Here is a 72,089-nt window from a genome sequence, read left to right as displayed (position 1 = left end):
TAGCAAGAACAGGGTAACCGGGTCTGCTTTCAATATTTTCATTTCAATTCTTCATATAAAACAGCAATTAATAATTGTAATTGATAATGCTAATGAAGAATCAAAGATTTTTATTACCAATATGAATTGGACGATTGTTTTATAGCGGGTAAAAATTCGACAGAGTGTCAATCAGAGACACAAAATAAAAAATAAAAAAATAAAAAGGAGACAACGATTATTAACAGAATTTAACCGTATTTTAGACTGAATTCGTTTTGGTAATAAGATTAAAGACAAGAAAACTAAAATCAATACAGTGTAATCGTGATATGAATCTGACTCCTTTATAAAATTCGCTTGTTATATTTATTTGTAATAAATAAATGTAATTTTTTTTAACAATAAATCTATTATCTATTAATATTAATTATAATAATTGATAATAATACTGATAATAATATTTAATAATAATGTTAATAATGATATTAAATATAAATATAATGATAATATGATAATAACAATAAGAATAATGATAAAAGTAATAAAATTAATGATAATAATAATATTAAATGAAAATGATAATTTTTAGTAATAATAATGATAAATAGACATAATACTAATTAGAATTATAGTTTTAATCATTATTATAATAAAATTTATTTAACATCTTTATTTTGATAATCATAACCTTTTAATTATAAATATAACAATAATACTAATAATATTATTAATAATACTAAAATTGATATATTATTATTATTAGTAGTAATATTGAAAGTAATGATAATATTACTAATACATTTATACTTTCAACTTGTAAATATATTATTACTTCTATTTATTAATTATATCATATTATATAATATCTATTATATAATAATATATCTTGAATATTTAATTCATTATAACATACATACAACCAATAAATATGTATATCCATCATATATATATATATATATATATATATATATATATATATATATATATATATATATATATATATATATATATATATATATATATATATATATATATATATATATATATATATATTTCAACTACTACATAATTAATTATATTTTAACTACCAAGTAAATAAATATATTAATTACAATTAATCTCAGAGTACATTATAACAAGTTTTAGTTATTTTAAGTTATTTTTCATACCAACTAATTCTCATAATAGTTCATGAATATATTTAATTTATCATATATAATTTTTTACATATATAATTATTTATATTTCTGTTTACAATTAAAGGTTCGTGAATCGTACGGAATAGTCAAAAGGTATTTGAATATATGAACAGCGTTTTCAAAATTTTCGAGACTCAACATTACATACTTTGCTTATATTTGTTGGGATAATATAAAGATTAAGTTTAAATTTGGTCGGAAATTTCTGAGTCGTCACAGTACCTACCCGTTAAAGAAATTTCATCCCGAAATTTGATTGGGATGGTCATGGCTGACAATAAGTATGTTTTCATGACTCATATAAGTTGATAAGTAGAGTTTTATCATTATTGATTAATAATGATAAAATAATCCGATTATTTGAAGAGTACGAGTGAAGTTATCACAAAAGAGTGAAATGAAGAAATAGAGATTTAACTTTTGACGTAGTCACGGTGGGTTTTTCGGAATTCAAGGGATTTAAAGAAAATCTTCGAAATCTGAATAAGATCTGAATCTTCGGGATTTAAGGGGATTAAAATCTCTTTAAATAAATACGATTATCTGCCTCGATTGCTCTGTTGGATACTTCCATTATAAATTTACTTCTACCCTTCCATTATCTTCATCACTTCCATATTTTTCTTTCCTTGATTTTAAGTACAATAAGTAATGGTCCAGAATTTGTAGGTATGGTATTTCGAATGAACATGACTATTGTTCTAAGAGAGAGATTGTAATAGCACGATCTTGATTAGTTAGGTTACCAGAATTCAAGAGAAAAGATGAACTATCAAGAAATATGTTCTTGATATGTTTATAGATTAGATAGAATGTAAGAGTCGTGTAATATGACACATGATGACGTTATGGTATGTGAATCATCACGTTCCATTAGAAACTCAGCATGACTTACTGTAATATAATCACGTTGATTAAGTGTCATTATATTATACTAACTCATGTTTTAGTTCCCAACACTACTTCAAAAACATTCATATTTTAAATTCGAATTTTTCAGATTTTTAGAAACTAAAACAGTTTTCTTTTATGATATAACACAGATAAAGCGGAGAGATAAATGATTTTAGATATGAATAGTTATGAAAATATCTTCATAAATATTGAGGATATTTATAATGAAAGATATGATGATATCTTAGAATTTCTAATATCGAAGGATGATGATGAAGATTTGTCCGTAAAAGAGTAAAGTCAAGAGCAAGGTATTTATTAATGACTTCAGCAGATTCTGAATCATTTGGATTCTTTGAAGGTAGATTTAGTCTTTGTGATTTGTCTACAGCCTCTTTCATGGTTTGCTCAATCCGTTTTTCAGTATAATTTTTCCATTGAGTGTTTCCAACACTCCATTCTTTATCATCAAACTTTGGACTGTTAAGGCAGTCTTCAGTTTTCACTACTTTATCAGCTTTCTCAAAATTCAAAGAACTGATTCGTAGACTCGAGTGTTGTTCAGAGTTTCAGAATGAGAGATCATAATTCTAAGAGATAAATGTTATATGTATACATATAACTGTTGATGTAGTAACGCTGCGAGATTTCAAAATACTGATCACTGATTTCCCGGTACTTGGTATGGAAATTCTCGTTACAAGATGCGGATGAATATATGATAGGGTTTTAATGAATATAATGATTTTTCGGAAAGTCAAAGATCAATGAAGTTGCTGGTAAGTTTACTGCTAATGTGGTGGGATATAAACTGTTCCCCGGTAATGAAGGAGAAAAGACAACGTATATATCAAGGTTATAATAAGGCTATTTCGAACGAAAAGTTGAAGTTGATCTGCTGGAGCTGTGACAAAATTGGCTAATTTGATAAAGAATTACAATGTTATTTTTGGTAATAACAATGCCAAAGGAACTAGCACATATACGTGTTAAACGTTTACTCAGGTTCCGAGTGTTTTCAGGTGCATAACTATATGCATAAATCTTTTTATCCGTAGATGAAGTGTGGTTGGTTCATCCTCTCAATTGAGGGGTTTTCAAAAAATCGTGAAAGGTTTAAACGCAGATTGTAATCGTCAAGATACAAATGAGGTTTAAGATGAAATCAAGTGGCAAACTTGAAGAATTGTTTAGTTTCATATGTTATAATCAATATTTTAATCCATTTTAATTGTTCAATATTATTAGTCCACAGTTAGTAGTCCATAATTAGTAGTTCAACAATTCATATACAGTTTCTTATATAATATTCGAGTTAATTAATACATGTCATGACCCATTATATACATGTCTCAGACTCGATCACAACTCAAAGTATATATATTATTATAGAATCAACCTCAACCCTGTATAGCTAACTTGAACATTACCGCATATAGAGTGTCTATGGTTATTCCAAATAATATATATAGATGCGTCGATATGATATGTCAAAACCTTGTATACGTGTCCTGATATTTAAAGTGCATAAAATAAATAACAGAAATTAAATGACGATAAATAAAATTGCGAGAATATAAATTGCGATAAATAAATTGCGATAAATAAAATGTAACAGGAAATTAGGAATAGTTAGCTGGGAATAGTTAGCGTAGTTTCTTAACAAAATTTCTCATAGTTAATTTGTTTCTAACAAATTTTATTTTTGTCCAATGTTTTCTTCATTATGCCACTTGTTGAATTATGATGAATCAAAATTTAAATATGAAATTGAATGAAAATGGTTATTCTGTGGTGAACGGATTCGTATATCTGTGGATGTAAGTAGGATAGTAAATGACTGTTGAATCAGATTCGAAGAATGTACAGTGTAACTTATTAATGTGAAATCTAAATATTCCTCGGGTATTACCTATCCGTTAAAATATTTTCATCATTAATAGTTTGTACGAAATAATTTTTAGTCACAATCTTTATGAAAATATATATACATATATATTTTCTTCAGATGTAATCATGGATTTAATGAGTTAATATGATATTAAACTCATTTGGTTTTCGGTTTGAGCTAGAATAAGTAATCCCTAAAACTTTTAGAAACCACATATTCTTCGCAGAATACTTCTTCAATGAAGTTATGGATCAATACTTCATCGTTCATTGTTGTTGGTACTCCTTGGTATCTATGGTGCGTATGATATTGATGTTCGAGGTAAAGATGGTGATGTTGAGGTGTGGGATGCGGATGTTGATGTTGGTGGTGGTTCTGCTGATGTCGGTGATGTTGCTGAAGCTGGTAAGTTTTGCACCATATTCTCTAAATTGATTACTCGAGCGCGAAGTTCGTTGACTTCTTCTATTATTTCGGGATGATTGGCGGTTGGAACAAGTGGATGAATAAGGTTCAGAATTTGGGATATCATATAATCGTTGTGAGATATCCTGGCAATGAGGGTGAATATGGTGTTTTGGACAGGTTCGTCGGTAAGTGCATCGGTTCTTCACCAAGAGATGAATTCGGTTGGTGGAAGGGATCGTCTTCTTCGCGTCTCCATTGATTAAGTCGACTACGAACCCATCAGATGAATTGGGGATGGCTGATTGGTTGATTCATTCTGGTCACACTGCTTTCGGAGCTCAAGTAAAACTCTATATCGGAATCCGAGGGACTTGAACTGGTGGCGAGTTCCATTTCGTACGATTGAATAAAGGGTTTTTTTCAATATGAAATGATTTTCGGATATCGGATGATATTCTAATTACATAGAATACCTATATAAATAGTACTAAAGATTTCGTAGACTACAGAGGAATTTACGGCATATGTCAAGCAGTTTACAGTAACAGATACGCTAAGATATGGATTAGCAGATAAGCTAAGATATGAATCTTGTCTATACACTATTTATGCAATCAATGCAGTAAGATGTGTCTAGACTAAGAATGATATGCAGGTAATTTTCTAAGGATGATAAGCAGATGATTTTCGACTAGAAATGATAAGCAAAACTTTTGACATGCAGACCAGGTTCAAGTCCAGACTTATTAATGTTTCCTAACAACTACTAGGTCGAAGTCCAGACTCACTAATGCATCCTAACAACTACTGTTAGACACACTAATGCAAGACCTGATTCGCTAAGACCACCACTCTGATACCAACTCTAATGACCCGTCCTAATCCATCTAGACGAATACATTACATTTGGTTACATCGCGAGGTACTTGACCTCTATATGATACATTTTACAAATATTGCATTCGTTTTTAAAAGAAAAACTTTCATTACATCGACAGTTGACGGCATGCATACCATTTCATAATATATCCAACTATAATTGGCTTAGTAATAATCTTGATGAACTCGACGACTCGAATGCAACGTCTTTTGAAATATGTCATGAATGACTCCAAGTAATATCTCTAATATGAACAAATGCACAGCGGAAGATTTTTTTCATACCTAAGAATAAACATGCTTTCAAGTGTCAACCAAAAGGTTGGTGAGTTCATTAGTGCAAGACTCACTAATGCATCCTAACAACTACCTGTTAGACACACTAATGCAAGACATGGTTCGCTAAGACCACCGCTCTGATACCACATGAAGAGACCTGTCCTAATCTATAAGACAACCATTGCATTCGTCTTTAAAGACAAACTTTCATTTCATTGAAAGTTGACAGGCATGCATACCATTTCATAATATCCAACTTATAAATTACCTAATCTGGCATTTGTTAATAATAATCTCTATTGAACTCAACGACTTGAATGCAACGTCTTTTGAAATATGCCATGAATGACTCCAAGTAACATCTTTAAAATGAGCAATTGCACAGCAAAAGATTTCTTTCAATCCTGAGAATAAACATGCTTAAAAGTGTCAACCAAAAGGTTGGTGAGTTCATTAGTTTATCATAAACAATCATTTCCATTATTTTAATAGACCACAAGATTTTTCATTTCCATTTTTCATAAACATCAACTCATATCAGGCATTTCGCACTGCATAGAGATAAAAATCATTCATATGGATTGAACACCTGATAATCTACATTAACAAGATGCATATAGAATATCCCCATCATTCCGGGACACCCATCGTACATGATAAACTCGAAGTACTAAAGCATTCCAAATTCTAGAATGGAGGTTGTTAGTTTCCGTAGATCTACCTTTAGGATTCACGTCAATTAGGGGGCTCGGTTCCCTAATTCTTAGATTACCAGGCTAAAAGGGGAATATTCGGCTTCGATCCATTCAACCATATAATGTAGTTTCGATTACTTGTGTCTATTTCGTCAAATATTTATAAAAGTGCATGTATTCTCAGTCCCAAAAATATATATTGCAAAAGCATGTAAAAAGGGAGTAATGAAACTCACAATATTTTATCTTGTAGTAAAAATACATATGACGACAATGAACAAGTATAGGGTTGGCCTTGAATTCACGAACCTATAACATTTGTATATTTATTAATATACAAAGTTGTAATCGAACAAATATATATATATATATATATATATATATATATATATATATATATATATATATATATATATATATATATATATATATAATACTAAAAATTATAAATATACATTTGTATAACATTTGTATATTCATTTGTATATTAATATTAATAGCGGTAAAAATGATAATAATTATAATACTTAATATTACTAATAAGATAATAATGTTATTAATTCTATTAATGATAATAATAATAAAAATGATATTAATAATTATAATTGTAAAAATATTAATTTTTCTGTTAATAATAGTTATGATACTGATCTTAGTAATTTACATAATAATAATACTCGTGATAATACAAATAATAATACTTATGTTAATATTAATAATACTAAAAATTATAAAATTATACGAGTACTAATAATACTTTTTATCGTTTCCATAATAATAATAATTATAATTATAATCATATTGATAATACCTATATTGATAGTACTAATAATTGTAGAATTTTTAAATAGAACTACATTTATTGATTTTGATATAGATAATAATAATAATAATAATAATAATAATAATAATAATAATATTAATGAATATATAATAACAATAATCTTAATCGTAATCTTAATAACAATAATAATACTTATAATAACTAAATAAATGATAATATTTAGGATAATGATAATAATAATTAATTTTAATAATAATACTAATTATTAATAATACTAAATATTAATAATAATAATTCTAATACTTCATGATAATAATAGTAATAACAATAATGATATGTGTAATAATAACAATAATAATCATAATAACAATACTAGTAGTAGAAATAATAATAATATTAATAATAATAATAATAATAATAATAATAATAATAATAATAATAATAATAATAATAATAATAATAATAATAATAATAATAATAATAATAATAATAATGATAAAAGAAAGACTACCTCATATAAGTAGGCTTTAAAAAGAAAAAATGCCACCAGCAGGAATCGAACTTAAGACCTCTTGATCACACTCAAACACACTAAACCATTTCGCCATTTTAGTTTATCTGATTAAAGCTCAAACCAATTTATTATAATCCGTATTTATTTTCTGTTATCTTTATTCTCTTCTAATTCAAATCAACCAGAACAATTTACAAAATCAGAACAACAATTTAAGCTTGATATACGTGTTGAGATTGAACATAAACAACTTCCTTTGATGTCTTGATTAACAAAAACAGATCAAATAAAAAAAAATAAGCTGTAACAGACTGAAAAAGCTCGATGAACAACCCAATATCAAATTTTGAATTTAAGACGGTTTTAGACCACATTTTCTTCATGAAAATAGTTTTAAATCACCCCTAGAAACTTTCTATACCATCAATTGAATTTGAATCAACAACCAAAAGTCGAATTTCATGAAGAACGGACGGTTTGACTTTTTGAGTTTAATGTTTGACTTCAAAATTGGAATTCGATAGAATGAATTAGAAGAAGGGATTTTACAGGAAGTTCGTTTGATGGATTGCTAACAAGACTGCATCAACATATTTTGAAATTTGATTCTCATTTGAGCTATTGATTAGAACCTGGCAAGAACAGGGTAACCAGGTCTGTTTTCAATATTTTCGTTTCAATTCTTCATATAAAACAGCAATTAATAATTGTAATTGATAATGCTAATGAAGAATCAAAGATTTTTATTACCAATATGAATTGGACGATTGTTTTATAGCGGGTAAAAAATCGACAGAGTGTTAATCAGAGACACAAAATAAATAATAATAAAAAAGGAGACAACGATTGTTAACAGAATTTAATCGTATTTGAGACTGAATTCGTTTTGGTAATAAGATTAAAGATAAGAAAACAAAAATCAATACAGTGTAATCGTGATATGAATCTGACTCCTTTATAAAATTTGTTTGTTATATTTATTTGTAATAAATAAATGTAATTTTTTTAATAATAAATCTATTATCTATTAATATTAATTATAATAATTGATAATAATACTGATAATAATATTTAATAATAATGTTAATAATGATATTAAATATAAAGATAATGATAATATGATAATAATAATAAAAATAATGATAAAATAATAAAATTAATGATAATAATAATATTAAATGAAAATGATAATTTTTAGTAATAATAATGATAAATAGTCATAATACTAATTAGAATTATAGTTTTAATCGTTATTATAATAAAATTTATTTAACATCTTTATTTTGATAATCATAACCTTTTAATTATAAATATAACAATAATACTAATAATATTATTAATAATACTAATATTGATATATTATTAGTATTAGTAGTAATATTGAAAGTAATGATAATATTACTAATACATTTATACTTTCAACTTGTAAATATATTATTACTTCTATTTATTAATTATATCATATTATATAATATCTATTATATAATAATATATCTTGAATATTTAATTCATTATAACATACATACTACCAATATATATATATATATATATATATATATATATATATATATATATATATATATATATATATATATATATATATATATATATATATATATATATATATATATATTTCAACTACGACATAATTAATTATATTTTAACTACCAAGTAAATAAATATATTAATTACAATTAATCTCAGAGTACATTATAATAAGTTTTAGTTATTTTAAGTTATTTTTCATACCAACTAATTCTCATAATAGTTCATGAATATATTTAATTTATCATATATAATTATTTACATATATAATTATTTATATTTCTGTTTACAATTAAAGGTTCGTGAATCGTAGGGAATAGTCAAAAGGTAATTGAATATATGAACATCGTTTTTAAAATTTTTGAGACTCAACATTACATATTTTGCTTACATTTGTTGGGATAATACAAAGATTAAGTTTAAATTTGGTCGGAAATTTCAAGGTCGTCACATAAACGAGTTCTTAATACAAAAGTGACAACTTCAAACTCCAGACCGCTCATAATACAATCTTCTGCATTCTTCTCCGGGTACTAGATTTCCTGTATGGAGTCGAAGACCTTGAAAGTATGACTAATATTGTACAAGAGAGAGAAAGAAGTAAATTTAATTGTGTGTTGGAGTGAATGACAAAGACCCTTTAAATAAGCTTAAAATTTGCCTGCAAATGGCTGGCAAGCCGTTTGGCAAGCCGTTTGCAGGGGTCATTTGCCAGGCCAGCCCGTTTAATGTTCTCATTTGATCTGGGCATGTGGCAGGCCGTTTACCATACTGACAGGCCGTTTGGAAGCCCGTTTGGCAATCCGTTTGGCTTGCTGATTCGCTAGATCGTAACTTGATTTCTTGTCTTTCACCGTTTTCGCTCTAGAATCTTTGTTTTAGCTCCGATTCTCTTGATTCTTTTTGCACCATCTTCATAATTATTTGATCTACAATTCTAACCAACGAAGCGTGTATTTTTCTGATAAAGTTCGAATTTTTCTTGTTTTTGGGCCTTAATACCGGGGTGAAAACGTGACTTTTTAGCCGATATCAAATATCCCACACTTAGACTTAGCTTGTCCTCAAGCAAACTCTCATTTTTACCTTAAGAAATCTTTTTGGAGTTTCTTTTCTAATAGCCTAAGCGGTTTGCTTTTTATTTATAAGAGCGAAAATTAAGATGAGTTATATATGTTAGGATTGAAACTATCTCTGCAAGTATGCGAGGAGGTTACATGACTTAGGCTAACTTTCACGGGTCACTCAAATCACACAAGCATTTTAGGTTTCCTAAGAAATGAATTCACTCATAGCCATTCATGCTGCACCCATCGTCATAGGCTTGATAATGACTCAAATCCTTGCTACTAATGTGAGAACGGTAGTAACAATACCTTCAAGATCATTTGTCAATGATTGGAAAGGAATTTTGGAGTGGTGGTTAAGTTGTTTTTGAGGGGTAAGAAAAAGGGTAATACAGTCTTTTTGTAGACTTTTATTCGGAATTTAAGATAGATAGGAGTTGATAATGCTAAAAACGAACATATATTTCATAGCATTATCCCTCAAGAAAGACAAGCTTTTAGTTGCAATTGTTCTATTTACAAGTGATATTCGTTTAAATAATAAAAGGTGAAGACAAAAGACAGATTCGACGAATTGAAGACGCAAACGACCAAAAAGCTCAAAAGTACAAAAGACAATCAAAAAGGTTCCAATTATTGATAAGAAACGTCTCGAAATTACAAGAGTACAAGATTCAAAACGCAAAGTACAAGATATTAAATTGTACGCAAGGACGTTCGAAAATCCGGAACCGGGACCAGAGTCAACTCTTAACGCTCGACGCAACGGACTAAAAATTACAAGTTAACTATGTATATAAATATAATATAATATATAATTAATTATATTAATTATATATATATTATATTTATAAATAAAAACCGTCGGCAGAGAAAGACTCCAAGGGACTGAGCTGTAATTTCATTCTCCGTGACTCGCGGAGTTTGAAGGCCAAAATGGCCGCGAGTCGCGGAGCCCCCAGTTTTGAAACTCCCTATAAAGCAAACCGAATTCTGATCATTTTCATCCATCTTTTTCTTCTTCTTCTCATACGTAAAATATATATATATATATATATTTATAATTTATATTTTAATTTTAATTATAATTCTAATAATAAGGGTATGTTAGCGAATATTGTAAGGGTGTAAGTCGAAACTCTGTCCGTGTAACGCTACGCTATTTTTAATCATTGTAAGTTATGTTCAACCTTTTTACATTAATGTCTCGTAGCTAAGTTATTATTATGCTTATTTAAAACGAAGTAATCATGATGTTGGGCTAATTACTAAAATTGGGTAATTGGACTTTGTACCATAATTGGGGTTTGGACAAAAGAACGACACTTGTGGAAATTAGACTATGGGCTATTAATAGGCTTTATATTTGTTTAACTAAATGATAGTTTGTTAATGTTAATATAAAGATTTACAATTGGGCGTCCTTATAAATTACCATATACACTCGATCGGACACGATGGGCGGGGTATTTATATGTACGAATAATCGTTCATTTAACTGGACACGGGAATGGATTAATAGCCACTAGAATAATTAAAACAGGGGTGAAATTATGTACAAAGGACACTTGGTATAATTGATAACAAAATATTAAAACCTTGGGTTACACTCAGTCAACATCCTGGTGTAATTATTAAACAAAGTATTAAAATCTTGTTACAGTTTAAATCCCCAATTAGTTGGAATATTTAACTTCGGGTATAAGGATAATTTGACGAGGGCACTCGCATTTTATATTTATGACTGATGGACTGTTATGGACAAAAACCAGACGGACATATTAAATAATCCAGGACAAAGGACAATTAACCTATGGGCATAAAACTAAAATCAACACGTCAAACATCATGATTACGGAAGTTTAAATAAGCATAATTCTTTTATTTCATATTTAATTTCCTTTATTTTATATTTAATTGCACTTCTAAATATCGCATTTTTATTATTATTGTATTTAATTGCACTTTTAATTATCGTACTTTTTATCGCAAGTTTATTTTATCGCACTTTTATTATTTGCAATTTCATTATCGTTATTTACTTTATGCTTAATTTAAGTCTTGTATTTATTTTTAATATTTTACATTTGGTTTTAACTGCGACTAAAGTTTTAAAATCGACAAACCGGTCATTAAACGGTAAAAACCCCCCTTTATAATAATAATATTACTTATATATATATATTTGTATTTCTATAAAAGTAAACTAATATAGCGTTAAGCTTTGTTTAAAAAGATTCCCTGTGAAACGAACCGGACTTACTAAAAACTACACTACTGTACGATTAGGTACACTGCCTCTAAGTGTTGTAGCAAGGTTTAAGTATATCCATTCTCTAAATAAATAAATATCCTGTGTAAAATTGTATCGTATTTAATAGTGTTTCGTTGTAAACTTCAATAGTATTTTATACCCCTTAGCTTTGACAACAAGTATTTTTGGCGCCGCTGCCGGGGACTATCTTAAACGCCGGAAGCGCAACGCTAATAAAAAAAAAAGATTTTTAGTTTACTTCTATTAAAAGTCGCTTTTGTAAAAATACTTTTTAAATATTCGAAAATATAAAAAGAAAAACAAAAATATAAGTATTTTTAAGATTTTGTTAAATATTTAAGTTTTATAAGTTTCTTTATTTTTATTTTAGTTTATAAAAATATAAGTTTTATTTAAATATCTTTTATTTATATTAAAACAGAAAATTAAAAAAAAAAAACGCGTAAATTAAAACTGCTCCAGAGTTGAATTTCTGAACCCCGCGACTCGCGGGGTTTGAAGCATTAAATACCGCGACTCGCGGAGATTTTCTGACAGGCGACAAAACCCTAATTCAGCATTAATTACGGGGTATTTAATAATTATTATTATTATTAACCCTAATTATTATTATTATTATAATTAATTTTATTTTAACTTTTACTTTTTATTTAATTTATGTATTTAGTATTAATTAGTTTTATTAAATTGTAAAATTAATAGTTTTAATAAATAAATAATATAAAAATAATATTTGTATAAAAATTGTAATTTTTACAACTTTTTGTATATTTTTATATTTTGTCCCTTTTTAATCGTTGTAGCGTAATATTTGTATTTTTCGCTCATATTTAATTTTAAACTTAGTTTTTGCCATAGTTATTTTTACTTCTAGATTTTTAGGCTTTGCCGTAGAATTACTTAAGTGCTTTTTCTTTAGACTAAGATTTAGGTGCTTTAGAATTTTGCGACGCCTTTTTAAGTTTTAGTTTCTTTTTAAGTTATTTCCATTTGGGATTTAGTTTTTCCTATAAGCTTTAATATTTTTAGACACCTTTTACTATGTACCAATTATCATTCCAATTAGTAATTTCAATTTGCGATTATAATTTTAAGTTAGTTGTAGTAATAAGGTTAGGTTAGTCAAGTATTTTTAAGTTTTATAAGTTTCTTTTATTTTTTTTTCTTCGTCACCTTTTATTTTTCAACCATTTTTCTTTTTCGACCTTTTTCGACGAACTCTTTTTCTTTCTTATTTCTCGCTATTCTAGTTTTAGGACATAGATTTTTATTCTACTTCTTATCTAAATTTCTTAAAATTACGAAAATTTATTTTAAGTGGTTAAATTAATAGACATCAAAATTTTCTGGTTCGTAGTAATAGTTGGATTTGTACGTGGACCGGGTTATTGGAGCCAAACAGTCCTCAATTATATTGAGACCAAACGAATCCTGCCCCTCTGCTGCATCTTTTGGCTATTCAAAACGTGGGCAAAATCAGAAAAGTCTATTGGTTGGATAACTTATTATAATTTTTCTTTCCTTTTTAAAACTAATAGGATATTCAGTGAATGCACCGAGCAAGACGTTCACCACCTTTTGTACGTTCACCACCTGTAACTAGATCAAGACATTTAGCAAATATTACCGTCGTTGATTTTTCTTTAGAATCGTCATCCAGTCGACCAAGTACTTCAGTTCAAATTTCCGATAATCCATTTTTTGAACCCGACCTCACAATTGAGAATCCGGAGAATATTCAGGAACGGTTCGTAGATCCTGAACCACTAAACTTTCCTCCGGAACCACCAATCATTCAAACAGAGATTGTTGAGGAACGAACCATTAAATCAGAATCATCTAGTGATACCGATTCAACAAATTCAATTATGGAGAATCTGGAACCTTTAAGCATGGAAGACCGAATGAGAGCTAAACGCACTGGCCAAGGTCACGCAATTACTCATCCAGACATTAATGCGCCAGATTATGAAATCAAAGAACAAATTCTACACATGGTGACTAATCAATGCCAATTTAGTGGTGCACTGAAGGAAGATCCAAATGAACATCTACGTACCTTTAATAGGATCTGCACACTATTTAAAATCCGAGAAGTGGAGGATGAACAGATATATCTCATGTTATTTCCCTGGAGTTTAAAGGGAGAAGCCAAAGATTGGTTGGAATCGTTACCTGAAGGGGCGATCGATACATGGGACGTTTTAGTTGACAAATTTCTTAAACAATTCTTTCCTGCATCTAAAGTCGTAAGACTTCAAGCAGAAATTGTTACGTTCACACAGAAGCCAAATGAAACTCTATATGAGGCGTGGACTAGATATGTAAAGTTGTTAAGAGGATGTCCGCAACATGGTTTAGACACCTGTCAAATAGTACAAATATTCTACCAAGGATGCGACATCACTACAAGGAAAGACATAGATATAGCAGCTGGTGGTTCTATTATGAAGAAAACCGAAACTGATGCTTACAAAATTATTGATAACACTGCTTCCCACTCACATGAGTGGCACCAAGAAAAAGACATCGTTAGATCATCTAAAGAAGCTAGAGCCGATTCTAGCCATGACTTAGATTCCATTTCCGCAAAGATAGATGCTGTGGAGAGACGAATGGAAAAATGACTAAAGATATTCACTCAATACGAATTAGTTGTGAGCAGTGTGGAGGACCACATTTGACAAAAGATTGTCTCAGTATTGAATTAACAATGGAACAAAGAGAGAATATTTCATACATAAACCAAAGGCCTGGAAATAATTATCAGAATAATTATCAACCGCCAAGACCGATTTACAATCAAAACCAGAATTATAACAGAAATATTCCATACAACAACCAACAAGGTCCTAGCAATCAACAAGTATCCAATAATACTTATAATCAGCAAAGACCTAATTTTCAAAACAAACCACCACAACAAACCGATGATAAAAAGCCAAATTTAGAAGATATGATGACGAAGCTAGTTGAAACTCAAACGCAGTTTTTCACATCTCAGAAACAAACCAATGAACAAAATGCTCAAGCATTTAGAAATCAACAAGCTTCTATTCAAAATCTGGAACAAGAAGTGAGTAACCTAGCAAGGTTAATAGGTGAAAGAAAACCGGGAAGTATACCTAGTGATACAAATGCTAACCCCCGGAGTGAAACAGCTAAAGCCATTACCACAAGAAGTGGCACAACACTTAAACCACCTGAAATACCTGTAACTTCTGATGAAACCATTCCTACTCCACAAGAACCACAACCTGATCAAGATAAGGAAAAAGAACCGGTAGTTGAAAAGGTTAATGAAGATAACACAGTTAAGGATAAACCTTATGTTAAACCATACCAAACACCACTTCCTTACCCAAGTAAAATGAAGAAAGAGAAACTTGAAGCCGAGCAATCCAAATTCTTGGATATGTTTAAACAGATAAATGTAAATCTTCCTTTCATTGATGTGATTTCAGGAATGCCTAGATATGCTAAATTCTTGAAAGATCTAATCTCAAATAGAAAGAAAATGGAAGAACTCTCGGCTGTTACTATGAATGCTAATTGTTTAGCAGTGCTGTTGAATAAGATACCAGAAAAACTATCTGATCCAGGAAGTTTCACAATTCCATGTTTTCTGGGTAGTCTTAGTTCAATAGAAGCATTGGCAGACTTAGGTGCTAGTATAAATCTAATGCCGTATTCACTATACACTAAACTAGACCTTGGAGAATTGAAACCAACCAGAATAAGCATACAACTAGCCGATAGATCAATAAAATATCCTAGAGGGATAATGGAGAACATGCTAGTTAAAGTTGGTACTTTAGTATTTCCAGTAGATTTTGTTGTTTTGGACATGGAAGAAGATTCTCAAGTTCCTCTCATATTAGGAAGACCATTCTTAAACACGGCTAAAGCAATGATAGACGTGTTCGGTAAAAAACTGACCCTAAGTATAGAGGATGAGAGTGTTACCTTTTCAGTTGATAGAGCAATGCAACAACCACAATCTGCAGATGATACATGTTATTATATTCAAACTATAGATGCACATGCGGAATTATTAGAAGAATTTCCAGAATTACAAGGAACAGGAGAATGTTCTTTAGGAGAAGGTAATGAACCAATTGATGAAGCTGAAATGTTAGCTACATTTATAGCTAATGGATATGAACCAACAACAGAAGAAATTCAAATGCTAAAAGAAGAAGACAGATATCGATACAAATCATCGATAGAAGAACCTCCGAAATTAGAGTTAAAGCCACTTCCAAACCATTTGGAATACGCTTATTTACATGGTGAATCTGAATTACCTGTAATAATATCGTCTTCTCTTACTGAAAATGAGAAATCACAACTCATTTCTGTGTTGAAAGCTCATAAACCAGCCATTTCATGGAAGATTCATGATATTAAAGGAATAAGTCCTTCGTATTGCACACATAAAATCTTTATGGAAGAAGGTCATAAAACGTATGTGCAACGCCAACGAAGACTAAATTCTAATATGCAAGATGTAGTTAAGAAAGAGATTATTAAACTGCTAGATGCAGGTTTAATTTATCCAATTTCCGATAGTCCATGGGTAAGCCCAGTTCAATGTGTACCTAAGAAGGGTGGCATGACTGTCATTACAAATGAGAAAAATGAGCTTATTCCTACTAGGACTGTAACAGGATGGCGTGTATGTATTGATTATAGAAAATTAAATGACGCCACCAGAAAAGATCACTTTCCCTTACCTTTCATAGATCAAATGTTGGAAAGATTAGCCGGAAATAGTTACTATTGTTTTCTAGATGGATTTTCCGGATATTTTCAAATTCCAATAGCACCCGAGGATCAAGAGAAAACCACATTCACGTGCCCTTATGGTACTTTTGCTTACAAACGCATGCCATTTGGACTTTGCAACGCCCCTGCAACCTTTCAAAGGTGTATGATGGCGATTTTTCACGACATGATAGAAGAATGCATGGAAGTATTCATGGATGACTTTTCAGTCTTCGGTGATACATTTAAATCATGTCTAGTTAATCTGGAACGAATGCTAATTAGATGCGAAAAATCAAATCTAGTACTTAATTGGGAGAAATGCCATTTCATGGTTAAAGAAGGCATCGTTCTTGGACATAAAATTTCAAAAGAAGGAATTGAAGTGGATAGAGCTAAAGTAGATGTAATTGCTAAACTTCCACATCCCACCAATGTTAGAGGAGTTAGGAGTTTTCTAGGGCATGCCGGTTTTTACCGACGTTTCATAAAAGATTTTTCTAAAATTGCCACTCCTATGAATAAACTCCTAGAAAAGGATGCGCCATTCATTTTTTCAGATGAGTGTATCAAATCTTTTAATATTCTTAAAGAGAAACTCACTAATGCGCCGATCATGATAACACCAAATTGGAATCTACCATTTGAACTAATGTGCGATGCAAGTGATTTTGCAATGGGAGCCGTTTTAGGACAAAGGATTGAAAAACGATTTCAACCTATATATTATGCTAGTAAGACGTTACAAGGAGCACAAACGAACTATACAACTACTGAAAAAGAACTCCTTGCTATTGTCTTTGCTTTTGACAAATTTCGATCATATCTCGTTCTAGCAAAAACGGTGGTCTATACCGACCATTCTGCTCTTAGATACCTATTTTCAAAACAAGATGCTAAACCAAGATTAATCCGTTGGATCTTACTCTTACAAGAGTTTGATATTGAAATCCGAGATAAAAGAGGAGCAGAAAATCTCGCCGCTGATCATCTTTCTCGTCTTGAAAATATTGAGTTAGAAGTTCTAAATGAATCGGCCATACAAGACAACTTTCCTGATGAATATCTATTGAAGATAGATTATAAAGAAATCCCATGGTTTGCAGACTATGCAAACTACTTAGTTTGTGGATTCCTTGAAAAAGGATTATCGTACCAAAGACGAAAGAAATTCTTCAGTGATATAAAACACTATTTCTGGGAAGATCCACATCTGTTTAAAAGTTGTCCCGATGGAATAATACGCCGATGTGTATTTGGAGATGAAGCTAGTAAAATTTTAAACCATTGTCACACAGGACCAACAGGAGGGCATTATGGGCCTCAACTAACAGCAAGAAAAGTTTAGGAAGCTGGATTCTATTGGCCTACAATTTACAAAGACGCACACCTTCTTTGCAAATCCTGTGATGCATGTCAAAGGGCCGGAAAAATAAGTCAACGTGATGAAATGCCACAAAATGTCATCCAAGTATGTGAAGTATTTGACATTTGGGGTATTGACTTTATGGGTCCATTTCCAAAATCTCATAATAATCTATATATACTCGTAGCCATTGATTATGTATCTAAATGGGCGGAAGCACAAGCTCTCCCAACTAACGATGCACGAGTTGTAGTCAACTTTTTAAAACGTCTTTTTGCAAGGTTTGGAACACCGAAAGCTTTAATAAGTGATCGGGGTACTCATTTCTGTAATAATCAACTTGAGAAAGTTCTTAAAAGATATGGAGTAACTCATAAAATCTCCACCACATATCATCCACAAACAAGTGGACAAGTTGAAAATACCAACCGAGCTTTAAAACGTATTTTAGAGAAAACCGTAGGATCAAATCCGAAGGAATGGTCCATTAAATTGGAGGATGCACTCTGGGCTTTTAGAACAGCCTACAAAACTCCAATTGGAACCACACCTTTTAGACTTGTTTATGGAAAAGCATGTCATCTTCCAGTAGAAATTGAACACAAAGCATTTTGGGCTTTGAAGACATGTAATCTTGATTTACATGAAGCTGGACGTCTACGATTAAGTCAACTAAACGAATTAGAAGAATTATGACATGAAGCATACGAAAATTCGTTAATCTATAAAGAAAGAACGAAGAAATGGCATGATAAAAGAATCAGAAGTTCAAAAGAATTTAAAGAAGGAGACAGAGTTCTTCTTTTCAATTCACGATTCAAGCTATTTCCTGGAAAATTGAAATCAAGATGGTCTGGACCATTCATAGTCAAAAGAGTTTTCCCATACGGAACAATAGAATTAATAAATTCAAATGGGATTGAATTTAAAGTTAATGGTCACAGAGTTAAACATTACATACATGGTCCGATGGAAGTCAACAACGAAGTTAATCACAATTTCGACACCACAGCTAACTAAGTGTGGGGAGAATCAAGTCTTTAAAGGATAATATGTATTTCTGTTAGAGTTAGATTGTCTGTTTTCGTGTAGTTCTCGAAAATGGAACCCGAATGGTCTTTCCCTAGCAGACCCTAAAGAACTAGTCTTCTCCCCCCATTCTGAATTTTTATTTTTTTTAGGTTTTTACAAAATGAAGACTGCCTGTGAGCTAAACCATGGTCTAATGCTACACGCTTTGATCACTAAACGTAATAATGACATACTACCGAGTGAAATAGTATCAGTAATCAGAGAAAGAATGGACGGAGTTAGAAAAGAATCCAGATGCGAAGATAATAAGTTACAATTTGGTAAAGGAAAATCAAAATCCGCAGCGAAAAGAAGAGCACGACACCTAGAAAGATGTCACAAATGCGGAAAATGGTCACATGGAGGTAAATGTTCAAATAATCAAACCTATTCAAATACCGAATTTGTTACTTTATGCAGAGATGGACCGTTCATATGTTTAGAAGACACTGAATGCGCGAGGTTACGCCTATGTAGCCATGGAAAACCAATTAAACCGACTATCTTATGAATGGGATAGATCATATAACTAAGAAATCTATTTCACAGGTATGTCTGTACAGTTTTTATTTTTATTTTTAACCTTTTGATAATAAACGCTAATTTGTTCGCTAAAAAGTATTAAATTGGTATTGAATAAAATTAGGTTTGGCGACCGAAATTATTGATATCATTCAAAAATTTATTACATCACTGTGAAATTTAACGTTTATTCTTAAGGTATAAATATCTTTAATCAATCAACACAAAATATTTCAAAAATTCGTCATGAGTTAAATTAGGTCTTGGAACCGAAATTACTTTACCGAAAAGAGGGGCGCATATTTTTGATAATATTTGATTGATTAAAGTGGGATAAAAAGACAAAAAGATTTTTAATTTTATTCTTACCATGTTTTTAATATTAATATTTAAATCTTAAATTAATATTGTAAACTTTGTAAAAACAATATATTTAAAATTGTAAATATTTGAAAAATTAATATAAGTTTGGTATGAATTTATAAATTTTTAAATTAAGTTTGGTGTGAATTTTTAATTTTTAAAATATAAATTTTTAATTTTATGCATTTCAATTTTAAGTTTGGTGTGAATTTTTTTTATATTTAAGTTGTGTGAATTTAAAAAACAAAAATTTACTTTATCTCATTAAGTTAAAAATATGATTTTTAAAATTCGTCGTAAGTTGAAGACTAGGTCTTTAAACCGAAATTGCTTTACCCGAGGGAGGGACGAGAACTTTTATTATCATTATTTTTAATCTTATTGAATTAAAGTATGCCAAAAACATTGAAAAAACCCAAAAATCTTAGCTTTTAAAACAATCGCTACAAAAAGATAAATTTTAAAATTTTGTCGAGGGACGGACTAGGACATCGATCCGAAACGACCTCGTCCTAAATAACAAAGGAAACAAAATTTTAAAATTAAGTACTTAATAGTTTCATAAGTTAATGATTATATAAAAAAAAAATAATAATAATAGCAAACTCCGCGACTCGCGGAGTTTGAAGTGCAATTCGCCGCGACTCGCGGAGGAGTCGGATTACAGAAAAAAAATAAAGAGCTGCAACAGCTCAGTTTCACTCCCCACAACAGAAAATAAACTGCGAAAACCCACGAAAATACCCGAGAAAAAACCCCCAAAATCACAATTTTTAACCGTTAATCACCAAATCTTTTGCTAAAATCATGTTGAGAAGGATGCTATCTAAGAATTACTCAAGAAAAACGGTAAATTTCTACACCTAAACACCATTTAATCCGAAATTTAGTGTTCTTGAGTCATTTTTTTCCAATTTGATTTTGATGCTTTTTAGTGTAATTAGGCTTAAATTGTTTATGTATTATGCTTGTATAACCTAGATTGATGCTGTTTAACATGATTAGAAGCCTTAAACTTCAAATTTTGAATAATCTAGGGTTTGTGTTCTTGAGCAAATTTGGGGCTTTTTGATATAAACAGGTTATGGCCGATTTTGGTCATGAATTGTTGCTAAATTAAGTAGTGTAACATGTTTAGGTAGTTAAATGATCCAAACTTTGAGCCTAAACATGATTTTGAGAATTAAAGTGGACTTTTTCAAGTCTAAAATTCATGAACTTGATTTTTGAAAGATAATGCCATTTGAGACTTGTTTAATTGCTAGTAATGATTATTTTGACATGTTATTTGAGTTGAATGCTTATGAACTTGGCGAACATTTTCGTATATGCTTATTTGAAAAAGTGTAGATTTGATAAAAATGTGAAAATGAGCTTAAGTTTGATATAAATTGATAATGTCATTGTAATTATTTTGATTGATGATTTTGCTGACACTAATGCATATTTGGATGCACAAAAATTGTGTTTGATGCGTTTTGCAGAATGAAAGGGGTGAATCTTCATCCCAAGCCCGCAATGCTCCTGCTGAGAATATGGAACAACAGGAGGTGGATAACTACTACAAGCAGGATATACCTCATCCAGTCATGACCTTTTCCGATATGCACTTGGAAGAGTTGCACCCGAACCTGAGATTTGACAGACTTTGGATAGATTATCCAAAATACCAAAGGGGTTTGCATACTCTTCATTCTAAGGTTGTTGAGGTACCGAGGGTCATAGAATGGGGACCCTTAGAAGCTGTAGAATTGGCCGGGCCAATTAGGGAATTACTTGTACAGAGGTATGGTAATTCTTCTTTTAATGACTGGATACATTTATTCACCATGCGTAGACCTGTATATAAAGTATGGTGTGAAGAATTGTTATGTAGTATAGAGTTGAATGATCGGGTAGCTAGTTTAACCGATCGTTCTTTTATTAGATTTTTGTTAGGCGGTTCGATGCGCCACATGTCTTTAATGGACATGGCTTAGGCTTTACGTATATATACGCCTGAGGAGTTAGCGTCTACCGGTTGTAGAGGATTGATACTAAACGGTAGAAAGATAGATGAAAATTTTGATACACACGGTGTGTGGAGTCAAATGACAAGCCATCACCGTTTCAAAGGGGGAAATTACTCTTATTTGGATATAGATAGAGCAGAATTAAGAGTGATACATAGGTTTTTAGCTAATTCGATTACACAAAGGGGTAAGAACAAGGAAAAAGTAAATGAACAGGATTTGTTTTACCATATGTGTATTCGAGACCCACAAAGCGCTGTAAGTATACCATATTGTGTGGGTTATTATTTATCAGCTATGGTTCGGGGGATGCGACCGCATAGCATAATAGGAGGTGGTATTTTTATTACTTTGATTGGTGAATATCTCGGTGTGGATATAAGTCGGGGGGATTATTAGTAGAAGAACCAGAACCCCGCGATACTATAGGTTTAAATGTATACCATGGTGCGAAAGTTTTGAAGAGGCGAAATAACGCCGCATTACGATACCATGGTAGACATCCACAGGTGGAGAGAAACCAACAGCAAGGTAATGTAGGAGGGGGGAATGAGATGCAAGAAATGCAAAGGTTTATAGCTTCTCAGGAATACGAAAATGCTAGACAGAGAGCATTTGAAGATTGGCAAGTTCATCAGAACCAAATCATAGCTCATTGCCAACATATAGGTAGAAACTATATTCCTACACCGAAACCCATCTTCCCTCCCTGGTCTATAGAGATGCAGCCACCGTATCCTACGTATGACCCTGCCGAAGCATTCTATAGCACCTATGGTTATGCCTGGAACCCCTATTGGTACCAGTACCATCCCTAGTATACTTATTATTTTTTTTTTATTTTGTAATTTGTAATTATAGATACGTTTAATGCTTTTGTTAATATTGTAATCATTTTTATAATTATCTAACTTTTATTCTTAGATTTTAATAATTTTTGAATGTGGGGTAATATACCAAACTTCAAAAATATGTATATATGTTTGCAGTTTATCTTATGTACACAACAGGGTAAAACAACGCATTTTCAAAGACTGGCATTAAGTTCAGCAAAAGCAACTAATTTTGATGACAAGATGCAAAATATATGTGAAATAACAACAAGACGGAATGAACAAATGATGTGCACCATTTATCATTCAGCAAACAAACGCCAATATATTTGGAAACTTTGGTAAAAATTTAATCATTTTCACACTAATCACCCTCAATAATTTAAATTGTTACTGATTTCTTGCAAATGAGGGCATTGCAAGATCTTAAGTGTGGGGAGGGGTTAAATTCTTTCGGATTTTAAAAATTTTTACTTTATACACTTTGTTACCATTAAAAATACTAGTAAAGCAGTAGTTGTATTAGAATCTAGTGCTCTCTGATAATAAAGAACAGCCCTAGTCTTATATACTGACTACCCAATTCTAGTAAAATTTTTCAAAATTTTCAATTAAATGAACTAAAACTCATGTTTATACATATTTATGAACGATAAAACTAGGTTTTAACACCGAAATTATTGTTACCTCAAAAAGGACATAAATTGAGAAACAAACCAAAATGTTAAAATTCATTTAAAATGGAATAGAGGACGATAAAAAGGAAAATAAAAGCCAAGTGTGGGAAAATTTACCAAGTTATCTTAAACATATGTCACATATATCTGTAACAAATAACTGAAAATACTTTTGCTTTGGACTAAACTAAACTGTTTTACCCGATGAAAGAAAAGAAGAGATGGATCTACACGATGAATCAATTCCATCATTAAAAGGAAGTAAAGTCTTCCGAAAAAGACACGCGCTTCTTGATTTAGGTCATGAAGTTGTCGTCCAGACCAGCTGTAGGTTGACGAAAAATCTAGAAAAGTCATCACTAAAATCAGCAGGAAATCCACGGACCTCAGCATTAAACAGGGTCGCCAAGTGGTCAGATTTATCCTAACCATGAGAAGGATTTATCTCGTACAATGGGGGGGGCACCATGCAAATTAGCTGGATAAGACTAATGAATCAGATCCCCAGAAAGGATAATCTTCTTAAAGATTAAAAATCAGCTTTTAAGACTGATATTACTCAATCCTAGAGATTGACCTTAAAGATTGAGAATTCAAACTCATGGAATTCAATGATATCTAAACTCGAGCTTGAACGAGAAAATATTTTGATCAAAATTATAAACCGATTTGTTTTCTGAAAACCCATTTTCAATGCGTTCATTACCATTGAACGTAAAATCCTAGGAATTCACCTGGAATTCATTAGGTCACCTGAACTAAATCGGGTGTCAACCGTAAGAACGGTGGTTGCATAGCATGGTCAAAGACAGGACCTTGTGCCATACCGAAAAATTATAAGGGTGAGCTTTACTATTGCTCCTACCAAGGATAGTAATTGCATTCGACACGTTACAGACCATAATTAAAAGTATGTCAGGGGACATTGCCTTAACAGTTGCTTGTTCAACGCTTTCCTTTACAACCGGACGGTAGTTTACCGAAAGGTAATATACGGAACAAGTAAACTGGACGTGTTGCTTTCCAAATACAAGGTTAGCAAGTGGGTGACACAAAACCGCAAGTTTTGAGCTAAAATTTTCAAATCTAAAACCCACCAAACCCACAAAAATATTTTGCAAACACCGGTAAAGGGTTATTCCGGAAACCTTATCTAGGGTAAAAACTAGATTTAATTTTCAAAAGATCAAATGTTTTCATAAAGATCCAATTTCCTTAATGGATCTAAATTTTTATAGTCATGTGGGACTGTAAACCATATCGTTACTACCATTGTTTATACCGCCGTATAGAAATCACTGATATACAAAGTGTGAAGAATAAAGAAGTGATTCTAGTATTTCAAGACGATATTGCTTGAGGACAAGCAACGCTCAAGTGTGGGAATATTTGATAATGCTAAAAACGAACATATATTTCATAGCATTATCCCTCAAGAAAGACAAGCTTTTAGTTGCAATTGTTCTATTTACAAGTGATATTCGTTTAAATAATAAAAGGTGAAGACAAAAGACAGATTCGACGAATTGAAGACGCAAACGACCAAAAAGCTCAAAAGTACAAAAGACAATCAAAAAGGTTCCAATTATTGATAAGAAACGTCTCGAAATTACAAGAGTACAAGATTCAAAACGCAAAGTACAAGATATTAAATTGTACGCAAGGACGTTCGAAAATCCGGAACCGGGACCAGAGTCAACTCTTAACGCTCGACACAACGGACTAAAAATTACAAGTTAACTATGTATATAAATATAATATAATATATAATTAATTATATTAATTATATATATATTATATTTATAAATAAAAACCGTCGGCAGAGAAAGACTCCAAGGGACTGAGCTGTAATTTCATTCTCCGCGACTCGCGGAGTTTGAAGGCCAAAATGGCCGCGAGTCGCGGAGCCCCCAGTTTTGAAACTCCCTATAAAGCAAACCGAATTCTGATCATTTTCATCCATCTTTTTCTTCTTCTTCTCATACGTAAAATATATATATATATTTATAATTTATATTTTAATTTTAATTATAATTCTAATAATAAGGGTATGTTAGCGAATATTGTAAGGGTGTAAGTCGAAACTCTGTCCGTGTAACGCTACGCTATTTTTAATCATTGTAAGTTATGTTCAACCTTTTTACATTAATGTCTCGTAGCTAAGTTATTATTATGCTTATTTAAAACGAAGTAATCATGATGTTGGGCTAATTACTAAAATTGGGTAATTGGACTTTGTACCATAATTGGGGTTTGGACAAAAGAACGACACTTGTGGAAATTAGACTATGGGCTATTAATAGGCTTTATATTTGTTTAACTAAATGATAGTTTGTTAATGTTAATATAAAGATTTACAATTGGGCGTCCTTATAAATTACCATATACACTCGATCGGACACGATGGGCGGGGTATTTATATGTACGAATAATTGTTCATTTAACCGGACACGGGAATGGATTAATAGCCACTAGAATAATTAAAACAGGGGTGAAATTATGTACAAAGGACACTTGGTATAATTGATAACAAAATATTAAAACCTTGGGTTACACTCAGTCGACATCCTGGTGTAATTATTAAACAAAGTATTAAAATCTTGTTACAGTTTAAATCCCCAATTAGTTGGAATATTTAACTTCGGGTATAAGGATAATTTGACGAGGGCACTCGCATTTTATATTTATGACTGATGGACTGTTATGGACAAAAACCAGACGGACATATTAAATAATCCAGGACAAAGGACAATTAACCCATGGGCATAAAACTAAAATCAACACGTCAAACATCATGATTACGGAAGTTTAAATAAGCATAATTCTTTTATTTCATATTTAATTTCCTTTATTTTATATTTAATTGCACTTCTAAATATCGCATTTTTATTATTATTGTATTTAATTGCACTTTTAATTATCGTACTTTTTATCGCAAGTTTATTTTATCGCACTTTTATTATTTGCAATTTCATTATCGTTATTTACTTTATGCTTAATTTAAGTCTTGTATTTATTTTTAATATTTTACATTTGGTTTTAACTGCGACTAAAGTTTTAAAATCGACAAACCGGTCATTAAACGGTAAAAACCCCCCCTTTATAATAATAATATTACTTATATATATATATTTGTATTTTTATAAAAGTAAACTAATATAGCGTTAAGCTTTGTTTAAAAAGATTCCCTGTGGAACGAACCGGACTTACTAAAAACTACACTACTGTACGATTAGGTACACTGCCTATAAGTGTTGTAGCAAGGTTTAAGTATATCCATTCTCTAAATAAATAAATATCTTGTGTAAAATTGTATCGTATTTAATAGTGTTTCGTTGTAAACTTCAATAGTATTTTATACCCCTTAGCTTTGACAACAGGAGTGCTTATATTTTTTAGAAGCACTTTTGAGCTTTTCGGATTTATAGGCATTCTGTGGTCAAGCTTTTCTTCGTCGGCTTTTCTCTTTATAAGTTCTGCTACTTTTTTCTATTTTTTTTTGTTGAGATTTTATCTCGAGAAACTTTTTGCCGGTAAACTTTTTCAAGAACTCTGCCATGATACTTGAGAGGTTTATAACATCGGGTTTTCAGAAGGAATCTCATTTTCTGGATATTTCGAGTGAAAGTAAAGATGATGAGCTGGTGAAGTAGAAGTAGTAGATGTGCGAAAGGTTTATTTTTGACAAATGGCTAGCTCTTCTGATTATAACTGAATCACGTTTCGGTGCTTTAGAAACGTAGATCTAAAGCAAGTTCTGATTCTGAGCACAGACATCGGCACTCTCAACGGAAAATAGTGAAGCATTAAAGATGAGTGCTGGTCTTATTTGGGTGCCTTACTATAATCAATTTAGGTCGATAATGCCTAGTCATGCAATGCTCTATTAGAGATTTGGGTCAACCTAACAAGATTTCCACCCCAATTAGGCCTTACTTTTGTTTACAAGCATTTTAGGTTTTCAAAAATACTTTTTCGGAAAGGCTTTCTCTTGTTAAAAGTTTTTGAAATTTGGCTTAAGAACTTGAAATTTTCATAATAGGTTTTTTAAATACAACATGAAAAGATTATACCAACATCCCACACTTAGATGAGCAATGTCCTCAATGTTCCTAGTGTATCCCACACTTAGGAGTTTTAGTTAAAGATTTGAGAGTATTTGTCTAGTGTTTATTTGGGTTGGGATCCCACACTTAGTGATAAGCTAGGATGTGGCATAATTTAGAGTTTGAGCTAGAAAGGAGTACCCCTAGTAGATGTTGCTTGTGAAGATACTAGCTGGCTTGCAATCTTTGAAGTCATGTCCTTTATTGATCGGCTCATTTATCATCCTTTATTCTTCTACTCTACTTTATTGCAAGGGTTGCCTCCCGATAAGCGCTTTTGTTTAAGGTCATTGGCTCGACCGTAGTGATGCTTAGAAAGCAAACATTCCTCGATGGTAGTTGTAATCTTGGTCTTCTCGAGGGAATGTGAGTCTTGGTGGGTAAATTCTGAGAAAGTGCCGGACCAAAAGTGATAGAATATCTGGTACTTCTTGAAGATCTTCTGAAAGATAGGTAGGATGCAATTTCGGCCCGTAATAAATCTTAAAGTCCGATAAGAATATGATTCACAGCTCTGCTGGTTAATCCTTGAATGTTAATCATAGAGGCAGTGCAGGTGGTGATTATCTCTCTGATAGGATGCTCATTTCGAAGGTCTTCAAATAGTGTTAGAAAGTGCATCTTTAGTATCTCGAAATCTTCAGAATGGTGATCTCCATAGTAAGAGTCTGTAGCTTTGAACAGATTGGTCAGAAGGCGAAGCTGAAAAGAAGTGAAAAGCAATCCTGACCCGAGCATCAACGTCACCGTATTTGAGTATATCTCCCGACATCCGGCTTTAAATGTGAAACTTGGAACCGTGGATTCGTGGAAGATACGTGCTATTGATTTCGTAATGTAGGTGGCAATGTTGACTCGGTCTGGTTCAAGATGAGAGCACGGATTGTTGCGTCTTACTTCTTCTATAACTGCATCTCGTAAGTCTTTAAAAATCAGATCAGCGTGGTGATCGACTGTTACATAAATCACTAGCCTGTCTGGTGTGCTTTCGAAATTATCTCTTTCCAAGAGAGCGAAAAAGCTGTGAATGTCCTCGATCATTTACAAATCACAGTGATAAGTCGGGCGTCCGGTGAAAAGATCCATATGCTTCTGGATGAGAGTTAGTAGTGCTCGTTGGTTTACTGAGAAAGAAAGTGCAGATCCGGCTAAGGCGTTGTAAACCTTAGAGTAAATGATCTTCTGATCTCGACAGAATCTTGTCTCAAGAATAGTTCGAAACACTAAATTGTGCTCTCGTTGCCTTTCTTCGCGGTAGATATGATCGTGAAGGGTATTGATAAAGTCTTGAATGCGTTCTTTTAGGATTTCAACATCATTGTCTTTTATCTATAGATAGTGGTTGTATTCTTCCTGGATAGCCATGATTCGTTCCGTTAAGCGTAGCATGAAATCAATTGTTGATTTACAGATGGCTTCGAGAATATCTTCAAATTCATCGGTGCCATTGATGAAAGTTATCATGTCGGCGTGTGTAGATATGGTCGGAATCCGATCTGAAGAACAGTCCAGTTGGGGAGTACAAGTTATCCAGAATGTCTTCATGTTGCTCTTCCTTGTCATCATCGATATAATGTTCTTCTGAGGATTCGTCTGATGAACGAGCTTCTTCAGTACTCTGGCTCTCTACGTTGATGCTTGCAGGGTCAATTCCTATATCTTTAACCTCAACCTTATCAGTCTACTTCTTGAAATGAATGATTAAACCGTGATCTTCCGTCTCAAGCCTCATTAATTCTTCATGATGCTTAATGCTTAGAGAGGGTATTATCACAGCTTCTTTCACGTCTTCTATTTCATCTTCCTCTCCAGGTTCTTCCTCTTCCTCTATTTCTTCGTTGGGATCCTCTTCTTCCATTTCTAGGTCGTCTGCAGACTGTGATTTGACACCCATTTCAATATCATCGGCTGGTGGTGAAGACTCATCATCGGAAGTGATCCGTCTGGTGGAAATAGCAAACATCTCTGCCTGTCCATAAAGATCGGTAGGTCGGTCAATTTTGAAGGTAACGCTCTCCCCATGTGATCGCAAGATCAAGGTTTGATTGCACACATCAATGACAGTCCTAGCCGTATTCATGAAAGGTCTTCCTAACACTATTGGTGTGTGTAGGTCTTCCTTAATGTCCATCACTACGAAATCTGTAAGATACAAGAATTTATCGACTTTCACCAAGACGTTCTCAACTATGCCTTTAGGATATCGAATTGTGTGATCGACAAGTTGGATTGTCATTTTAGTTGGTGACAAGTCTCCTAACTCTAATCTCTTGTAGAGAGAGTAGGGGATTAGGTTGATACTTGCACCTAAATCTGCTAGCGTATGAATGGTTCCAGATAGGTAGATCGAACACGGGAAAATGAATCAGCCCGTGTCTCTTAGCTTTGGTGGTAGAGAGTTTCTGAGTACTTCCGAGCATTCTTCACTCAGTGGAATTTTGTTAGAATCTGGTATCATTTCCTTAGTAGAGAGAAGCCTTCGGATATATCTCTTCTGGTTGGGAACGTTGGACATGGTGTCCAGGAATCTTCCATCAAGTCTGAAGGAATTAAGCTTGGATGGTTCCTCCTGTAGCCTTCCAGGGTAGGGTACACGAACTAAAGTTGCAGTGGGCAGCTTTTGAGAATATGTCGATTTGTTCTTGAGCCTAGCTGACCTTCTCCGTGGTTCTTACTCTGGAATTATGGAATCCATTTGCTTAGCTTCCTCTATGTGGGGATTTTGGATAGTGTTACTAGGTAACCTTCCTTGTGATTGGGTTTCAAGGCATTGTGATAACTGTCCGAGCTGTGTTTCTAGACTTTTGAGCAGAGCCAATTGATTTCTCATTAGTATCTCCGTCTGGTCTTTTTTCGATGCAGTTCTCTGATTTAGCTGTTGTTGTCCTTAAATGAACTGAGTCAACTGATCATCAGTTCCGAGAGTAGGGCTGGTTACTTTTGTAATTTGGGTGGTTGGGGAATTTTCCTCGACTGGCGGGCCAGTGAGTGGAAGTGGTTAATCGTAGGACAATTGAGATTTTTAGGCTGGATAAGGTTGGTAGCAATAGCGAAAAGGCTGGTTGCTTCGTTGAAATTGATTAATCCTAGGTCGTTGATTGAATCCGGGATTTGGTTGACGAGCTGGGTATGAAATGTAACAGATTGAACCGTCAGGGTTCTCATACTCAACTTGATATTCTTCAGTGGGTTGCGAGTTGGTACAATTAACACAGGCCTGAGCCTGGTTAACCTGCTGCGGCTGCGTCTTTAATTCTCCGAGTTGTTTGACGAGAGATTCTATCTTATCCATGAGGGATTTGATGGCCTCCGTTTGATTGTTAAGTGCAGAGAGTGGGGCAGATAATGAAGTTGTTTTACCACTGTTCCAGTCAAGATGATGCATTGTCATGTTCTCGAGCAATTCCCATGCTTCGTCTGCGGTTTGGTTCATCAGATTTCCTTGAGCTACTGCATCTATCATCATCCTACGATTTACCATAAGACCATTGTAGAAGGTGCAGATTTGAGCTGACCGTTCTAACTGGTGATTAGGGCACTTCTTCAGCAGGGTTTTGAATCGCTCCCATGCCGTGTAAAGAGATTCATCATAACTTTGTTTGAAGTTAATGATGTCATTCCTTAGTTTGCTTTGTTTAGAAGGAGGGAAATATTTGGTTAGGAATTTCGTAGCCATCTCTGTCCATGATGTGATGAAATCTTTTTCCAGTCCTTCAAACCATGTTTGTGCATGATGAGTGAGAGAATAGGGAAACAAGTATAGACGGACTATATCTCATCTTATCCTTGCTGCTTGTAGGAGTTCAAAATAGATATGAATTTATCAAGGTGAGAGTTAGGATCGTCATTCGGTAGTCCATGAAACTGACAGCTGTTCTGGATGAGCTGTATGATGCGATGTTTTAACTCGAACGAGTGTCCTTGAATCTCTGGAAATCTGATCGGTCCTCCTCAACCATCAATCGAGGGTTTGGTTTTTTCTAGATAAAGTAACGCGTAACGCCATTTGATTTCTGATTCGTGCTTCCTTGCGTGCTTTAGAGATTATTGCATCTGGATCAGGTACGAATAACAACGGCCCTGGTCTAGATTGGGTTTGGGTCATACACTGGGTATGACTTTTTGTTTTTAATTTTAAGCAGATAAACTAAATTTCTAAGGTAATCTTAATCTATGGTAATCTAATTTAAGGTAATCTAATTTAATCTAAGATAATCCAACTATCCTAAGGTTGAATATGTTTTTGGTTCTTGCTACTGATTCCCTAGTATTTTGATAACAGAGCTTCGCACGAACTATTCAACAAACCAAGTGGCCAGGACGACTACGGAGAGGCAGGATCCTTTTGGTTCCAATATAATTGGAGACTGTTCGTAAAATCCAACAACCTAGTCCATGCATAATTGTCTTTCTTAGACACCACTAAATGCTTGTGAATGAGTTTGATAGAAAGAAATATTATCTGATACCAGTTCCCCGATAGCGGCGCCAAAAACTAGCTTCCCTCTTGATATGGCCAAAATGGACGGTTTTATTTGTGCGGTGTCGTTAGGTCGCAACATGTCAGAATCAGCCACCAAGAGGGGGGTACTATTTTAAATTTATATTTAGCGAGGCCTAAATCGTACTACTCCTTATTATGAGTAAGGAAAGTATGACCTAGGGTCGTATTTTTAAGATATCAGTTGAATAAAACCTATATTTAAAGCTTAAGATAGTTATAAAGAGAAGGCATAGTGGTTACCTAATTTTGGGTTTTCCTAGTTTATAAGACAGATAAAGTAAATGCAATAAAATTCGTAATTTAGATAAGGTTAAAACAAGTGCATACTATGATTTCATCAGTTACTCTGCCAGAATTATGGAATGCTAACTCATGAATAGATAGAGACATTGTATTCATTACACTGGTCCTAAACGCCCCTGTCGTAAGACATGTCACTGGGTAATGCGATAGGCTTGAAGATTATGAATAGACAGTAATGTCCCTTACCCCCGACGCCCGTGCAGTCTGACTACAGGCATACACATTCAGACGGCTCATCCAATTAAGCGACTCGGTTGGGTGACGTATTAACATTAGACAAAGGTCTAAACTTTCTTACGCATAATAGAACACAGGGTTTACCATATCCGAGAGACGTGATGTGTTTCAATGCTTTCGTTAATGATTGGGTTTAAAAGATAGTTAGGCCCTTTAAAAAGAGTTCAACCATAAAGAACACTATGGCCAAGTCAAGTTGACTTCCATGAACACGTCCGCTTATCCTAACGGTCCAATCCTTTATGTGTTTAAACAAACAGTTCCTTAATTAACCAAGAATCCCTCAAGCGGGGTGCAATGCTTGAGATCGCATTATGGTGCAGTGTACTAATCAACACTAACCGGGTTCCATGGCCTTACTTAGCAGAGGTACAGCTTACAAAAACCGTTATGCTTCAGCATGCACGTACGAAGTTTATATGCTTGGTGACTACACTAGCATGGTCTGGGATCGACAATGTACTAAGGGTCTAGTCAGATGTTTCACTATGAAAGAGTCCTCAGTCGGAATTTAAAGCTTGATAGACTTACTACAAACGGTGTGCCTCAGCCGATTTTACGTTGTATCTGATAGACTTCTCTTACCAAGGGGTGACACATATAGTGTACTCTGAATCGGGGTTCGCGACTTCCCAATAACAGAGCCAATAACTATGTTCTATTAGTTGGAAAAGCGATTGAGTTTAAAGCATAATCGGAAAGTATTTTGACAACTTACACAAACCATAATATTATTTCAGCATTATAACTGGTTACATCATAGCATACAATAAACATAACTACTCGCTAATCATGGCAACAACATCACGGAACATAATGAAAGAAGACATTATATAAAGATACCGGATAGAAGTACCAGCAGATTAAACGAGTTTCGAATACAAAAGTGACAACTTCAAACTCCAGACCGCTCCTAATACAATCTTCGGCGTTCTTCTTCGGGTACTAGATTTCTCGTACGGAGTCGAAGACCTTGAAAGTATGACTAATATTGTACAAGAGAGAGAAAGAAGTGAATTGAAGTATGTGTTAGAATGAATGACAAAGACCCTTTAAATAAGCTTGAAATTTGCCTGAAACGGCTGGCAGGCCGTTTGGGAAGCCGTTTGCAGGGGCCGTTTGCCAAGCCAGCCCGTTTAATGTGCCCGTTTGATTTGGGCATGTGGCAGGCCGTTCACCATACTGGCAGGCCTTTTGGCAAGCCGTTTGGCTTACTGATTCGCTGGATCATAACTTGATTTCTTGTCTTTCACCATTTTCGCTCTAAAATCTTCGTTTTAGCTCCGATTCTCTTGATTCTTTTTGCACCATCTTTGTAATATTTTGGTCTTCAATTCTAACCGATGAAGCGGGTATTTTGCCGATAATGTTCGAATCTTTCTTGTTTTTGGGGCCTTAATACCGGGGTGAAAACGTGACTTTTTAGCTTATATCATAGGCGTTCCAACATTTGATCAATGAACGAAAGTGGAATATGATTTTTTCGGGTTGCATCATTTAGTTTACGATAATCTATGCAAACCCTCCAATCGGTGACCTCCCGTGTTAGAATAAGTTCATTATTCTCATTTTGGATTACGGCCATTCCTCCTTTCTTGGGTACCACTTGAACAGGACTGACCCATGGCGAATCGGAAATAGGATAGATTAGACCGACATCCAGAAGTTTGATTATTTCTTTCTTGAGGACTTCTTGAATCATTAGATTGACCCTTCTTTGCCTCTGAACTGATGGTTTGAAATCATCTTTCATGAAGATCGTGTGGGTGCAATAGTTTGGACTGATCCCTTTTATGTCGAAAATCTTCCAAGCAATTGCCTTCTTGTGTGATTTCAGCATCCTAATCAATTCTGCCTTCTCGTGTGGCGTGGGATCGTTAGAAATGATTACAGGGAGTTGTGATTCTCCTTCTTAGAATGCATACTCCAGATGCTCTGGTAACTTCTTTAACTCCAATTCCGGAGGTTCCTCGATAGATGGCTTCATTCTGGCTCTCTCCTTTCTGTCTAACGAGTCATATCTCTCCTAGAATTTTAATTTTTCTTCCTTAATAGCGGTCACTGATGCTATCTGTTCTTTGGTTCTGGAAATCGTCCTTCTAAATGCTTCATCTTCAGAAACTTCTTCTTTAGTTTTGAAGGTTGGCTCAGGAATTTCATCACAGTCCTCATTTAACTATGGTTCCTGGAATACCAGAATGAAATCTGTTTCTTCATTTGGTCTTCTCATTAACAGAGATAGGGGAATAACTTAACCTAGCGGTGATATTTGGATAGTTTTCCCGAGAAATTTACTTTCAGAGAGAGGAGATTTATTATGACCAGGATCTATGGCTGAATGTTTATCGAGATTTCCTTTAGGAAGTGTAAATAACGGATCCTTAGAAATTTGATATTGACTGCATATAGCCATGGTATCCTCCAGATATTTTTTGACGAGTTCTTGAAAAGAATCGGCGAGATTGAGATCTTCTTCGCAAGGATGGGTCATGAGTCGGTCGACATTAAATGTGACTTCTTCATTTCCAACTCTTAATTTCAGTAATTTCTCGTGTACGTTAATTTTGGCCTTGGCAGTATTCAAGAATGGTATGCCAAGTATGAGTAGGACCTTCGTGTTTTCCTCAATATCCATAATGACGAGATCAACAGGGAATGAAAACTTATCCACTTTGACTAGGACATCCTCATCTATTCCTCGAGGAATCTTAACTGATCTGTCCGCGAGTTGGATAGTCATTCTGGTAGGTCTTAAGTCATTAAGTCCTAGCTTTTGAATAATGAATAGGGCATTAGGTTTACACTAGCTCCTAAGTCTGCTAATGCATTGCTGATTTGGACATCTTGCAGGTAGCAAGGTATCGTGAATCTTCATGTATCTCCTAACTTAGGAGGAATACTGTGACAACCCGAAAATTTCTGAACAAATTTAAACTTGATCTTTATACGTTTCCGACACGATAAGCAAAGTCTGTAATGTTGAAATCTCAAAAACTTTGAAATGTGTTCATGTATTCATTTACCCTTCGACTGCTCTCGATGATTTACGAACAATTATGTGTTAATAAATATGTATGAATATATACATATTTGTGATTATTAAATTGAGAAATATTAATAAAACATTTAACGGGTTGGTTGATATGAAAATAAGTTATGAAATCTATTATATGACTTGAATACGTTAACAAAGTATTTGATGAATAATACTTTACATAAACGTATTAGGGCCTGTTTACTTTCTTTTCATTAATCTCCTATATGGATATAGATGGCAGAATGAATAATGAAGAGTTACATGTAGTAAGAAGAAATTAAAAATTGTTTACTTTTTGTGCTTGATGAAATGACTGAATAGAAGTAAATTACCAATTTAACCCTTAAATATATTTTCACACCCACAAAATAGGTTGGAAATGTAATTTCGATATCCTTGGCAAAGATCAATTTCGATATCCTTCACCAATTTAACCCTTCAAATCCCTCTGTATATTTTATTCAGTTTTATTTTCACAATATAAACCTTCAAATTCCTTCTGTATATTTTTTTCAGTTACATATTTTTCAAATATTCTTTTCACAAAGTTCTTGAAGTGCTACCAAAAATGATGACAATGGAAGAAAAAAATGCTAGTGCTTTGTATTCATTTAAATCTAACAAACAACACCCACTTTGAAAACATTGTGCAATTAACAAAATCACATGATATCAAAAAAACCATTCATCACAAACCATAAATCTCTGGGTTTGTTTTCATCATTATTTTCATTGTGGCCGGAGCAACATGAGCTCAATCAAGATCTATGATGACCGGCGTCATCGACGGAGGTCTCTCTGGTTCACGTTGTTAACCATCACACTGCACCGCTAACATGAGGAACTTGTGACTTCCAGCAACTCATTTTTTTCACTAACTTGCTCTCTTTTTTCAATTGAACAAAATGGATCCAGAATTGAAGAAAAAAAAATGTGAAAGATCATCGGAGAATTATTTGGAACAAAACACCGATCTATTATTTGTAATTGATTATGAAGTGGATGATGGGTTCTCAATTTGGGGGTAAATAATACTCTGCAAGTTAAGTAATGAAAGAGAAAAGGGGTATATCAGTAAAGAAATGTGATTAATCCCATCTATATGGGGAGGACACATGTTTTTTAGCTGATTGATAATCTATTGGTCCAGCTTTCCAGACAAAAATAAGTCAATAGTAAACACCTAAAGATGGTGACCGAAAAAGATAACCATAACATTCAGGCCATTAAGCAGTTAGTAAACAGGCCCTTAGTTTTAATATATGTTTATCGACGGAAATTAAAAGATAATATCAAATGATTGAATTATCAGATACAATGTGATATGATTACGGATCTCTGTAGTAAGGTCCACTTTGATTTAAGAAATCTGTTCTTTTTAACAATATTCAGAAAATTGGTAAAGTAATTTACATGTAAGAACAAAAGTGTCAATTAACGAGAAATAGATAAAAGTTAGTGGAGATTCCTGCTTAACTTTCAATGCATGCTTTAAAATGATTGTCTCGTAGCTTTTGATATGTAAATTATTTAGTTTTCATAATATTGAAAACATTTTACGATATAGATGAATCCTTTTAAAGGATGATTTGGAATATAACTGATTATGGAAAACCAAATTTATAATTACTTGATTTAGTTTCAAACGTATGAAAACGTTTTCTATCTAAAAGAAACTTTGTTACAAAAATGTTTTGAATATATAAAAGGAAACAATATTAAATTCCTCGTAATATATATATATAAGGATTTAAAATATATATGTCGAAGAATAGAAACATATTATAAAACTTTAAGATTATTAAAGTTATTACCATTATCTTTTATTATTATAAATTTTAGAAATTATATAAAATGATTTGAGTGTCACGTTTTCTTTAAAAAGAAATATAACTTTACAAATATCTGGAACCAATTTTGACAAATTATTACCGAGTCATTTTAATAAGGATAAAAGGTTTTAACGTTATCTTAAAATTTAGAATCTTTCTAGAAACCTTTTGACAAAGTTATAAACGATAACGGACCATGATTTGATATATAAATAACTTGCAACGTGTAATTAAAAACGTGTTTGTATACATTTCAAACTATTTAACAAACTATATTTGTATCTGATTAGTAATTAGAATATTTGACAAGTTAGAGGGAATGCTAGTACATAAATGATTCATACCAATTTATGTTATATTATGAAAACGATTTTAAATTATATAAACTCTGAAATATAATTAGTTTTGAAAAACTAAATATTATATAGATATTTCTAGTAGGTATAAATTTATATTTCCAAATGAATATGTATATATATTTTACAAAGTGATAAAATATAATATTACTTAGTCGTAAAACATTTAATTTAAAATAAAATATTTCGATAAACAACAAGCCATTGATTTATAGAAGCAAATGACCACAACACTCAAATATACAAGTTACATTTCTTATAATATAATTTATCGATGATTTAGTCTAATTGTTGATAAAGGTACACGTCGCGAAACATAAAGTATCAGTTTTCTTAGCGTACAAAAATGCGTTCGAAAAACCGAAAACGGCATGTAAGTCGAGTGACAACGTATAAATCATCGGTGTTAAAATTATAAGTTAACTAGGCACGTAAATATAATATAATATATAATTAATTATATAAATTAAATATATTATATATAAATATTAAAAACCGTCGGTAACTAGAAGTTAAATGAAGTGAGCTGGTGATAGATGGCCATGCGATCGCATGGCCAAACAACCTCCAAACCATGCGATCGTATAGGAGGGTATATGGGGTCAAGTGCTATAAATTGAACGAGGTCAGTTTGTGAATTCATTCCACCCATTTCTCTCGATCAATCTCTCTTTAACATATATAATTATTATTATTTATTATTATTATTATTATTAAGATTAATATTATTAATATTAATCATATTATTATTATTAGGAGTAGTATTATTATTAGTAATATACATAAAATACTACGACGAGGTTCTGCTCGCATGTCTTCAAAATGAGTTTTTTGAGAGGGATAGAGCTAAGGAAATTATGGGTTATAGCTATGGAGGTTATGGGTATGGATCGAGGGTATGCTCATGAGGTCAATCTAGTATTTATCATCTCCGTCGCGTCTACGTACTTTTCCTGCAATATTGAATCACAATATTGATATGTGAGCACTCATAACTTAACTTTTATATATTAATAGTGTATCCCTGACTAGTGTTCGAGTATATAGGATTATGCATGCTTGTACGTTTGATATTGTCATTAGATAGGTTATGTTGAATCCTGAATTAGATACATATGCTACTAAGATAAGGTATATGATATGCATATTGTTGAAAAGCTAGCGAAAAATTAAGAACTTTTCATTTAGAACTCGTGTGATTTCAATGAACGGATTAAAAGATATAGTCAACTGCATTATTATTAATTTTAGTATATTTATTGTTAAAATGACTATTATTACTATCGTCGTTATTATCGTCATTATAATTATTACCTAATAATTATTATGATTATTATTATTATCATTCTCGTTATACGTATTATTATTAAAAATTGTCATTGTTATTAGTATTACTTTCATCATTAAGATTATTATTAATATTATCGTTATTATTATTATTTTTATTATTATTATTATTATTATTATTATTATTATTATTATTATTATTATTATTATTATTATTATTATTATTATTATTATTAGTATTATTATTATAATATATAATATTATCATTAATATTATTATTATATTCATTATTATTATTATTATTATTATTATTATTATTTTTATTATTATTATTATTATTGTTATTATTATTATTATAATTATCATTAAAAATAATATTAGTATCATCTAATTATTATGATTACTATCATTATTATAAATGCGATATAAAAGAGGACTAAAAGCTATTAAACAAATTGATTAGGAAATAATGAGTATAAGTATCATGATGAAATTAAAACATTGTAAGATATTGATTTAGATAAAAATATCGTTTTCAGTAATTTTATTATTGTTATTATTACTAAAAAATATTTTTAATATTAAAACTATCATTTTTACTAGAATTATCATTTTTTAATAAGAAATATCATTGTTATTATAAAATATCATTATTATTATCATTTTAGTATTATTATTATTAAAAATTATCATTTTAAATAGAATTATTATTTTTATATATAATATTATTATTATTACAGTTGATATTAAAAAGTATCGTTATTATTAAGATTATCATGATTAAGAATTAACATTTTATTATAATTATTATCATCGTTAGTAAATAAAAATATTGTTGTTATTATTAGTAGAATATTAATATTTATTATTATAAAATAATACAAATTTTACTCATTATTCTTATTATCAATATTATTTTATCAAATAAATATGTGATACAAAGATATTTTCATCACAAGTAATATAATTACATTAATAATACATATCCCTATATTTTATGATATAAAGTGAATGTTATAAATATTATCACTTAAGATATATAAAAGTGTATTTTTATCATATATTAATATAAATTTTTATTTATTAATATATGACATGTATTATTTACTCTAATAAAATCTGATAAATATATTTAAATATATAAAATGACTATATTTAAGGTATATAATAAACATGTATAGATTTTGAAATTCATTTTGGGTCAAACTGATTTTTGTTAACTTTTGCATATCGGTTTCGAGCATTAGGATTGTGTAACACAATGACTCGACCTTAATTGTTAGACAGATATTAACCATTATATTAATATACTAGTTTAAGGACCCGTGAACTCACGGGCTTGTTGAAAAAAAATTATTTAAATATACGTGCATAGCTACCATTGTTGTTAAAGAGTTATGTAATTTAATTTAATAGAAACTGATGATTTAAACCGAATTTTAATTTAAATTTTTACGATAGATTGAGAATAAAACAAATAAAAAGGATCACAGATAAAATGTTGAATATAATTCTATTTTTAATTTAATAAAATTCTTATAGATGTGATGGATTTATTACGCCTGACTTTATTTAAATTTATTATTTTATAATATAATAAAAGTTTAACATATATGAACATAAATATAGATACTTGTTTGTTGTGAAAGATTAATCCTTTTATCATATATCTAAAGAATAAAATCATACTAGACAGAATCTTTGATAGAGAATTAAAAATATAACAATTGAAATGTCAAAAAACTCGTGTAAAGTTGCAAACATGTATCTTATGTTGAATATAGAATGCAAAATGTCGAATGAACAAAGTCTCCCACCTATGAACATATGAAAAAAGTTGGGATACGTAATGACCAATAAAATATATAATGGTAGATAAAATTTAAGAAATGATTTTAATTTCCAAGGTTTTTTTTACCATATTTAAATATTTCAACTTTTTTTTTTTGGTTTAAATTTCGTGAATTAGTTAAAAAAGTTTGTTGATTGTATTACCTTATTTGAATTGAGTAGTAAAAACAATCTATTTTTATAAAGTTTCTAGTTAAAAATAATATTAATTAATAGTGATATATGACATCAGCACAAATCCTCACATCGCGACACGTGTCAAGCTCTTTGTTTATGATGACATCATCAAGTTAGCATTTTGATATATAGTATAGATAGATATATATACTTAATATAGGTTCATGAATTCGAAGCCAACCTTGCATTTGTCAATGCCGTCTTATGTATTTTTACTACGAAATATAGTATTGTGAGTTTCATTACTCCATTTTTAAATGCTTTTACAATATATATTTTTGGGACTGAGAATACATGCGCTTTTATAAATGTTTGACGAAATAGACACAAGTAACTGAAACTACATTCTATGGTTGAATGATTGAAATCAAATATGCCCCTTTTAGCTTGGTAGCCTAAGAATTAGGGAACTGGCCCCTAATTGACGCGAATCCTAAAGATAGATCTATTGGGCCCAACATGTGACAACCCAGAAATTTCCGACCAAATTTAAACTTCATCTTAAGCTGAAATTGACACGATAAGCAAAGTCTGTAATGTTGAAGTCTCAAAAACTTTGAAATGTGTTTATGTATACATTTAACCCTTGACTATTTCCAACGATTCACGAACAAGTGTTGTAAATATATATAAATATATATATCTAAATAAATATAAATGGGGGTATTGAAAATAATAAAATATAAATGATTCACTAGAATTAAAATGTAAAAGTAATAAATAGAATAATTAAGTTCTATTAGGATACATATAGACATAAATATATATATATAAATATATATATATATATATATATATATATATATATATATATATATATATATATATATATATAAGATTTCTATTTATAACTATTATATTGTAAAATATATGAAATATATAAATATTAAATATTCAATAAATATTATCATATCATATATAATATAACTAATAAATTAAATGTAATTATAAGTTGAATTATAGTTGTAATATTATTATTACATTTATTATTATTATTATTATTATTATTATTATTATTATTATTATTATTATTATTATTATTATTATTATTATTATTATTATTATTATTATTACTACTTATCATTAGTAAAATTATTATTAATAATATCAATATACTTGATATTAATATTACTATTATTATTAATAATATTATTAGTATTATTATTAAGAAGTATTAAAACCTTTATTATTGTTATCATTATATTCTTATTATTACTCTTATTAATATTATAATTAATAGTAGTATTATTAATATTAGTAAATTTGATTTTTTATAATATAATTATAATTATCATTATTAATTAATAATATTATTTTTTTATAAAATTATATATGTACGAATTAGGATTTCAGAATCAGTTGAGGTTGCTATCATACTGTAATTGGTTTCCAAAAATCGTACAAATCAAGTTTAATCACTACAGCAGAATCTAAAATCTGTTGTAGGTCATTATCTCCTTTTTATTTATTTTTTTTATTTTATTTCCTGGATGATTCCTTTTATCGATCGTTTATGTTATATAACCACTGATTAATATGTGTATTGGAAAAAGGATTCAATCAACTCTCTATCAACAAATATCAATTATAACTAGAACTAGTTTATTTTGGATCAGATTAATCAATTTTTTTTATATGCAGCTCGCTACCTCTGTTTCCTCATCTTTTTGGCTAAATCTTGATTTTGAAACATTACAAAAAGTATAAAAACAGTTTTGTTAGGAATGTTTTAAAAGATCTTCCTGCAAAGTTTTGGTTATCAATTCGCAAAATTCAAGAGTAATTTTTGAGTCAAAGTCAATATTAAAAAAAGTCAAATTATTGTTCATCGAGAAATTTGATATTATATCGATGTTTCTGATGAAATTGAGAATTCATAAAGATTCATAAGTGATTTAGAACATATTTTATTTTGAAATCATCATCCAAAACGTTTCTGATTTCAAAATTGATGTTTGAGTTATGGTGTTCCTCGCGAGGCTGCACATCAGCATTTTATTTTTCTTTTTTGTGTTTCTGTTGAATAAATTTCCCCAAATAAAAGTCGTTCTAATTAAATTTTAATTGTTAATCAAATCTACAAACGGTTAGTATGAAGTTTGTGATTTTTCTTGTCGATCGATCTAGTGAAGAAGAAGAATAGAAATCAGAAACATACGGTTTAAAAATAATTAGATTAGTATTAAATCATACAAGCAGTGAATGGAGGAATGGTTGAGTGTGTGTTCGGGTTAGCGTGTAGTCATGGGTTCGAGTCCAGGGGCTGTCATATTTTGTTTTTGGAACCCATTTCACTTGAGGTAGTTTTCTACTTCTATTATTATTATTATTATTATTATTATTATTATTATTATTATTATTATTATTATTATTATTATTATTATTATTATTATTATTATTATTATTATTATTATTATTATTGTTATTATTATTATTGTTATTATTATTAGTATTATTATTATTATTATTATTACTATGTAGTATTATTGTTATTAAGTAAATCATTATTATTATTAACATTAATACAAGTTATATCATTACCATTATTATTACTAGTATTATTATTTGTAAATTATTAGTATTATCATTATTAATATCATAATTATTATTATTATTACTGTATTATTATTGTTAGTGTTATTATTATGATTTTTAAGAATATTAGAAATGTTAAAAACAAAAATATATAATAAAAGATGATATGATAAAGATTTTAGAAACTGGTTATAATTATTCGAATACATGTAAAAATTATGATTATAGTTACAAATTAGTATTATAAGAAGCTATAGGCATTAGTATAGAAATTTAACACAAAGATTATGATTATTATGATTAGGAATATAAAGGTTTTAATAATAGTATTATGATTATAACAATAAAAGTTTTAAAGATATTATCATTAAGATTGTAAGAATATATATATAAATGTATGGATTTGAAAACTATGGATAAAATTATAATTTAAGTGAATTACTAATTAATAGTATTATTATTAATAAAGTTATCATTATTATTATTAGTACATCATTATTATCATCAAAAACTATCATTTTAAACAGATAAATATTTTGTACATAAAATATACTTATTACATATACTATAATTATTAATATTTCACATAATTATATAAATCAAACTTACTAATATTATTTATTTAAATTCGTACATATAACAAACTATTAAATTTTAATATAACACTAAACAATAATATATATATATATATATATATATATATATATATATATATATATATATATATATATATATATATATATATATATATATATATTAATATAACAATATAGATATTAATCATATTGAATATATACACAAATTAAATATATAATATATAACGTATGATATAATAAATAAATTTGTTCGATTACGATTATGTGTATTAATAAATATATAAATGATATAGGTTCGTGAATCCAAGGCTAAACCCTGCACTTGTTCAGTGCCGTCATATGTATTTTTACTACAAAATACAGTATTGTGAGTTCATTTGATTCCCTTTTACTCTTTATATTTTTGGGACTGAGAATACATACGCTATTTTTACAACTGCTTTATTAAATGCTTTTAAAATATATTTTGAACTGCCAATACATGAAATGCTTTTATAAATGTTTGACGGGATTGACACAACAAAACATTCCTCGAATGAATTATTATGCAGACAGAAGTTCTGCGGATTATTATTGAATTATGTGGACATGATAATTGCCACCATTAAATTATGTGGACATGATAATTGCCACCATTGAATTATGTGGACATGATAATTGCCACCATTGAATTATGTGGACATGATAATTGCCACCATTGAATTATGTGGACATGATAATAGCCACTAATTGTTGTGAATGTTATGTATCGAGAGAATATTTTTATACACAGGTTATGTGTATTATATTTTGTACACGAGATATGTGTACGGTTACTAAGATTTATGAAAAATGGATTTCGTACACGAGAAAGGTGTACTGTATTTAAAAGATATCGCATGTACATTACAGGTGGGTGTAGGATTCGGGCCCATTTGTACCATGCAACATTTAAATCTTGTGGTCTATCAAAATGATGAATTTTATTATTTACGATAAACCTATGAACTCACCAACCTTTTGGTTGACACTTTAAAGCATGTTTATTCTCAGGTATGAAAGAAATCTTCCGCTGTGCATTTGCTCAATTTCGAGATATTACTTGGAGTCATTCATGACATATTTCAAAAGACGTTGCATTCGAGTCGTCAAGTTCATCAAGATTATTACTAAGTCAATTATAGTTGGATATATTATGAAATGGTATGCATGTCCGTGAACTTTTGATGTAAAGAAAGATTGTCTTTTAAAAACGAATGTAATGTTTGTAAAATGTATCATTTAGAGGTCAAGTACCTCGCGATGTAACCAAATGTGATGTATCCGTCCAGATGGATTAGGACGGGTCGTTAGAGTTGGTATCAGAGCGGTGGCCTTAGCGAACCAGGTCTTGCATTAGTGTGTCTAACTGATTGTTGTTTAGATCCATTAGTGAGTCTGGACTTCGACCGTGTCTGCATGTCAAAAGTTTTGCTTATCATTTTATGGCGAAAATTACCTGCTTATCATTCTTAGGAAATCACTTACTTATCATTCTTAGTCTAGACACATCTTACTGCATTGATTGCATGAATAGTGTATAGATAAAAATTCATATCTTAGCTTATCTGTTACTATAAACTTTGCCTGACATATGCCGTAAATTCCTCAGTAATCTACGAAATCTCTTGTTCTATATATATATATATATATATATATATATATATATATATATATATATATATATATATATATATATATATATATATATATATATATATATATATATATAATCTATGTAATTAGAATATCATCTAATATCCGAAAATCATTTCATATCGAAAATCCTTTACCTAACCGTACAAGATGGAACTCGCACTAGTTCAAGTTCCTCGGATTTCGACAGCTATTCTGACATGGAGTTTCACTCGAGCTCTGAAAGCAGCGTCACTGGAATGAATCAGTCAATCAGCCATCCCCAACTCATCTGATGGGTTCGCAGTCGACTTAGTCAATGGAAACGCGAAGAAGGCGATTGATGTTAAAGCGAAGGGGTACGTAAAGGATTATATTTTACTACGAAATACTATTAAATACGATACAATTTACACAAGTTATTTATTTATTTATTGAATGGATATACCTAAACCTTGCTACAACACTTATAGGAAGTGTACCTAATCGTAGAGTAGGGTAGTTTTTTAGTAAGTCCGGTTCATTCCACAGGGATCTAACTGAGTCTAACGTTATATGTATTTTAAACAATATTTGTACAAAAATATATATATATATATATATAAGTAATATTATTATTATTATAAAAGGGGGGTTTTACCATTTAATGACCGATTTGTCGCTTTTACGTCTTAAGTCACAATTAAAACCTAATGTAAAATATTAAATATAAATATGATTTAATTTAAAGCGTAAAGTAAATGACGATAAATAAAAATGTGAAAAAAATAAAAGTACGATAATTTAAAGTACAATAATTTAAAGTACGATAAATAATTTGACGATAAATAAAAATGCGATAAAATATGAAATAAGGAATTATGCTTATTTAAACTTCCGTAATCATGATGTTTGACGTGTTGATTTTAATTTATTACCATGGGTTAATTGTCCTTTGTCCTAGTTTATTCGATATGTCCACATGGTTTTGTCCATAATAGTCCATCGGTCATAATTATAAAGTGTGAGAGTCTTCGTCAAATTACCCTTATACCCGAAGTCAAATATTCCAACTTATTGGGGACTCGAACTGTAACAAGGTCTTAATACTTTATTTAATGAATACAAAAGGTTATCGACTGCGTGTAATCCAAGGTTTTAATACTTTGTTAACAATTACACCAATTACCCTTGAATGTAATCCACCCCTGTTTCAATGAGTCCAGTGACTATTAATCCATCCCCGTGTCCGGTCAAATAAATAATTATTAGTATTTATAGATATCCCGCCCACCGTACCCAGTCAAGCGTATGTGGTTAAATATAAATACGTCAAATTATAAATCTCTATATAAAATTAACGAGATATCATTTAGTTAATATAAAGCCCATTAATAGCCCATAGTCTAATTTCCACAAGTATCTATCTTTTGTCCAAACCCCAATTATGGTCCAAAGCCCAATAACCCGGTCTTAATATTTAGTCCAACATCACGATTATTTCAGCTTAAATAAGCATAATAATAACTTAGCTACTAGACATTAATTTAAAAAGGTTTAACATAACTTACAATGAGTATTAATTGCGTAGTGTTACACGGACAGAATTTCGACTTACAAACTTAAAACATTCGCCACTATAACCTTACTATTATTAACTTAATATTAAAATTATAAATATAAATGAGAGAGTGAAGAAGTAATATTGATATGGTGTGTAAAATTCGTCGACCAAACGTTACAATTTATAGGACCTGACCCAACTTTTCAGGCCATGCGATCGCATGGGATTATAGCTTCCAGGCCATGCGATCGCATGGTAGCCTTGGACAGCTCACTTCACTTTGTTTTCTAATTAGCCGACGTTTTATTTAATTATATAATATAATATATATAATTTTATATAATTATATATATATATTATATTATATTTATGTGCATAGTTGACTTGTACTTTCAGCTCCATTGAGTCACACATTGATAGTTGGTTCACGTCCTGGTTTCGGATTTTCGAACGTCCTTTCGTACGATTTAATATCTTGTACTTTGCGTTTTGCGGCTTGTACTTTTGTAATTTTGAGACGTTTCTCATCAATAAATTGAACTACTTGGATTGTACTTTGTACTTTTTAGCTTTTTGGTCGTTTGCGTCTTCAAATCGTCGATTCTGTCTTTTGTCTTCACCTTTTATTATATAAACGAATATCGCTTGTAAATAGAACAATTGCAACTAAAAGCTTGTCTTTCTTGAAGGATAATGCTATGAAATATATGTTCGTTTTTAGCATTATCAAATATTCTCACACTTGAGCGTTGCTTGTCCTCAAGCAATATAGAACTTGAATATATCTTTACTAGAATCACTTCTTTATTCTTCACACTATGTACATCAGTGATTTTGATACGACGGTATGAACAATGATAGTAACATTGTGGTTTACAGTCCCACATGACTATAAAAATTTAGATCCTTTAGGAAATTGGATCTTTATGAAAACATTTGATCTTTTAAAAATTCATTCTAGCTTTTACCCTAGATAAGTTTTCCGGAATAACCCTTCACCGATGTTTGCAAATTATTTTTGTGGGTTTGGTGGGTTTCAGATTTGAAAATTTTAGCTCAAAAGTTATGGTTTTGTGTCGTCCACTTGTTAACCTTGTATTAGGAAAGCAACACGTCCAGTATACTTGTTCCGTATATTACCTTTCGGTAAACTACCGTCCGGTTGTAAAGGAAAGCGATGAACAAGAAACTGTTGAGGCAATGTCTAATGACATGCTTTTGATTATGGTCAACATAGTGTCAGATGCAATTTCTATCCTTTGTAGGAGCAATAGTAAAGATCACCCTATAATTTTTCGGTCAGGCACAAGGTCCTGTCTTCGACCATGCTATGCAACCACCGTTCTTATGGTTGACACCCAATTTGGTTCAGGTGACCTAATGAATTCCAGGTGAATTCCTAGGATTTTACGTTCAATGGTAATGAACGCATTGAAAATAGGTTTTCAGAAAATAAATCGGTTTGTAATTTTGATCAAAATATTTTCTCGTTCAAGCTCGAGTTTAGATATCATTGAATTCCATGAGTTTTGTAATTCTCAATCTTTAAGGTCAATCTCAAGGATTGAGTAATATCAGGCTTAAAAGCTGATTTTTGATCTTTTAAGGAGATTATCCTTTTCTGGGGGTCTGATTCATTAGTCTTATCAAGCTAATTTGCACGGCGCCCTCCCCATTTTACGAGACAGATCCTCTCATGGTTAGGATAAGTCTGACCATTTGGCGACCCTGTTTGATGCTGAGGTCCGTGGATTTCCTGCTGATTTTAGTGATGACTTTTCTAGATTTTTCGTCAACCTACAGCTAGTCTGGATGACAACTTCCTGACCTAAATCAAGAAGCGCGTGTCTTTTTCGGAAGACTTTACTTCCTTTTAATGATGGAATTGATTAATCATGTAGATCCATCTTTCTTTCAAATATATTACAGTAAATCGGGTAAAACTGATTAGTTTAGTCTAAAATAAAAGTACCTGCAATAAGCTTGTACAAATATATGTGATATATGTTTTAAAGAACTTGGTAAATTTTTCCCACACTTAGCTTTTATTTATTTTTTTCTTTGCCTTTTTATTCTCCTCTATTCCATTTTTAAATGAATTCTAGCATTTTGGGTTGTTTCTCAATTTATGTCCTTTTCGAGGTAACAATAATTTCGGTATCAACACCTAGTTTTATCGTTCATAAATATGTATAAATATGATTTTGAATTCATTTAGTTGAAAATTTTTCAAATTTTCACAAAATTTTGGCAATTAAACTAAGTGTATCAATTAAACCGAAAGAATTTAATCCCTTCCCACACTTAATATCTTGCAATGCCCTCATTTGCAAGAAATCAGTAACAATTTAAATTATTGAGGGTAATTAGCGTAGAAAAATGATTAAAATTTTACCAAATTCTCCAAACATATTGTTGTTTGTTTTGAATGATAAATGGTGCACATCATTTGTTCATTCCGTCTGTTTTTACATCACATTTGTTTTTCGTTTTGTCGTCATAATTAGTTGCTTTTGCTGAACTTAATGCCAGTCTTTGAAAGTTCACTGTTTTACCCTGTTTTGTACAATTGACAATATACATACAATACAAATATTAAACATGCATGGTAATTTGAAATGGGACTTAATATCCCACTTTCAAATTATAAATATGAAATATTAGTAACACCATAATAAAAATGTCAAAAATTACATAAAAGTATCAAAATATCAAATGTTTAAACAATAATAGATAAAAATGATAAAAGATAAGAAATCACCAATGGAATTATATCAATCTGGATAGGGATTCTAGTTCATGTCATCGCTCGGGTTCCATGGTTGGTTATAGTTGTCCTGATAGGCTTGGTTGGGGTCGTACAGGGTAAAGGGTGATCGCATATCAGGCTAATGTGCTGGATAGTAAGCAGGTCGAGTCGGAACGTAGTTTTTTGGTACCTGATATGATAGCTGGCTCATGATCTGGTGCTGATGATAAGTCCATCTATCATGCTGGCGTTGCTGGGATTATTCGTACTCATTCGCGGCTTACCACTGCTCATACTGACGATGCCTAGCCTGGTTATTCATTTTCACTTCATCTATATGCTGAAAAACGCCAGTATAACTATCCCTAATGACATCCCTAATGTCATCTGCTTCCTCCATCTCCTCATCCGAACCCCTCTCTACCTGTGGATGGGTGCCCTGATATGGTATTGGCATATTGTGCCTCCGTTTTAGTACCTTTGCACCTTGATAAACCTACAAACCTATAGTATCGGTTTGTTCCTCAACCACCATTATTGGACCCCCGTGTTCCCTATCTACACCTAAATACTCTCCAATGAGAGTAACAAAAATTCCTCCTCCTATTATTCCCCCTTCCTGTATACCTTCCATAACTTTGGCCAAATAATAACCAAACACAGTAGGGGATATTAACAAAGCCTCTAGTGTCTCGAATGCACTTAAGGTAGAATAAATCGTTTAGGATCACTTTCTCCTTGTTTCTACCTCTTTGTGTAATCGAATTAGCTAAAAATCTATGTATTATACGAAGCTCTGCTCTGTTAATATCTAAATAGGAGTGTCTTCCTCCCCGTGTAAATACAGTAAAATTTGACATACGCCTCCATATGGCGTTAGCGTCAAAACCTCTATCTACTCTATCACCGTGATAAATTAAAGCTGTACAGTTAGGTGATAATAATTCAGTGGGGGTGTAAATCTGTAAAGCCCTAGCCATGTCCAGCATGGACATCCTGTACATCGTACCTCCAAGTAAAAACCTAAGAAAACTCTTATCGTCTAACCTATCTACATCCTTATTTAAAGCTATAGTACTCATTAGCTCAACACACCACTCCTTATATATAGGCCTACGAGTTGTAAATAAACGTTCCCAATCGGGAAAAGAAGAGTTGCCATACCGTTGGATTAGTAGCTGCCTAACTGAGTTAGCTAGGTTGACCCTTTCCAAAGGCTCCCAATCTATTACACTTGGCACTTCCACATTTTTGGTGCAAAGTCTAAATTTGTTACTTTAGTACGTCGGGTAATCTCTCCATCTTCTATCAAACCTTAGATTGGGGTGTAACTCCTGTTCATTAATTCTTGAGTGTTCTATTACATGGTGAACGGGAAATATTATGTAGGCCGTAAAAAATTGTAGTTCCGGTTCATAGTATGGCACGTGTTGATCATAATGTTGTTGTTCATGTTGTGGCTCAGGTGGCATCTCTGGCTGTGGTTCTTGTTCAGGTTGCTTAGACGATGATGCACCATCAGTATCTGTATTTCTCTGCAAAACACATTAAACACAAAATTTGTGCATCCAAATATGCATTAGTGTTAGCAGAATAACAACTTAAAACAATTACAATAACATGCTTAATCCTCTTCAAACTTATACACATTTTCATAATTCTATCAATTCTATAATTTTTCAAATAAGCATATATGAAAATGAATATAATGTTCATAAGCATTTAACTCAAATAACATGTCAAAATAATCATTACTAGCAATTAAACAAGTTTCAAATGGCATTTATATCAAATTAATCAAGTTCGTGAATTTTAGACTTAAAAAATCCACTTTGATGCTCAAAAATCATGTTTAGGATCAAAATTTTGATCATTTAGCTACCTAAACATGTTACACTACTTAATTTAGCACTAACTCAAAACAAAAATCGGCCATAACCTGTTTATATCAAAAAGCCCCAAATTGCTCAAGAACACAAACCCTAGATTTCTAAAAATTTTGAAGTTTAAGGCTTCAAATCATGTTAAATAGTATCAATCTAGGTTATACAAGCATAATATACTAACAATTTAACTCTAATTACACTAGAAATTATCAAAATCAAATTAGGACAAATAGTTGTAATTATCACAAAAATTAGGAAATTTATGAGTTTAGGGGTGAAATTTTTGCCTTTGTTGAAAAAGTTCTTGCAAGGTATCTCCTCATTGTGATTTTAGTGAAGATTTGATGAAAAATGGTGAAAATTTTCAAATTTTAGGGGTGTTTTTGAGAGTGTTTTCGTATGTATGTGTGTGTGTTTGTGGAGACAGAAGCACCAGTCGCTGAAACTTGTAATCTGTCCAGATTTTTTGGCCCATGCGATCGCATGGTTTTTTAAGGGAAACCCCATGCCATCGCATGGGGTTTGATATATATATATATATATATATATATATATATATATATATATATATATATATATATATATATATATATATATATTATTAAAACCTTTAACTTATTAAATAAAAATTAATTAAATTTAAAATTTTGTTTCTTTTTAGAATGAGGGCGTTTCGGTACGTTTACCTAGTTCGTCCCTAGATAAAATTTTAAAATTTATCATTTTAAAGCGTTTGTTTTAAAAGCAAAGATTTTTGGGCTTTTTAATGTTTTTGGCATACTTTAGGTCAATATTAAAAATAATGATAACAAAATTTCTCGTCCCGCCCTCGAGTAAAGCAATTTCGGTTCCATAACCTAGTCTTCAACTCACGACGAATTTTAGAAAACAAATTTTTAATTTAACGAAATAAAGTACATTTTTGTTTTTAAATTCACACCAAACTTAAATTTAAAATGCATAATAATAAAATTTCATATAAATATTATTAATATTTATATATAGTAATTTTACAAACTTTCATTTAAAAATAATATAGTTATATATTAATAGGGTAAAAATAAAATAGAAAATCTTTTTGGTCTTTTATTCCACTTTAATCAATTAAATATTTACAAAAATATACGTTCCTCTTTTAGGTAAAGTAATTTCGGCTATATTACCTAGTTTTACTCCTGACGAATTTTTGAAATATTTTGAATTGATTGATTAAAGATATTTATACCTTAAGAATAAACGGTAAATTTCGCAGTGATGCATTAAATTTTTGTGTGATATCAATAATTTCGGTTTCGCATACCTAATTTTATTGAATATCAATATAATACTTTATAGCGAACGATTCAGCGTTTATTATTAAAAGGTTAAAAGCAATAAATAAAAATAAAAACTGTACATACTTACCTGTGAGATAGAATTCTCAGAGACCTGCTTTAGTCGACTAATAGGAGAGTCGTTCGATTTGGTTTTCCATACCTACATAAGCGTAACCTCGATTTTTCAATAACTTTTCTTCTAAACATATGAACGGTCCTTCTCTGCATAAGGTAACAAACTCGGTATTGGAATGTGTTTGATTATTCAAACATTTACCTTTATGTGACCATTTTCCGCATTTATGACATCTTTCAAGGTGTCGTGCTCTTCTTTTTGTTGCGTATTTTGATTTTCCTTTACCAAAATGTATCTTATGATGATCTTTCTTGAGTTCTTTACTCACTTCGTCCATTTTGCCTCTTATGAATGATACCAGTTCACTCAGAAAGGTGTTATTATTACGTTTAGTAATCATAGCATCTAGTAGTAGACCATGGTTCAGATCAAAGGAATTCTTCATCTCGTAAAACCTAAAAGAAATAAAAATTCAAAATGGAGGGAGAAGACTAGTTCTTTAGGGTCTGCTAGGGAAAGACCATTCGGATTCCATTTTCGAGAACTACACGAAAACAGAAAATCTAACTCTAGACAGCATTATATTATTTCTTAGAACATTTGAATCTCCCCACACTTAGTTAGCTGTAGTGTCGAACTTGTAATTAATTTCTTTATTAGTTTCAATTGGAACATCAACAACTTGCATATCTCTGACTTTTTCTTCAAGCCATTTGTTGATTTCCTCTGTAACATTCACAAATTCAATTAACATCACCTTTTCTTTAGGCGACAAATTGGATACTAATCGGTTACATAACTTAAAGTTCCCCTTAATCCTAGCATCTTGAATCCGTTTATAAAGTTTCTTCGTTGAACTGTTAAAAACGGGTTCATCTAATTTTGTATCAACAACGGGGTTCTTTGTTATCGGGTCATCTTTAGGTGTTTCTTCATCTTCCCCACACTTAGATGTTTTTATTAGTTCAATAGTTTTGGTTGGTGGAGATTTAAACTTTCGGTTCACAAAGGTGACTGATTTGTCACCATCCCTAAGTGTCATTCTACCTTCTCTTACATCAAAGAACGCTTCAGTGGTTGCTAAAAATGGGCGACCTAAAATTAGAGGAATATCAAGGTCTTCCTCCATATTAATAACTATGAAGTTTGCAACAAAGTTCAAACTTCCCACTTTAACAAGTAAATTATTGGCTATTCCAACTTGGTGTTTAATGGTTTGGTCAAATAATTGAACACCTATTCTGGTTGATCTTAATTTACCCACACCTAATCTGTTGTATAAGGAAAGAGGTATAACATTTGCACTTGCTCCTAAATTTGCAAGCCCATTATACATAGCACCATCATTAAGTAAGCAAGAAATGATGAATTCACCTGGGTCTCCTACTTTAGTAAGTGGAGTTGGTTTGTTAACCTTTTTCGGGTGATCTTTTCTTGGTTCTTATACTTTTACTTGAACTTCTTGTTCATATTTTTCTTCATTTCTTGGAATGGGAGGTTTATATAGAAATTCTTCTTCATCACTCTAATTTGAAATCTCTCCACCTTCCACTTTTGGTTTTTCACATATTGTTGAAAACATATTTATGTTTTCATTCTGAGGGTTTTCTTTGGTGGTGAAATTATGATTAACTTCATTGTCAACTTCCATCGGACCATGTATATAATGTTTAACTCTGTGACCATTAACTTTAAATTCAATCCCATTTGAATTTATTAACTCTATTGTTCTGTATGGGAAAACTCTTTTGACTATGAATGGTCCAGACCATCTTGATTTCAATTTTCCAGGAAATAGCTTGAATCGTGAATTGAAAAGAAGAACTCGGTCTCCTTCCTTAAATTCTTTTAAACTTCTAATTCTTTTATCATGCCATTTATTCGTTCTTTCCTTATAGATTAACGAACTTTCATATGCCTCATGTCTTAATTCTTCTAGTTCGTTTAATTGGCTTAACCGTAGACGTCCAGCTTCATGTAAATCAAGGTTACATGTCTGCAAAGCCCAAAATGCTTTGTGCTCAATTTCTACTGGAAGGTGACATGCTTTTTCGTAAACGAGTTTAAAATGTGTGGTACCAATTGGAGTTTTGTAAGCTATTCTAAAAGTGCAGAGTGCATCCTCCAATTTCATGGACCACTCCTTTGGATTTGATCCTACGATTTTCTCTAGAGTACGTTTTAAAGCTCAGTTGGTATTTTCAACTTGTCCACTTGTTTGTGGATGATAGGCGGTGGAGATTTTATGAGTTACTCCATATCTTTTGAGAACTTTCTCAAGTTGATTATTACAAAAATGAGTACCCGATCACTTATTAAAGCTTTCGGTGTTCCGAACCTTGCAAAAAGTCGTTTTAAGAAGTTGACTACAACTCGTGCATCGTTAGTTGGGAGAGCTTGTGCTTCCGCCCATTTAGATACATAATCAATGGCAACGAGAATGTAGAGATTATTATGAGATTTTGGAAATGGACCCATAAAGTCAATGCCCCAAACGTCAAATACTTCACATACTTGAATGACATTTTGTGGCATTTCATCACGTCGACTTATTTTTCCGACCCTTTTACATGCATCGCAGGATTTACAGAGAAGGTGCTCGTCTTTGAAAATTGTAGGCCAATAGAATCCAACATTGTAAACTTTTCTTGCTGTGAGTTGAGGCCCATAATGCCCTCCTGTTGGTCCTGTGTGACAATGGTTTAAGATTTGACTAGCTTCATCTTCGAATACGCATCGGCGTATTATTCCATCGGGACAACTTTTAAACAAATGTGGATCTTCCCAAAAATAGTGTTTTATATCACTAAAGAATTTCTTTCGTTTTTGGTACGACAACCCTTTTTCAAGGAATCCACATACTAAGTAGTTTGCATAGTCTGCAAACCATGGAATTTCATTATAATCGATTTTCAAGATATATTCATCAGGAAAGTTGTCTTGTATGGCCGATTCGTTTAGAACTTCTAATTCGGGATTTTCAAGGCGAGATAGATAATCAGCGGCGAGATTTTCTGCTCCCTTTTTGTCTCGAATTTCAATATCAAACTCTTGTCAGAGTAAGATCCTATGGATTAATCGTGGTTTGGCATCTTGTTTCGAAAATAGGTATCTAAGAGCAGAATGGTCGGTATAGACCACTGTTTTAGCTAGAACGAGATATGAACGAAATTTGTCAAAAGCAAAGACAATAGCAAGGAGTTCTTTTTCAGTAGTTGTGTAATTCGTTTGTGCTCCTTGTAACGTCTTACTAGCGTAATAGATAGGTTGAAATCGTTTTTCAATCCTTTGTCCTAAAACGGCTCCCATTGCAAAATCACTTGCATCACACATGAGTTCAAATGGTAGATTCCAATTTAGAGTTATCATAATCGGCGCATTAGTGAGTTTTTCTTTAAGAATATATTAAAAGATTTGATGCATTCATCTGAAAAGATAAATGGAGCATCTTTTTCTAGGAGTTTATTCATAGGAGTGGCAATTTTAGAAAAATCTTTTATGAAACATCGGTAAAAACTAGCATGCCCTAGAAAACTCCTAACTCCTTTAACATTGGTGGGATGAGGAAGTTTAGCTATTACATCTACTTTAGCTCTATCCACTTTAATTCCTTCCTTTGAAATTTTATGACCAAGAACGATGCCTTCTTTAACCATGAAATGGCATTTCTCCCAATTAAGTACTAGATTTGATTGCTCGCATCTAATAAGCATTCATTCAAGATTAACTAGACATAATTCAAAAGTATCACCGAAGACTAAAAATTCATCCATGAAAATTTCCATGCATTCTTTTATCATGTCGTGAAAATCGCCATCATGCACCTTTGAAAAGTTGCAGGGGCGTTTGAAAGTCCAAATGGCATGCGTTTGTAAGCAAAAGTACCATAAGGGCACGTGAACGTGGTTTTCTCTTGGTCCTCGGGTGCGATTGAAATTTGAAAGTATCCAGAGAAACCGTCAAGAAAACAATAGTAACTATTCCTGGCTAACCTTTCCAACATTTGATCAATGAAAGGTAAGAGAAAGTGATCTTTTTCGGTGGCGTCATTTAATTTTCTATAATCAATACAAACACGCCATCCTATTACAGTCCTAGTAGGAATAAGTTCATCTTTTTCATTTGTGATGACAGTAATGCCACCCTTCTTAGGCACGCATTGAACTGGGCTTACCCATGGACTATCAGAGATTGAATAAATTAAACCTGCATCTAGCAGTTTAATAATTTCTTTCTTAACAACATCTTGCATATTCGGATTTAGTCTTCGTTGGCGTTGCACATATGTTTTATGACCTTCTTCCATAAGGATTTTATGTGTGCAATATGAAGGACTTATACCTTTTATGTCATGAATCTTCCATGCAATGGCTGGTTTATGAGCTTTTAGCACAGAAATGAGTCGAGATTTTTCATTTTCCATAAGAAAAGACTATATTATTACAGGTAATTCAGATTCACCAGGTAAATAAGCGTATATCAAATGGGTTGGAAGTGGCTTTAACTCTAATATCGGTGGTTCTTCTATCGATGATTTGTATCGATATCTGTCTTCCTCTTTTAGCATTTGAAGTTCTTCTATTGTTGGTTCGTATTTATTAGCCATGAGTGTAGCTAACATTCAGCTTCATCAATTGGTTCAGTTCCTTCTCCTAAAGAACATTCTCCCGTTCCTTGTAATTCTGGAAATTCTTTTAACAATTCTGCATGTGAATCAATAGTTTGAATGTAATAACATGTATCATCTGCAGATTACGGTTGTTGCATGACTCTATTAACAGAAAAGGTAACACTCTCGTCCTCTATACTTAGGGTCAGTTTCTCACCAAACACGTCTATTATTGCTTTAGCCGTATTTAAGAATGGTCTTCCTAATATGAGAGGAACTCGAGAATCTTCTTCCATGTCCAGAATAACAAAATCTACTGGAAATACTAAAGTACCAACTTTAACTAGCATGTTCTCCATTATCCCTCTAGGATATTTTACTGATCGATCGGCTAGTTGTATGCTTATTCGTGTTGGTTTCAATTCTCCGAGGTCTAGTTTAGCGTATAATGAATATGGCATTAAATTTATACTAGCACCTAAGTCTGCCAATGCTTCTATTGAATTAAGACTACCCAGAAAACATGGAATTGTGAAACTTCCTGGATCAGAGAGTTTTTCTGGTATCTTATTCAACAACACTGCAGAACAATTAGCATTCATAGTAACAGCCGAGAGTTCTTCCATTTTCTTTCTATTTGTGATTAGATCTTTCAGGAATTTGGCATATCTAGGCATTCCTGAAATCACATCAATGAAAGGAAGATTGACATTTATTTATTTAAACATATCCAAGAATTTGGATTGCTCGGCTTCAAGTCTTTCTTTTCTCATTTTACTCGGGTAAGGAAGCGGTGGTTGGTATGGTTTAACATAAGGTTTAGCCTTAACTGTGTTATCTTCATTAACCTTTTCAACTACCGGTTCTTTTTCCTTATCTTGATCAGGTTGTGGTGCCTGTGTAGTAGGAATAGAGTCATCAGAAATTACAGGCATTTTAGGTGGTTTAAGTGTAATACCACTTCTTGTGGTAATGGATTTAGCTGTTTCATTTCGGGGGTTAGCATTTGTATCGCTAGGTAGACTCCCAGGTTTTCTTTCACCAATTAACCTTGCTAGGTTACTTACTTCTTGTTCCAGATTTTGGATCGAAGCTTGTTGATTTCTAAATGCTTGAGCATTTTGTTCATTAGTTTGTTTCTGAGATGTGAAAAACTGCGTTTGAGATTCAACTAGCTTCGACATCATGTCTTCTGAATTTGGCTTTTTATCATCGATTTGTGGTGGTTTATTTGGAAAGATAGGTCTTTACTGGTTGTAAGTATTATTAGATATTTGTTGATTGCTAGGATCTTGTTGATTGTTGTATGGAACATTTCGGTTATAATTCTGATTTTGATTGTAGTTTGGTCTTGGCGGTTGATAATTATTTTGATAATTATTTTCAGGCCTTTGGTTCATGTATGAAACATTCTCTCTTTGTTCCATTGTTTGTTCAATACCGAAACATTCTTTTGTCAAATGTGGTCCTCCACACTGCTCACAACTAATTCGTATTGCGTGAATATCTTTCGTCATCTTTTCCATTCGTCTCTCGAAAGCATCTATCTTTGCGGAAATGGAATCAAAGTCATGGCTAGAATCGGCTCTAGCCGCTTTAGATGAACGAGGAATATCTTTTTCCTCGTGCCACTCATGTGAGTGGAAGGCTGTGTTATCAATAATTTTGTAAGCTTCAGTTGCGGTTTTCTTCATGATGGAACCACCACCTGCTATGTCGATGTCTTTTCGTGTAGTAATGTCGCATCCTTGGTAGAATATTTGTACTATTTGATAAGTGTCTAAACCATGTTGAGGACATCCTCTCAACAATTTTCCGAATCTTGTCCACACCTCATATAGAGTTTCATTTGGCTTTTGCGTGAATGTAACAATTTCTCCTTGAAGTCTTACGGCTTTAGATGCCGGAAAGAATCTTTTAAGAAATTTCTCAACTAAAACATCCCATATGTCAATCGCCCCTTCAGGTAACGATTCTAACCAATCTTTGGCTTCTCCCTTTAAAGTTCAGGGAAACAACATGAGATAGATCTGTTCATCCTTAACTTCTCTGATTTTAAATAAAGTACAGATCCTATTAAATGTACGAAGATGTTCGTTTGGATCTTCTTTCAGCGTACCACTAAATTGGCATTGATTAGTTACCATGTGTAGGATTTGTCCTTTGATTTCATAATCTGGTTCATTAATGTCTGGTTGAGTAATGGCATGACCTTGGCCAGTGCATGTAGCTCTCATTGGATCTTTCATACTTAGAGGTTCCTGATTTTTCATGATTGAATTTGTTGAATCTGAATCACTAGAGGATTCTGATTTAATAGTTTCTTCCTCAACAATCTCTGGTTGTATGATTGGTGGTTCCGGAGGAATAATTAGTGGTTCAGGATCTCTGAATTATCCTTGAATATCCTCTGGGTTCTCAATTGTGAGGTCGGGTTCAAAAAATGGATTATCGGAAATTTGAATTGGAGTACTTGGTCGACTTGATGATGATTCTAAAGAAAAATCAATAGCGACAATATTGGCTAGATGTCTTGATCTGGTTACAGGAGGTGAACGTATGAAAGGTGGTGAACGTTTTGCTTGGTGCATTCACTGAATATCCTATTAGTTATAAAGATAAAAAAAAAATTATATAAGTTATCAAATTAATAGACTTTTCTGATTTTGCCCACGTTTCGAATAGCCAATAGATGCAGCAGGTAGCCAGGACCCTTTAAATCGGAAGACCACAACTCGCCACTAACAAATTCAACTATTACTAAGAACTAGAAAATTTTGGATGTCTATCAATTTAATCGCTTAAAATAATTTTTCGTCGAAATTTAAAGAAAATAAAGAAAATTCTATGTCCTAAAAACTAGAGCATCGAAATGAAAAAGAAAAAGCGCGTCGAAAAATAAGAGGTCGAAAAATAAGCGTCGAAAAAATAAGAGTTGAAAAATAAAAAGTCAAAAAATAATAATAAGAAAGTAAAGCGTCGAAACTTAAAAGTCTAAAAATTAAATCTAAAAAGTTGCGTCTAAAGGTATTAAAACTTAAAGAGAATTCTAAAAGAAAAACGGCAATAACTTAAAAGGTACTAAAATCTCTTAAATACTAAAGCGATAAGTGACATCGTAAATTTCTAGAGCGCCTAAGTCTTAATCTAAAGAAAAAGCACTTAAGGGATTTTACGCCAAAGCCTAAAAATCTAGAAATATAAAATAATTACGACAAAAACTAATTTTAAAAAATAATTACGAACGAAAAATATACAAATTACGAATTAAACGATTAAAAAGATACGAAATATAAAAATAAAACTTAAAATTATAAAAGTACAATTTTTAGAAAAATATTATTTTTGTATTTTTTATTAAAAAAGGGTACTAATTTATAAAGTAATAAAACTAATTAAAACTTAAAATACAAAATTAATTAAAACTAAAACTAATTAATATTAAATATAAACCCTAATTATTATTAATTATATATTAATCCTAACCCTAATTCGTACGTCAGAGGTACCAGGTCTGTCACATCACCTCATGCGATCGAATTAGGTTTGTGAACTAATTCCATGCGTTCGCATGGAGTTGGTTACCAGGCCGGATTGATTGGGCTGCTACAGTACTCGCCCGTGTACTTTTAATTTTTTTTTCTGATTTAACTTTATATAAAATATTATGTAATAAAAATTTATATTTAAAAAAATTTACTTATTTGTTTAAATTTTTAACAAAAGAAATAAAAAAAATATAAGCTTTTTAATTTAAACACTTAAAAATATAGAAATATATTTTTATTTTTTTATGTTTTTATATTTTTAAAATTTATGTATTTGTTTTACAAAAATAGCTTAAAAACTAATATATATATATTTTTTTATATATGGCGTTTTGCTTCCGCGTTCTTGAGTTCCCCGGCAGCGGCACCAAAAATACTTGATGTTAAAGCGAAGGGGTACGTAAAGGATTATATTTTACTACGAAATACTATTAAATACGATACAATTTACACAAGTTATTTATTTATTTATTTATTGAATGGGTATACCTAAACCTTGCTACAACACTTATAGGCAGTGTACCTAATCGTAGAGTAGTGTAGTTTTTTTGTAAGTCCGGTTCGTTCCACATGGATTTAACTGAGTCTAACGCTATATTTATTTTAAACTATATTTGTACAAAAATATATATATAAGTAATATTATTATTATTATAAAGGGGTGTTTTACCGTTTAATGACCGGTTTGTCGCTTTTATGTCTTACGTCACAATTAAAACCTAATGTAAAATATTAAATATAAATATGATTTAATTTAAAGCGTAAAGTAAATGACAATAAATAAAAATGTGATAAAATAAAAGTACGATAATTTCAAGTGCAATAATTTAAAGTACGATAAATAAAATGATGATAAATAAAAATGCGATAAAATATGAAATAAGGAATTATGCTTATTTAAACTTCCGTAATCATGATGTTTGACATGTTGATTTTCATTTATTACCAGAGGTTAATTGTCCTTTGTCCTGGTTTATTCGATATGTCCATCTGGTTTTGTCCATAATAGTCCATCGGTCATAATTATAAAGTGCGAGAGTCTTCGTCAAATTACCCTTATACCCGAAGTCAAATATTCCAAATAATTAGGGACTCGAACTGTAACAAGGTCTTAATACTTTGTTTAATGAATACACCAGGTTATCGACTGCGTGTAATCCAAGGTTTTAATACTTTGTTAACAATTACACCAATTACCCTTGAATGTAATCCACCCCTGTTTTAATGAGTCCAGTGACTATTAATCCATCCCCGTGTCCGGTCAAATAAATAATTATTAGTATTTATAGATATCCCGCCCACCGTACCCAGTCAAGCGTATGTGGTTAAATATAAATACGTCAAATTATAAATCTCTATATTAAATTAACGAGATATCATTTAGTTAATATAAAGCCCATTAATAGCCCATATTCTAATTTCCACAAGTGTCGATCTTTTGTCCAAACCCCAATTATGGTCCAAAGCCCAATAACCCAGTCTTAATATTTAGTCCAACATCACGATTATTTCGGCTTAAATAAGCATAATAATAACTTAGCTACTAGACATTAATTTAAAAAGGTTGAACATAACTTACAATGAGTATTAATAGCGTAGTGTTACACGAACAGAATTTCGACTTACAAACTTAAAACATTCGCCACTATAACCTTATTATTATTAACTTAATATTAAAATTATAAATATAAATGAGAGAGTGAAGAAGTAATATTGATATGGTGTGTAAAATTAGTCGACCAAACGTTGCAATTTATAGGACCTGACCCAACTTTTCAGGCCATGCGATCGCATGGGATTATAGCTTCCAGGCCATGCGATCGCATGGCAGCCTTGGACAGCTCACTTCACTTTGTTTTCTAGTTTGCCGACGTTTTATTTAATTATATAATATAATATATATAATTTTATATAATTATATATATATTATATTATATTCATGTGCATAGTTGACTTGTATTTTCAGCTCCGTTGAGTCGCACGTTGATAGTTGTTTCACGTCCTGGTTCCGGATTTTTGAACGTCCTTTCGTACAATTTAATATCTTGTACTTTGTACTTTGCGTTTTGCGGCTTGTACTCTTGTAATTTTGAGACGTTTCTCATCAATAAATTAAACCACTTAGATTGTACTTTGTACTTTTAGCTTTTTAGTCGTTTGCGTCTTTAAATCGTAGATTCTGTCTTTTGTCTTCACCTTTTATTATATAAACGAATATCGCTTGTAAATAGAACAATTGCAACTAAAAGCTTGTCTTTCTTGAAGGATAATGCTATGAAATATATGTTCGTGTTTAGCCTTATCAGCGATCCCTTCCACCAACCGAATTTACCTTTTGGCGATGAACCTGAAGCACTTACCGGCGAACCTGTTCGAGACACCATTTTCAGCCTCATTTCCAGGATATCTCGTCACGATTATATTCTATCCACAATTCTAAACCTTATTCATCTGCTCATTGCGATCGACAATCATCCCGGAATAATAGAAGAAGTCAGCGAGCTTTGCGCTCGTGTAGTGGCCTTGGAAAATATGGTGCAAAACGTACCAGCTTCAACAACATCTCCAGCACCAACCGTACTACCCACAACCCAAGCTTCAACATCACACGTCTCAACATTACAATCTATACCTCGAACTTAATCATCGTTCTACGAATCGTTCTACATCATTTATCTTCGTTCTACATGACGATTATGTAATCTCTAATGTTTTAGAGATTATATATTCTTGTTCTAACGGTAAATCAAATGAGATTAATATCATATTAACTCATAAATCCATGATTACATCTGAAGAGAATATATATGTATATATGTTTTCATAAAGATTGTAATTAAAAATTTCATTTGTACAAATCGTTAATGGTGAAAATATTTTAACGGGTAGGTAATACCCGAGAAATATTTAGATTTCACATTAATAAGTTACAATGTACATTCTTCCAATCTGATTCAACAGTCATTTACTATCCTACTTACACCAACATATGTATCCGTTCACCGCAGAATAACCATTTTTATTCAATTTCATATTTGGATTTTGACCTATCAGAATCCAACAAGTGGCATAATGAAGAAAACAATTGACAAAAATAAAATTTGTTAGAAACAAACAAATTAACTATGATAAATCTTGTTAAGAATTCACGCTAACAAAATCCTAGCTAACTGTTCCTAGCTAACTGTTAATCCCTTATTACATTTATTTATCGCAATTTATTTATCGCAATTTTAATTCTCGCAATTTTATTTATCATCATTTAATTTCTGTTATTTATTTTATGCACTTTAAATATCGGGACACGTATACAAGGTTTTGACATATCATATCGACGCATCTATATATATTATTTGGAATAACCATAGACACTCTATATGCGGTAATGTTCGAGTTAGCTATACAGGGTTGAGGTTGATTCTACAATAATATATATACTTTGAGTTGTGATCGAGTCTGAGACATGTATATAACGGGTCACGACATGTATTAATTAATTAGAATATTATATATTAAACTATATATGAATTCTTGAACTACTAATTGTGGACTCCTAACTATGGACTAATGACATTGGACAATTAAAATGAATTAAAATATTGATTATAACATATGAAACTAAACATATCTTCAAGTTTTCCACTTGACTTCATCTTAAACCTCATTTGCATCTTGACGATTACAATCTGCATTCAAACCTTTCATGATTCTTGAAAACACCTCAATCGAGAGGATGAACCAACCACACTTCATCTACGGAAGAAAAAAAAATTGATGCATATAGTTATGCACCTGAAAAACTCTCGGAAACTGAGTAAACGTTTAACACATATCTGTGCTAGATCTTTAGACATTGTTATTACCGAAAATAACATTGTAACTCTTTTACAAATTAGCCAATTTTTTCATAGCTCCAGCAAATCAACTTCGACTTCTCGTTCGAAACAACCTTATTATAACCTTGATATATATGTGTGCTCTTTTATTTTTACCGGGGAACCTTTTATATTCCACCATATTACCATCAGCGTTTAATCATCTAAAAATACAATTCTTTCGAAACCACCTCGGATTGATAACCGATGATTCAGATATTGTAGCATTAAATGCAGAGGAAACAGAAAAATTATAGATGCTCTAAAAGGCCAAAAGTTTGATGATAAAGAATGGAATGTTAGGAACGCTCGATAGAAAATTTGGTACTGAAAAATAGATTGAGCAAACCATGAAGGAGACCAAGGCCAAATACAAGGACCATACCATATATTCAAAGAATTCAGGTAATTCTGGATCCGATGAAACCTTCAACGAATATCTTGCTCCGTACTCATGTTAAAATCTTGCAGAAAATCTTTCTTCATCAACCATCGAACTTAGAAATTCCAAAATATCATCATAAATATCTTCGATATTTCTGACGATATTTTCATAATTATTCTCGTCCGAAATTATTTATCTCTTCGTGCTATCTATATTACATCATAAAGGAAACAACTTTAGTTTCTAAATTTCTTTAAAATTCGAGTTTGAATTATGAATGATTTTGAAGTAGTGTTGGAAATTGGTGCATGAGTTAGTATAATATAATGACACTTGATCAACGTGATTATATTACAGTAAGTCATGCTGAGTTTCTAATGGAATATGATGATTCACAGATCATAATGTCAACATGTGCCATGTTACATGAATCTTACATTCTACCTAACCTCTAAACATATCAAGAACTTAATTTCTTGATAATTCTATTATTTCTCTTGAATTCTGGTAATTTAACCAATCAAGATCGTACTACTACGTTTCTTTCTACTTAGAACATTAGGATTATTCGAAACTCTATACCTACAAATTCTGGACCATTATTCGCTTGATTTAAAGTCGGGAAGAGAAAACAAGAGTATGAAGCTCCAATATATAGGGGAAAATATAAAGCCCAACAACAACACCGAAATTTCAAACCGTAGATATTAATACGAATAGCAATATAAAGATACGGTATAATTAAGAATAGTATCACCCCAAGATAATAATAGAAGTGAATAGATTCCTCCGGTGGTAAATGAAAAAGAAGAATGACAGAAATGATAATTAGGAAAATATCAAGGATTAGAACTGGATTAAGCATTTTCACAATCTTTGAATTTGGGAATTGAGTATAGAAGTGGTGAAAAACTAATGGAACGGAAAAGGTAAATTTATAATGGAAATATCAGACGGAGTAATCGAGGCAGGTCACCGCATTTAATTATATAGATCTTAATTTTCTTATTCACCAAAGAATCAAATCTTTTAGATTTCAAAGATTTTCTTTAAATCCCTTGAATTCCGGAATTCAACCAAGACAACGTCAAAAGTTAAGACAAATCTCTATTTCTGTATTTCAATCTTTTGCTACAGCTTCACTTATACTCTTCGAATAATCGAATTATTTATTCCTTATTACTCAATGGTAATAAAACTCTATTCATCAGCTCACATGCGTCATGAAAACATATTTATTGTCAACCATGATCATCTCACTCAAATTTCGGGACAAAATTTCTTTAACGGGTAGGTACTGTGACAACCCGGAAATTTCCGACCAAATTTAAACTTGATCTTAAGCTGAAATTGACACGATAAGCAAAGTCTGTAATGTTGAAGTCTCAAAAACTTTGAACTGTGTTTATGTATACATTTAACCCTTGACTATTTCCAACGATTCACGAACAAGTGTTGTAAATATATATAAATATATATATCTAAATAAACATAAATGGGGGTATTGAAAATAATAAAATATAAATGAATCACTAGAATTAAAATGTAAAAGTAATAAATAGAATAATTAAGTTCTATTAGGATAAATATATATATATATATATATATATATATATATATATATATATATATATATATATATATATATATATATATATATATATATATATATATATATATAATAAGATTTCTAATTATAACTATTATATTGTAAAATATATGAAATATATAAATATTCAATATTCAATAAATATTATCATATCATATATAATATAATTAATAAATTAAATGTAATTATAAGTTGAATTATAGTTGTAATTGATGTCAAAGCTAAGGGGTATAAAATACTATTAAATTTTTTACAGGAAATACTATTAAATACGATACAATTTTACACAAGATATTTATTTATTTATAGAATGGATATACTTAAACCTTGCTACAACACTTATAGGCAGTGTACCTAATCGTACAGTAGTGTAGTTTTTAGTAAGTCCGGTTCGTTCCACAGGGAATCTTTTTTTAAACAAAGCTCAACGCTATATTAGTTTACTTTTATAAAAATACAAACATATATATAAGTAATATTATTATTATAAAGGGGGGTTTTTACTGTTTAATGACCGGTTTGTCGATTTTAAAACTTTAGTCGCAGTTAAAACCAAATGTAAAATAATAAATAAATACAAGACTTAATTTTAAGCGTAAAGTAAATAACGATAATGAAATTGCGAATAATAAAAGTGCGATAAAATAAACTTGCGATAATTAAAAAGGACGATAATTAAAAGTGCAATTAAATAACAATAAATAAAAGTGCGATAATTAGAAGTGCAATTAAATATAAAATAAAGGAAATTAAATATGAAATAAAAGAATTATGCTTATTTAAACTTCTGTAATCATGATGTTTGACGTGTTGATTTTAGTTTTATGCCCATGGGTTAATTGTCCTTTGTCCTGGATTATTTAATATGTCCGTCTGGTTTTTGTCCATAACAGTCCATCAGTCATAAATATAAAGTGCGAGTGTCCTCGTTAAATTATTCTTATACCCGAAGTTAAATATTCCAACTAATTAGGGATTTAAACTGTAACAAGATTTTAATACTTTGTTTAATAATTACACCAGGTTGTCGACTGAGTGTAACCCAAGGTTTTAATATTTTGTTATCAATTATACCAAGTGTCCTTTGTACATAATTTCACCCCTGTTTTAATTATTCTAGTGGCTATTAATCCATTCCCGTGTCCGGTTAAATGAACGATTATTCGTACATATAAATACCCCGCCCATCGTGTCCGATTGAGTGTATATGGTAATTTATAGGGATGCCCAATTGTAAATCTTTATATTAACATTAACAAACTATCATTTAGTTAAACAAATATAAAGCCCATTAATAGCTCATAGTCTAATTTCCACAAGTGTCGTTCTTTTGTCCAAACCCCAATTATGGTACAAAGCCCAATTACCCAATTTTAGTAATTAGCCCAACATCATGATTACTTCGTTTTAAATAAGCATAATAATAACTTAGCTACGATACATTAATGTAAAAAGGTTGAACATAACTTACAATGATTAAAAATAGCGTAGCGTTACACGGACAGAATTTCGACTTACACCCTTACAACATTCGCTAACATACCCTTATTATTAGAATTATAATTAAAATTAAAATATAAATTATAAATATATATATATATATATTTTACGTATGAGGAGAAGAAGAAAAAGATGATGATTTGCGATCAGAATTCGGTTGCTTTTATAGGGATTTTCGACTTTTGGGGCTCCGCGACTCGCGGCATTTTTGCCTTCAAACTCCGCGAGTCGCGGAGTTTGAAATTACAGCTCACATCAGTTTGGAGTCTTTCTTGCCGACGGTTTTTATTATTTATTATAATATATAAATAATTATAAGAATTATTTAAATATTATATTATATTTATGTGCATAGTTGACTTGTAATTTTTAGTCCGTTGCGTCGAGCGTTGAGAATTGACTCTGGTCCTGGTTCCGAATTTTCGAACGTCCTTGCGTACAATTTAATATCTTGTACTTTGCGTTTTGAATCTTGTACTCTTGTAATTTCGAGACGTTTCTTATCAATAATTGGAACCTTTTTTATTGTCTTTTGTACTTTTGAGCTTTTTGGTCGTTTGCGTCTTCAATTCGTCGAATCTGTCTTTTGTCTTCACCTTTTATTATTTAAACGAATATCACTTGTAAATAGAACAATTGCAACTAAAAGCTTGTCTTTCTTGAGGAATAATGCTATGAAATATGTGTTCGTTTTTAGCATTATCAAATATTCCCACACTTAAGCGTTGCTTGTCCTCAAGCAATATCTTCTTGAAATACTAGAATCACTTCTTTATTCTTCACACTTTGTACATCAGTGATTTCTATACGGTGATATAAACAATGGTAGTAACGATATGGTTTACAGTCCCACATGACTATAAAAATTTAGATCCATTAAGGAAATTGGATCTTTATGAAAACATTTGATCTTTTGAAAATTAAATCTAGTTTTTACCCTAGATAAGTTTTCCGGAATAACCCTTTACCGGTGTTTGCAAAATATTTTTATGGATTTGGTGGGTTTCAGATTTGAAAATTTTAGATCAAAACTTATGGTTTTGTGTCACCCACTTGCTAACCTTGTATTTGGAAAGCAACACGTCCAGTTTACTTGTCCCGTATATTACCTTTCAGCAAACTACCGTCCGGTTGTAAAGGAAAGCGTTGAACAAGCAACTGTTAAGGCAATGTCCCCTGACATGCTTTTAATTATGGTCTATAACGTGTCGGACGCAATTACTATCCTTGGTAGGAGCAATAGTAAAGCTCACCCTTATAATTTTTCGGTATGGCACAAGGTCCTGTCTTTGACCACTATGCAACCACCGTTCTTACGGTTGACACCCGATTTAGTTCAGGTGACCTAATGAATTCCAAGTGAATTCCTAAGATTTTACGTTCAATGGTAATGAACGCATTGAAAATAGGGTTTTCAGAAAACAAATCGGTTTGTAATTTTGATCAAAATATTTTCTCATTCAAGCTCGGGTTTAGATATCATTGAATTCCATGAGTTTGAATTCTCAATCTTTAAGGTCAATCTCTAGGATTGAGTAATATTAGTCTTAAAAGCTGATTTTTAATCTTTAAGGAGATTATCCTTTCTGGGGATCTGATTCATTAGTCTTATCCAGCTAATTTGCATGGTGCCCCCTCATTGTACGAGATAAATCCTTCTCATGGTTAGGATAAATCTGACCACTTGGCGACCCTGTTTAATGCTGAGGTCCGTGGAATTCCTGCTGATTTTAGTGATGACTTTTCTAGATTTTTCGTCAACCTACAGCTGGTCTGGACGACAACTTCATGACCTAAATCAAGAAGCGCGTGTCTTTTTCGGAAGATTTTACTTCCTTTTAATGATGGAATTGATTCATCGTGTAGATCCATCTTTCTTTTCTTTCATCGGGTAAAACAGTTTAGTTTAGTCCAAAGCAAAAGTATTTTCAGTTATTTGTTACAGATATATGTGACATATGTTTAAGATAACTTGGTAAATATTCCCACACTTGGCTTTTATTTTCCATTTTATCGTGCTCTATTCCATTTTAAATGAATTTTAACATTTTAGTTTGTTTCTCAATTTTTGTCCTTTCCGAGGTAACAATAATTTCGGTGTTAACACCTAGTTTTATTGTTCATAAATATGTATAAACATGATTTTGAGTTCATTTAATTGAAAAAATTTTTAAAAATTTTACTAGAATTGGGTAGTCAGTATATAAGACTAGGGCTATTCTTTATTATCAGAGAGCACTAGATTCTAATACAACTACTGCTTTACTAGTATTTTTAATGGTAACCAAGTGTATAAAGTAAAAAATTTTAAAATCCGAAAGAATTTAACCCCTTCCCACACTTAAGATCTTGCAATGCCCTCATTTGCAAGAAATCAGGAATAATTTAAATTATTGCGGGTGATTTGTGTGAAAATGATTAAATTTTTACCAAAGTTTCCAAATATATTGGCGTTTGTTTGCTGAATGATAAATGGTGCACATCATTTGTTCATTC

Source organism: Rutidosis leptorrhynchoides, chromosome 8 (assembly GCF_046630445.1).
Source record: "Rutidosis leptorrhynchoides isolate AG116_Rl617_1_P2 chromosome 8, CSIRO_AGI_Rlap_v1, whole genome shotgun sequence".
NCBI lineage: Eukaryota > Viridiplantae > Streptophyta > Magnoliopsida > Asterales > Asteraceae > Rutidosis > Rutidosis leptorrhynchoides.
Note: the sequence above shows the minus strand (reverse complement) of the source record.